Source organism: Coffea arabica, chromosome 2e (assembly GCF_036785885.1).
Source record: "Coffea arabica cultivar ET-39 chromosome 2e, Coffea Arabica ET-39 HiFi, whole genome shotgun sequence".
In the NCBI taxonomy this organism is placed as follows: Eukaryota; Viridiplantae; Streptophyta; class Magnoliopsida; order Gentianales; family Rubiaceae; genus Coffea; species Coffea arabica.
The window spans coordinates 29,367,117-29,437,862 of NC_092313.1; the positions used below are offsets into that span (position 1 = coordinate 29,367,117).

At 34.9% G+C, this 70,746-nt stretch overlaps 6 protein-coding genes and 1 long non-coding RNA gene across 16 annotated transcripts; 3 read left to right on the forward strand and 4 right to left on the reverse strand.

The window, feature by feature from the left end:
- Positions 1–3,635: 3,635 nt before the first annotated feature.
- LOC113732323 (uncharacterized) lies at positions 3,636–8,523 on the reverse strand. Of its 6 annotated transcripts, none has more exons than XR_011840649.1 (9): positions 7,887–8,523; positions 7,539–7,668; positions 6,974–7,125; positions 6,436–6,516; positions 5,580–5,708; positions 5,298–5,420; positions 4,918–4,974; positions 4,680–4,749; positions 3,636–3,968 (listed from the first exon to the last, which is right to left on the reverse strand). It is a non-coding gene; the product is annotated as an uncharacterized lncRNA (long non-coding RNA). The 6 variants fall into 6 exon arrangements; XR_011840648.1 differs by having other exon boundaries at positions 7,539–7,598; positions 7,887–8,512; XR_003458721.2 differs by having other exon boundaries at positions 6,436–7,125.
- Positions 8,524–11,460: 2,937 nt separating this feature from the next.
- On the reverse strand, positions 11,461–19,927 carry LOC113732329 (phenylacetaldehyde reductase). 3 transcript variants are annotated; one of them, XM_027258031.2, is made up of 6 exons: positions 19,708–19,927; positions 17,344–17,513; positions 16,214–16,402; positions 14,649–14,811; positions 13,069–13,255; positions 11,461–11,789 (listed from the first exon to the last, which is right to left on the reverse strand). In XM_027258031.2, the coding sequence occupies exons 1-6, from the start codon at positions 19,823–19,825 to the stop codon at positions 11,642–11,644; spliced, it is 975 nt and encodes a 324-aa protein (XP_027113832.1). In that variant the 5' UTR covers positions 19,826–19,927; the 3' UTR covers positions 11,461–11,641. The 3 variants fall into 3 exon arrangements, with proteins under 3 accessions (XP_027113832.1, XP_071936388.1, XP_071936389.1); XM_072080287.1 differs by having other exon boundaries at positions 17,344–19,607; positions 19,708–19,829; XM_072080288.1 differs by lacking the exon at positions 19,708–19,927 and adding an exon at positions 17,953–19,689.
- Positions 19,928–21,668: 1,741 nt separating this feature from the next.
- Positions 21,669–27,423, reverse strand: LOC113732326 (phenylacetaldehyde reductase-like). 2 transcript variants are annotated; one of them, XM_027258027.2, is made up of 7 exons: positions 27,085–27,423; positions 24,909–25,040; positions 24,573–24,748; positions 24,231–24,419; positions 23,070–23,232; positions 22,614–22,800; positions 21,669–21,952 (listed from the first exon to the last, which is right to left on the reverse strand). In XM_027258027.2, exons 2-7 carry the CDS (start codon positions 25,024–25,026, stop codon positions 21,805–21,807), a joined length of 981 nt encoding a protein of 326 aa, XP_027113828.1. In that variant the 5' UTR covers positions 25,027–25,040; positions 27,085–27,423; the 3' UTR covers positions 21,669–21,804. The 2 variants fall into 2 exon arrangements, with proteins under 2 accessions (XP_027113828.1, XP_027113829.1); XM_027258028.2 differs by lacking the exon at positions 27,085–27,423 and having other exon boundaries at positions 24,866–25,005.
- Positions 27,424–37,993: 10,570 nt separating this feature from the next.
- LOC113732328 (phenylacetaldehyde reductase-like) lies at positions 37,994–42,849 on the forward strand. Of its 2 annotated transcripts, XR_011840654.1 has the most exons (7): positions 37,994–38,430; positions 38,843–39,012; positions 39,673–39,861; positions 40,814–40,976; positions 41,597–41,670; positions 41,887–42,073; positions 42,377–42,617. XR_011840654.1 is itself a non-coding variant. In XM_027258030.2 (6 exons), the coding sequence occupies exons 1-6, from the start codon at positions 38,313–38,315 to the stop codon at positions 42,525–42,527; spliced, it is 978 nt and encodes a 325-aa protein (XP_027113831.2). In that variant the 5' UTR covers positions 37,998–38,312; the 3' UTR covers positions 42,528–42,849. The 2 variants fall into 2 exon arrangements, 1 of the variants encoding a protein (XP_027113831.2); XM_027258030.2 differs by lacking the exon at positions 41,597–41,670 and having other exon boundaries at positions 37,998–38,430; positions 42,377–42,849.
- Positions 42,850–45,958: 3,109 nt separating this feature from the next.
- On the reverse strand, positions 45,959–50,156 carry LOC113732330 (phenylacetaldehyde reductase-like). Its single transcript, XM_027258032.2, has 6 exons — positions 49,991–50,156; positions 49,640–49,809; positions 48,845–49,033; positions 47,771–47,933; positions 46,706–46,892; positions 45,959–46,316 (listed from the first exon to the last, which is right to left on the reverse strand). Exons 1-6 carry the CDS (start codon positions 50,106–50,108, stop codon positions 46,169–46,171), a joined length of 975 nt encoding a protein of 324 aa, XP_027113833.2. The 5' UTR covers positions 50,109–50,156; the 3' UTR covers positions 45,959–46,168.
- An 11,300-nt stretch (positions 50,157–61,456) lies between these two features.
- Positions 61,457–65,120, forward strand: LOC113732325 (receptor-like protein EIX2). The gene has a single exon (XM_027258026.2). It carries the CDS (start codon positions 61,854–61,856, stop codon positions 64,992–64,994), a length of 3,141 nt encoding a protein of 1,046 aa, XP_027113827.1. The 5' UTR covers positions 61,457–61,853; the 3' UTR covers positions 64,995–65,120.
- Positions 65,121–67,992: 2,872 nt separating this feature from the next.
- LOC113728914 (uncharacterized mitochondrial protein AtMg00310-like) lies at positions 67,993–68,577 on the forward strand. The gene has a single exon (XM_027253265.1). The coding sequence runs from the start codon at positions 67,993–67,995 to the stop codon at positions 68,575–68,577; it is 585 nt and encodes a 194-aa protein (XP_027109066.1).
- Positions 68,578–70,746: the final 2,169 nt, after the last annotated feature.

The window sequence follows — 70,746 nt, forward strand, 5'->3', positions numbered from 1 at the left end:
AAAATTTTTATTCTAAATTCTCCTTTTACTTTTTCCTTCTTCTACACATTTTGTTTTATTAGAACAGACAAGGAGTCAAAGACATAAGAAATTGACTTGTGCTTGACAACAATGGTTAAAGATAAGTGTATTTTGATTTCCGCTGCTGCGTAGTACATTCATATGTACATTATTAGTTTAACATTACTTGCTCTAGATAGTAATCAAAATATGTCCTTTGTCTCTGAGTATCACTGCTTTAACTTTGATGGATGTCACGATTCATGATTTGCAAGTACATGTCCTTTGAATTGTTAAAGAGTTCCTGAAATAAGTAGAATGAGCTAAAGCCAAATTCAGCACATACTGTCCCACACTTGGTATTTAGCAATGGGACCTTGGTCTACTGAAAAAAACCAATTTGGCTGCGGTCTGAAATGAAAATATCCTTGGATCAAGTTCATTAACGCCAATAATTAGTCCAACCAGTAGGTCCATTATAATTCTAGCTGTACAGTTGGTTGTTTTCCCTATTGGTTTCTACTCTACAATGCGCCTATTGTCTTTCACCTATCTAATTCACGAAGGCAAGAGTTATGTGACCTGAAAACCTAAAGCAATGAACTGAAAACTGTTTTACATTCCATTCATTTGACTTTTTACGGGAAGTTAACTTTGAAAATATTAAGCTGCTGAACTGGTGTAAACTTGGTGCGCTCATCTTTTACTGTTGAAAACTGCTGAACTTTTGTTGAATACTTGAAATTTGTTCATGTTCCAGCTTGAGGTAAGGAGAATGACCAAGTAATAGTCAGGCTCTAGTGTTGATTCTCAAGCCCAATCCTTTATCCATCCCCCCTTTCTAAGGATTAAAGTCTACCTTGAAAAAAAAAAAAGAAAAAAAAGGGTTTGTGTGTACACCAATTCAATATATGACAGCAACTCTTAGTGTAATCAAAATTTGAAAGAAACTTAGCTATCGCACGCAACTATATGCAACCCTAACCAAATCCCACAGCATTTTTTTTTTTTTTTTTGAGGAGCTCATAGTTACTGACTGACCATGAAAAGCACTGGAATCATGCATTCTAAACAATTGTTTATTTTAGGCTTAATTACATTTACCTTCCCTGAGATTTGGCCAAACTACTAAATAAACCTCGAAATTTAACCAAATAACAGTCAAACCCTTTGAATGAGCAAATGTTTATTAAAATACTCCCTGCCATCTTTCACCATTATAGATTGTGTTAACATCAGCAAAAAACTAGTATCAGGGTTCAAAAATGCCCTTGTACAAAATAAAAACAATAATAATAATAAAACCAAAACATAGTTTAATTCCTTTTATACTTGATAATTCTACCAAAAGATTAACAAAAAAAAAAAGAAATATTTCTTTTATGAGGCAAGAGAAAGGAAAAAACTTAAAGAAAGTATTTTCCACAAAGAAAAAGTAAATACTTAATATTGTCTCCTAAGAAATAAAAAATTTAGAAACAAAATACTTATAAAGAACCGGAAGTAAACAGAACAGAGCCACCACTTTCGTTCATGTTCTTCCATCATGTTCTTTTTGCTTACCAAATAACTTGTTCCAACCGAACTTTTTGAGCCCCCACTTCCTCCATTTTCTTATTTGTTTGCTCATAGATTCGATACTCAAATCCACCAGTAGAGTGTTAGCAATTTAATTGTGCATTTTATTTATGAATGCTACCTCTTAACTTTGGCCAAAATATGGTGTTAATTGCTGGATTCTACCCATATTTGGTGTTTAGGTTATTTTCAGAAATTTGCTATTAAAAGAGAGTAAAAAGTGCATTAAATTTGAAATTTCTAAAAGATAACACTCTGCATGCAGGATTTGAAACCTGAATGTCCCACGATTTGAAGTGGGCCATATTTCTACTGATCAATTGCAACAGAATCATTGTTTCTTTATGGAGATAATCTCTGCTGATTAGTTACTTTAGGGATTTGGGGCAATGACCGTTCCTGCACGGTTAAGGGCCAAGATTTACCCTCAAAATTTTGTGCGGCTGAGATTACACCATGTAACTCGATTTCCGCGCCAAGTGTGGGGCCCACCACTATCTGTTCTGAAAATACATCATGTGAAAAAAAAGTTACACGATGTACAAAGAAAGTTACGCGCAGTTGATAATGACCACAATTGCCAGGGACGGTTGCACCTGCAACCGTCCGTGCCCCGAGTCCTTACTTTAGGGACAAAATATTTGGTTTCCTTTTATTAGTACTATATTATTTAGAAGGGAAATTTGCCAAATTGGTTCATAACATTTACCAAAAACACTTTTTTAGTCCTTTACATATAAAATCAGCCAAAATGGTCCTTCACATTTAAATTGTGAGCCAATGTGGTCCTATTGCTCGTTTTTGCTCATTTCTCCGGCTAAAAATAGCACGCCTCTCTCACGTGGTCATATTTTTAGGGGCAAAACCGGAAACACATTTCATTACCTGTTAAAAGTAAAAGGTGTGGACAACTACCAAAATACACATTTCACCTTTGGCCCTCAAAGTTTCAAGAAACCTGAATTGCATCCCCGAATGGTGGCGAAAATTATTTTGTAATTCTCCTGTATAAGTGATGTGCTTGATGAATCCATAGATCTGGTTCTTGTTTACTTATATCCGAAAGTCCTAAACTTTCCATTCTAAGTGAGAGTCTAACAAGTCCAGGACATTTGTGCAACATCGATCCCACGAATCCAATTTGGGCCTTAGCTGGAACCCTAAGCCTCAGCTCCTCCGCCGCCCGCCAAAGCCGCTTACTCGTGTCCCTCCATCCTTTGCAAACCCTGGCCGCCGACAACAGTGTTGGAGGCGGGAGCCTCCTCAACACCTCCCACAGACAACTCATCGGCAGCTTCCCGGACCCGGCAAGATCCGATTCGGGGCTCCAGCTCGAGAAGCTCCTCCTCGTCCTCCTGGTGCTCTTCCTCATCCTCTCCCTCGTCTTGCGAGTCCCTCGCATCAATATCATCGTCGAAGGAGAGAGCTCGCCGGAGGTTGGAGAAATGCTGGCGATGAGGAGGGGGAGGGGGAGGACGGACAGTGGAGAGAGGAGAAGGGATAGCGGGGGAGGAGGCGGCTGAGTCAGTTGAGGGCGTGGAGGTGGGATGCAATTTAGGGTTTCTTGAAACTTTGAGGGCCAAAGGTGAAATGTGTATTTTGGTGGTTGTCCACACCTTTTACTTTTAACAGGTAATGAAATGTGTTTCCGGTTTTGCCCCTAAAAATATGACCACGTGAGAGAGGCGTGCTATTTTTAGCTGGAGAAATGAGCAAAAACGAGCAATAGGACCACATTGGCTCACAATTTAAATGTGAATGACCATTTTGGCTGATTTTATATGTAAAGGACTAAAAAAGTATTTTTGGTAAATGTTAGGGACCAATTTGGCAAATTTCCCTATTTAGAATCACATTCCAAAAAGGACTGTTATCCTTTTGGTTATAGGAATAACTTAGGTATAGCGTAGGAGAGTTGATCATGACTCGGGAGTAGTCAATTAGGAATGAACTAGGTGGTGACACCGCGCTGTGTGCGGTGGAATACATGCCCAATTAATGTTTAGCTAGTAATGTTGGTGAGAATGAAAATTAGTGAAATACTAAACAGAGTAAAATTATTTGAGTAATATAGTTTTGTTATAAATATTGAATAGTCATCCGAAAGAGGTTCTAGTTCTACAGGCATTTTAAATACGAAAATCAAACAAGTTCAATTTTAGTCTTGAATGTTTAGGTTGTTGAAGCTGAGCAGATCAACGCCTAGAAGAGCATCCAAAAAGTATGAAGTTATAATGCTGAACACAGTAGCTCGAGATAGCCTGAATGCAGCAGAGCCTAGAATCTGACAGATATCAACGCAAAGTTCCACCAAGATTCATCCGAAATTGAACAAGGCCATCAGGCAAATCAATAGCTTCTCCATCATCAATAAACATAGAATCGTTCACCTGTCCAAAAGACTCCAAATTAATCATAATCCAGACAAAAAATGAGGAAAAGAAAAGAATCTTGCAATACATGTATCTGAAAACAAAATTATTCCCACAAACTATTTTCTCAAAATGGCAATATGACCAAAAACGAACTGACATATGGACTCTTTCTCCACTGCTGGCCTATTTTCTAATCTGCAGGGAAGTGCACAAAGGATGAAAAGGTCACACATGCATTGCAACATAGCAAAGATTCTGTAACAATTACAGCAGAAGCACTAATATTTCAAGTTTTCCCTGTCCTCACTAATACGATAAACCTTCCATCATCTAACAACTTAGCCAAGGATGAACAGGCCTCTAGACTTGCTTTTAAAAGCATACACAGTGACCATGAATCTTGTAAGCAACTACCACCCCTGGAAAAAGATAAACTACTTTTACCCACTAAGATTATTCTCTAGCTCAGGTGTAACAGGTACTAATATATTATTCCAACTTATTCTTCAACTTTGAATGATCTAAGCATGTTTATACAATGTTCTCTTCAATATATTCCTTCACTGCACATACTTTAAGCATGTTTGCATAAACCAATAGAACTAAGACTTGCACAAAAATGGACAAACCAAATATCTGCATCCAACGAAAGTGGAAACAAATGAAGCAAACTTGTGCCCGCAAGAGAAGAGCATCAAGTAAAGCTAAGTGAGCAGGGAGACATACTTCTTGTATATTCTTTCTATCCCCTCCACCACTCAAATCATGCCCAAGAATGCAACCTGCAAGACTTGACCTGACATGTAAAGAGAACAAAAGGCTGAATTTGCATGAGATATAATTAATTCATAAAGTAAACTGTGAACCCAGCTTTAGCAACATCGGAGCCATCAGGAATCAGGGAACTAACACTATGGGAAAAGGCAATGATAAGAAAGATAGGAAAACAAAGAACTATTTCTACCAGAACTGCAAGATTCAGTCAGCAATTTCCCAATCTTCGCGAGGAAAAGTAGAACAACTGCACGCATAGATAAGAAATCAGAAAATTACAAGTTAACATCAAACAAGGGACATTTTGCAGTGGAATTACGTAAGTATGCACTTTGCATGCCACAAGGGAGATGTATAGTACCCTAAATCTACTGAAATAGGCTCATATGGTCAAACATCTTCAACATTCATACTCCAATGATGTAATTGTTTGCCAATCTGGTTGTTTCATCCTTAATTACTAAGACAGTTCTGATTTTCAAAAAAAGTTACAATGTTGATGAGCAGGAGAAATGCAGAGAGCTTAAGTTAGCATTTTAAGGCTAATGCATCAAATTATGACCCACACACCTCTGGCTATGATACACGCTATCTCCTTAAGCACATCATTGTCAAACGTTCAAGATCTAACCTCAACAGAGCATCCATGAGTATTACTGCCTCAGGACTTGCTTTCAAAATCAAAGATGGTGCCTAGGTACATCATATCAGAAAAAACCAGTTTAGGCCACATCAGACGAGCACTAGTACCACTCTATGATTTTATGAAATCTAAATTGGAATCAAGATTCTATAAGAAGCAAGCCATGAAGAAGGAAAACTCCTATTGAATAGAGAACTTCGAACACTTACTGTCTGACCAATTTCGGACATCAAGCAAGCAATATCAGCAATCACTTTCTCGTCTCCCGTATTAAGAGTTGGAAGAAAAAGCACTCCCTTTAGAAATCCAATTCTGCTTAACAAAGCTTGTGGCAAACCCTATGCAATAAAGGACGAGGAATTAGGATATAATACAGAAGTTCTGATTCAGGAAACTTGATTGTTTATACTCCCTAAATAAGCACGAAGAATAACTGCAGTGGAATCAAAATAGTATAGCTAAAGAATTGCAAGAACAACTCTCCCTTGTTTTGTCAGTAAGGTTGCTATGTTCCCCAATATAATAATCTCCCATGGTAAAATAAACTGATAATATTTCGTACACATGATCTTAGTTTAAACGCTGCATTTTCTAGAATCATGTAACAGCTATTATATTAGTATATATTTTTGACTCTTTTCTTTCAGCTTCACTAAAAAAGGCCTTAACCATCTTCTGACGTCTCCCATAGTGGTGTTGGCAAGAAGGTAGCAAGAAGAAATATGTTAGTCTTCTCGTGAATTTAGACATGATGGATGGATTTGTTTTGCGTACAACATTCATATAGTGCACAATGGCACTTGAAGAATTAAAAAGGAGATTCCGCACAGGAATTGAAATAATATGCCATCTAGTTCATGCAAAAATCTGTTTTTTGCATTACCAGAACTTATTTATCACAAAATAGAAATAATAAGTCAAGACTGCAAAGAACTAATATTTTCAACCAATACAAGAGGAAAGAAAAAATTCATAAAATATACTGAAAAATCATATTGAGAAAGTCAAACAGGTAATAGAAGATCAAGAAACAGCAATAAAGAAATGACAAACATAAAAACTTACGTTTTGGACAGAGCATAAAAAATGCTCTCAGTTTCAGCTGTAACAGCAATCCTAAATCTTTCAGCGTCTAACTCAGCTTGCCTGAAAAATGCCACTTATAAAATCAACCACAATAATCACAAAATAATCCAAATCCACAACTTGGTCAGAAATAAAAATAAAAAATTCGAAATACGTAATAGCAGAGTCTTCTCTGGCTTGAAGATTATTAAGATCAATAAAAACATTTCTTGAGATCAAGAGGGTCTTCACTTTGACCCAAAAAGGTAAACTCCTTGATGTAATTGGCTTTCAATAGCCTAATATTCCTGTTTGGCCCTGACCCTAAATGTATTCCTTCTTGTATTTCTCAAATCCAAAGTTAAAGAATTTCAAAACCCACAAGAAAAATTACCAATTCATAATAAATACTGTAAATGCATGCGAAAATACTGAGAAGAAAAAATGAAACTTTTTAAAGGAAAATCTTGATAAAACAGGAGTAGAAGGATATTAAGAACAAGTATGTTGGATGAGCGGTCAAAGGTCAAGACTTGGCCTTGAAATTCTTCTCCAATAGGGGTCTTGATGGAGAATATGCATCCTATTGTGAAATCTTTGTTACTGTTATGAGCTTCCATGGATTTAGGCTTATCTTCTTTTCGGCTTGTATTTCAGCTGATTTGAGGTTTTGTAATGGAGCACCAGTTTCTGAAGAGGAGAGACAGAAGAGAGGGAAAAAAATGAGGGAGCTCAAAAGATAAGACTAAACCTATCGCCTAAAAGAAAATTCGTGTAGTGTGGAAACTGGAAAGGAAGGGAAAAAAAAAGGAAAAGAAAATGAATGACAAAGAAGATAAACCACAATCGGTGCTCTACAAAGGTACAACCAATCCCTCTTAGCATCCGAAAGATATAAAAATAGAAATCGCGCAGGTATTTCTCTGCGAGTAGGCGGAAGGCAGTATAAAGTCGCACACAAAGGATCACAAGAATACACATTGCAAAGCATCTAACCCAACAGAACAAAGGAAGAAGGAAATGGAGAAGTAACCGACAACAATAACAACAAGAACAGAAAAAGCACAATAGGCCGATGCGAAAGGAAGCAGAAAGGAAATTACCTGAAGTAATAGGCAGAGGAAAGCAGAAAGGACAAGCTAGAGGATCCAGCTGAAACGGGGCTGCATAAGTAATAGGAGACGAAAATAAAAAAGATGTGGAAAAGAAACCGCATGAAAGACTAAGAAGCAGCTGCACAAAGGCACAAGCAACAGTAAGTAAATTATGGTAAGCTAAAGCAAAAAATAGTGTAAAAGCAACATATAAAAGGCATTTGGGGAAAATTATAGAAAATAAAAGATCAATTAAGAAAGGGAAATGCAAGGCAAAAGCCGGAGATCAGAGGGCGGGTCAAAGGAGGAAAGGGGAGGGAAATGAAAAAAGGAGATAAAAGCAGCAGGAGAGGTTACCTGGCGCAGTGAAACGGGCAAGGAGGAGCAGCAGCAGCAATAGCAAAACAGGAACGAAAGAGCAAATGGCCGATTGTGGGGAGAGGCAAGGAGAAGAAACAACATGGTTCGTGATGGCAGCCACCTAAACGGTCAGCAGGCAAGAGGAGACAGTAGGCGGAGAAGACGTGAAAGGGGGCGAAAGGCACAGTAAGTTCCGAAGGGGAGTAGCTGCAGAGTGGGGGGAGAGAGGGGAAAAGATGCGTGGACAAAGCAATATAGTACCAAAAAGAAGGAGAAGAGAAGACAGAGGATGAAAGGGAAAGAAGAGCAATTTGTGGTGGAGAAAAACACTGACGGGCTCAACCTAACAGATGCAGAAAAGTACAGTGCAGTCAAACAGGACTAACGAAAGACGGGGAGAGTGCAGAAGGAGGGAAAATTTCGAGTGGGTGGAGCCGGTAGAAAGGAGACTGACGAAGTGACAGAGAGGTGGCTGACAAGCTCAACCAAACCGGCTGCAGAGCAGGGGAAAACAGTGCCAACGAAAGAGACAGAAGCAGGACCACATCGAGAGGAAGGATCAGGTGCAACGACTACAGCTGCCAACCAATCAACCAACGCCATGTCACCAGGGAGCCAATCCCCTCTCGCCACGCGGAGGACGACCACGTCCAACGTGGATCCCGTGGCTCCGCCCTTAGTCTATATGGTTAATATAGCCAAAGAGGAGAATACGATCCTCAGGCCTTTTGTTTTTTCTTTCGTTGAAACAAAATTTTCCATTATTCCTTTTCTTTTCTTTTCTTTTCTCTTTAATTAAAAAATACTAAAAATATCTTTAGCTACGATTCCATTACAATGAATGGCTAATTTTCTGTTGTAGTTAGAGGATTATCAAAGTTTTGGTTCATCGATTACTGTGAAATCTAATTTAATTGATTTGTTTCATTTATTTATGAGTAATTTAATCCTATAAAACCTTTTCTTACTCTTAAAATGAAGAATACTTTTATAAATTGATAGGTATCGAGTTACATACTAATTCTAAGGGTATCATTTTCATGGATAAATGCTCTATGTGGCTTCAGTGTAAATTTTAAATTTAGTCATTTATTGAGATTCATGTTGTGCAATGCCATCAGTGCGACATTGCCAACTTGAAAGCCTTTCAACATTTAGAACGATATTGTTCAGAAATAAGTGTAATAAGGCCATAGAATTATATTCTTAGTAAATTTCTTATACCTATTAAATTTCATTACTTTATAATGATTTTGTACATTTAAATATGACATTTATTTTAAGTTTTGTGCATGAACGTGGTTCAATATTCACTCAACTTAACAGCAAAAAAATATCTCAATAGATATCTCAAAACAAACATAGCAATTTAAAAGCATGAAAAGACTTCATGATTCATGTTTCATCCTCAAGCAGCTCAGCATCCTTTTTGTTATGCAGGCTGAACACAAGCATAATGGTCATCACGCCAATTAAAAGGATTGACTTCGGCCGTTTTCGATCAATTGCGTTGGTAGGATATAGATTTCTTTGTTTGTCGAAATAATTTGTGACATGCACGGGGAATACATATACAATTAGTTCATCTACAGTCAAATTTTACATTTATAACATTCTAAATACCCCACACATGATTTTTCTGCAAGTATACAGGTGATGAGCGAGTATAGGGTATTAAGAGTCGAACCCACAGAGAAGATTTTCAATTACCGGTGATTTTCGAACTTCTTTATTATCTAGACTATCATAGATGTAAAAGTAATGAAAATAATAATAGAAAGCTCCTAGAGGTATGGAATTCCTTACTATTCTTGCAAATGAAGTTACCGGTTAAGTAAATGCTATTATCTTGGCTAGTTATGGTGTAATTTCTTAATTTATGTGAAACATACTCTCGTAGTGAATCAACTATACTTATAGCTAAACCATACATACTCTTGTGGTTATGAATTAACTACAAGCTCATTTCTTCTATGAAATTACATGAAATAAGTCACTAAAACCACAAAGGTGCATCTCTACTCTCGTGAGCGTACTCCCTAGGTTTATCACTTCCTTGAACTAGTATTAAATTTCAATTTTCATTGCAAACTTAACACCTTTAGATAATCATAACTAATGGTCGGTTAATCATGATTAGAAAAGCAAAAGTGATAAATAACTTGCTTAAAATAATATCATCAAATAACCAAGTAAATATCACAAACAAGATATAGAAAGTTCATCCATAACTCTAAACATAAACTTTAAATAAACATGATAAAAACACAAAGCCAAACTTGTATTATAGCTAAATATGAAATCAAATACAAGAGAGAAAGTAGTAGAAGAGATATCACCCTTGTCACATGAGATCAACCTCTCCATCTTTGCTCCTCAATTTTCATCCAAATCTAACTATAAATATAAGAAGGACAAACTACACTAACTATTCTATACTACCCTAACTAATGAACTAAGAAAATTCTAGTGAAAACTACATTTTTGGTGAGTTTCTCTAACCTTCCAAAGTTGTGAAAATGTTCTCCAAGGCCTCTATTTATAGAGGAATTCAAGCTCAAGGTGAGCTGTTGAGGTTGATGTAAATTGCTCCTTGGAATCACCAAAAGATACTTCTTGAATTCTCTATACTTGCTTGCTCAGTTCTAGCCGGATTTCTTGCAGATAAATTGGTCAAAAATCTTGTGTGAACAGAGTACAAGTTGCAGAGCCGCAATTGGAGATCTGAGGGCAAGATCCGAGGTCGGATCGCTCAAAATACCCCTCGAATCTCATTTTTCTTCATTTTTATCTTCACTGCACATTAGGATCCGAGGCCTAGAACATGGGGATCCGAGCTCAGATCCTCCCCTCGGATGTAGCCTCTGATTACAGAAGTTTATCCGAGGTCGGGTTTAGTACAGATCTGAACTCGAATTTACTTGCTCTGTGTTTTTCCAACTTCCACTGATCTTTTCTTGATAATGGAGGCTGAACTAGTTCTTGTGCAAAATATGAAAGTTGTAGCTCTTTGAGTTCGCTTTTCAATGCATCAAGAATCATCCAATTTGAAGCTTTGTGAACTAAAAAATGATCAAAAAACCCTCAACTGGTCAGAACTCTTTTTCAGCTTTCGACCATCAAAATGCACTTCTGTATTTCGACTTTTTGATAATGAAAACGACTGAACTGGATTTCGATGTTTTCATACCAAATATAGATCTATCTCTTAGCTTCAAAATGGTATAAGAATCATCTCAATCCGATACTTGTACTCAAGATATTGTCAAAATACCATAAGGTATTGAAGCTGTGAAACTTGCTTCCTTTTGTTCTTGCTTGCATTTCCTCTTTTGCATTTCATGTCTTCTTTAAACTACTTCAAATCATCATCAATCATCCAAATATCTTCTCAAATCACTCTATTTGATGATTGAATCCTTAAACCTATAAAAACATGAAGTTTTTACGATAAAAATCCATAGAAATGCAATTTTACTACTTAAACTACAAAATGTATATTTTCATTTGAAACCTAGTTCATTAGCTATAAACATGACTAAACACACCAAAACTAAATAATAAAACACACTTAAAACACTCAAAATATGCACTTATCAATTTGGACACCAAGGATGGGATTTGGACACTAATGTTAATAGAAGTTTTGCCAAACTGGAATAAGCATGTGGAGGGTTTAAAGCAGGAAAGTTTTGAGAACATGTAACAATTTTCTATTCAGTAGTTGATTCACAAAAAATCATTTCTATTATTTAAGGACTAACTAAATTCTTCTCCTTGAAGCTTTCAATGGTATCCTTTAGGCTGACATCCAATGGAATCAATTCCATTCCCAAGCTTTTAACTTTCTTGTTTGATACTCCATAGTCTGGGTGTAGGGAATTGCCACTGGTAGAACACCTAAGGAAAAAGAGGAGAGGTGAATACATATATACTCATCAAATTTAACTCTTCAAAAATGAGGGGGGCATTTGCTATATGATGCATATGTAATCAATGTTCACTACTTTGTTCCTTGTTGATATTCAAATCAACATGATGCTACCAATTTCTAACTGCATAACTGTCCAGTAAACACATGACTGTGGCCTATATATCTGGCCTTTGCCCAAGAAATTTAGCCTAGAAACAAGTTGAGAGGCTCAGAAGTTAGTCTGGAAGGTGGAACTCATAGAAGGAAGAAGAGATGACACTTCCAAGCTGAATTCACTAATTTGAACCGACTCTTTTAACCCTGCGAAATCTTTTGGCATTGCAGGTTGAATTTCTTCCAGATTGGGCATCTTACAGAACAGAAGCCTCTCACAGGAACTTTTTTCCTACCAGAACCAGAATCTATCCTGGCTTGGCTCCAAGACCAAGCATCATCACGCCATTTTGCCTAGTCCATAATACCTACCAAAATATATTGAAACAATATGCCAAATATTTTGGTTCAGTATTATCAGAAAGCATCTAGTTGTTGGATAAGTGAATTCATTTCTATGAAGAGGTATATCTTTCCTGCTTTGCATTGAAAGAATTCTGTAATAGACCTTTCTAACTTAATATGTTAAAACCTTTCTGTGAGTAATTGGAAAACCAAAATGCTGATTTGGTCATAGTAACTTGAAAGAGTCAAATTTGAAGTACAATATCAAGAGATAAACATTTTGTTTTGGTACTTTATTTTTCACTATTCCTGTAGCAAAAAGAATGCCGGATTCTGCTCCTATTTGAAATTCTGCATGCTGGCTTGGGGAGCTGATCAACTCCTGTCTGATTCACAGTTGAATCAGCTTAAGCAACTGAACTAATGGATTCTTCTACGACTACATTACCTCTATTCTAAGTGTCTTTCCATCCAATGAAACAGAAAGATATACCTGTAAAATTTACAGATTCTATATTGATGGCAAACGGCAAAACCATATCAAATTAATTATTTCATCCAGAAGTATGGAGGATCCAAGTGATAGTAGAAAAATTTTTAGTTGATCATGCAGAAAGTTGTTACAATTACATATTTTCTTGGACCTCAACTCATGAAAAAACCTTATTGCAAGAAGAAATCAAAGAAAGCGGCTTGTTTATGAGAAGATGATGCTTAACAACATAGAATATGCTTTTAATCAGGTTCAAAGGAGATGTCATGACATATGACATAATTTGGCATGGAATTAGTTGAAGCTATACATACATATCTGGTAAGTGGAAAGTAGGGTAAAGTTCTCGCAGAAGTTTGATGAGCTGAGAGATGTGAGCAGATCTCTCAATTATACAATATCTTCCTCTGGCAGAAGGTATTTCAAAGGCTATAATGTGTGCATAGGCTACATCTCTAACATCAACCCATCCAAAAGGTGCACCCTTGATCGAATCAGCTCCTGCATTGAAAAATTCAATGAATAATATGATCAACCTGTAATCACTAACATATCTTGCAAGTGTTTTTGAAGGAACTATTAGCCAATATTGAGAGAGAAAAATATCCAAATCTAGAAGCTAGTGCAGCCTTTTAGTCGAAATGGAGATTTACATTGAGAATTGCATATCTTTTTCTACTTTCTTGGTATACCAATAGCTATTAAAGAAAGTGATTCTTGGCAGGTCAATAAGCTAGTAAGGCAGGTCATTAACCACTTGAAACAACTGTTGGACTCAAAAGTTGCATAACTGATTTAGTCATTTGGATGCAATTTTACTAACTCAATTAAGTAATACATGCTAAAAATGTCCTCAAGTCCTTTGCTTTTATTCAATTTTCCAACAGTCTGTCTACTTTCATAAGAAAAGCCATTTACTAGGCAGGCCAGGCTAAGAAATCAACGTGATTGTGAATATGCAGGTTTCTCTGGATGATACGTGTTCAAAGTTCAAACAGACAGGTAATAGAATGAAGTTGAAAAATTTATTGCTTCCTTCCCGCCATATGTGATAGTAAATCAACCAAAATATATATATATATATATATAGAGAGAGAGAGAGAGAGAGAGAGAGAGAGATTTGTCATCTGTTCTTGCAAAAGGTAAAAGTTAAGGAGAGTCATCAATAATAGGAACATGAGTAATTGAATGAGCTGATTAGAAACGGAACTTTCCAGCATGTAAAAAGGCCACAAATAACAAGTACTGTGGTGGAATACTAACAGGTAGACTTCTGCAGTGTGATTGGTTATAATATCTAGGCAAAATACTCTGCAGTGTGATTGGTTATACTATCTAGGCAAAAAACTATGGGATTCATGATAACTTTTCCGTCCGGGCAATAGGATGTCTTTCAACTGATAAAACTGAGATTCAAACATAAATTACACAAGTAAAAATAGTTAGGAATTACACAACTTTTCATGATACTTCAGGGAGGAAACATAGTTTGGAATATTACTCAAATATTTTTCTCTGTGTATTTGACTTAAAATGCAAATTTCGCAGCAAAAAAGGTGCTATCATAGATGAAACCAAAAGAAAACCTTTGCTTTCTTGTATTATATGTGCCTTCACTTGTATTTATGTACCTTTGCTTTAGATTACCCAAATGCAACCAGAGAAAACCTGAAATGAGATGGAATATGATGGGCAAGAATGCATATATTTGTTAGGAGATTGTTTTGTTGAATGAATAGGCTCTAAATATTAGTAGAGTTACATAAGAATTACTTGCTTGTACTACTTTGCGAAGAACAAACTTCAAATGGCCAGGAAGCCTCTAACTGAAAAACATAAATACACATCAGATAGAGCATGATTAACTAAAGATCTTAAAGGTTTCCAGAAGTACCATTTACTAGGTTCAGGATTATTCCTACACTTTGACTGGCAAAAGGCTGCAGGATAGGACCAATAACCATTCCTGGATTAATCACAATCATGTCAATTCCATGCTCTTTTGTGAATTGCCATGCAGCATTCTCTGCCAAAATTTTTGAAAGTACATACCACATCTGAAAAGACCAAAAGGTTTGTCAGTTATCCTTGTATAAGGTATTTCTTCAAGGACAATACAAAAGCATGTTTTGAAAACAAAAGAACTCTGAAAAACCTCCTGTCTCATTCCAAGTTTTGTCCAACATTTGAGATCAAGAGTTGTTGGCCTAGTCCATGACTGGTGCGGCTAAAGTTGGCGTTAAGAGTATGTAGGCTGGTGGTGGGGCAACTCTAGGCATGTTATATAGGGCAATCTTAGGGATGGCATGTCTTTAATGGTGCGTGATCACGATATCCAGGAACTACTTAGCACTGGACATCTCAGAATCATTTCAGTGACACATAACGCCATTATTGAATTGCAACTACCAATTCACCTTAAGCATTATAAGTCCCCAGTTCAAGTCAAAAGATTGGGGTATTGCGATTCCTAGATTTTTACCCCTGTCCTTGGTTAAAATTAACACTTTCTGCACTGCCTTCCAGGTATAATGAAACCTAAAGGTTAGACATATCTAGACAGGCTATGATTTAGACACAACTAGTTTTCGTCAATTTCTCAAGAATAGTGTTCAACCTCCTTTGGAGAAAGCTTATCTACATAACTTTATTTGAATATATTCTACAAAAAAATACAAAATATCAGCATAACACTTGTTAAGCACAATTTTTTTGCGTCTCAATCTTATAGGTACTGTTTCAATTTTAAGGCCATATCATCAATCATTGTGACTGGAAAGCTTCCCGTTATGTGAGGTGCATAATAGTGTGTCCTAATATCCTTACATACATGAAGTGTCCATATGAACTCTTTTCAATTACTAGTAACTTTCTTCTAGTTCTTCGAGATTTGGCTAGCACTATCCTGTTGTGATTCTCTGAAAACTCAGCACTTTGCTATAGGAAGTAATTGGGCTTTTATGGTGCAAGCCTAACATTTGATACTAACATTTCAGTTGCAGTTACTTGATTTCTTCTGAATAAGTTAGACCGTCTGTCACGTTAAATTCATCTTAAAATTGCATACTGTTGCTCTATGCCTGTTTTGATTGCCTGCCATCAGCCTTGTGATTTTTTGGTGATGTCAAATAGTCATCCTTGGAAACACAGGCAATATTTGTTCTCTATTTTCTAGACAAACTATCAAATCGTCTTTCTCTTGATGCTTTCATACATCATTAACTCTACTGATCAAAACCATTATAATTGTTGCTTAGACGCACGCACACACCAAAACAAAAAAAGGCAGAGAAATTGGATTGTGGTATGATTTGGAAAACATGAACAACAATGGCATTCTTTTTCCTACAAAAGTATCATCAGGATCAATCTACTCTCGGCTTCTGTTGGGTTAACAAATGAAACAAAACAAATACTTCATCAGGAGTTTATCTTGAAAAAAGAATATGGTAAATGCACCTTGTGCTCTTCACAGTATGACGGGTCTGAAAACCAACTCTCATCAACTACCACACCATCCTTTAATTCTGGGTTGTTTGCAACGGCAGCCATAGAAGATGTTAATACTACTCTTTTGATACATGAAACTCTTGCACAAGAGCGCAGCACATTTAGTGTTCCCTTTACTGCAGGGTCCAATAGCTCTGCCTAAGAATCGAAGCAGAAAGAAGAAGTCAGGCATTGGAGAAACTATATACATAAGCTCCATCCATGCTTCATGACAAAAGTTATCATTTAAGTACTCTAATTCTAACTAGTAATGGATTTTTAGTACATATGCCTTTCAGTATACAGCTCCATTTCAATGTTTATTCATCACGTGGATCATCTTAAGTACCAAAAGAACCAACATTGGGAAACTAGAGAAATATGTATGGCAGTCGTACAAATATAGGTTCTTGAACACCTTAGATCAACTATCAACACTGCTAAAAAAGAGAAAGTTCATGCTCCCTGAGATCTTAAAAGATGGAAAAGTCTAGCAAATCTGATTACTATTTTATAGCACTGAATAACTCCTGTAATTGCAATATGTTCTTTGAATTGCAAGCTGGGAGCTAAAATGCTTCTAAATTTCAACTGGCAAGAGGTATAGATCACATTTGTTCGACTTATATACTCAACAGATGAAACTTCACAACACTTCATTGTCTTTGCTAATGAATTCTGGAAGTAGTATGAAATGTTCCAAGATATGAAGAAATTATCTTCAACATTTTTGCCTATCTGCATTATTTATCTCTTACCTTCAGAACAAAAAATCAATTAGAAGGTCCTTGTGCACTATAAAGACATTGAACTGAAAATATTGAAATTTAACTTGTTTATCTTTTATTGTTTCAGTAGACTAACTCATGCACTCAATACGAGTATTATAAGGTTGCTCAGATCAAACGTCAGAGGATTGTATTATGTCGTAAAATTTGCTAAATCATCCATAATGACCTCAAGCAGCAGAGCCATGAGCCATCCACTTGAAGAAATAACTAAAATGAGTAAATATGTCTCTCACAAACTCATAGAGCAAAAGTACTCGAAATTTTTGTTGACTTATGGTCTTTCTCCAAGCGGTCAGAAGGTCAATGTACCTCAGGGTTGCTGACAGAAAGCAGAACAGGAGATGCTGTGTGAAATACGCCTTCACAGCCATCAACTAGAGCACTGAAGGATCCATTTTCTAGTAAGTCTGCCTGAAACAAGTGAAGTCTTTCCTTGGCTCCATCAAGTGCCATCAAGAATTCTGTCTTATTTGGATCATCTGTGGCATGAATACAAGCCAGTATCATGTTTTTAGCACAAAAATACTCAAGGCAAACCAAATTTGTGATTAAAAGGATAACATAGTTCTAATGAACCGAAAAGTATGATGTTAGCGTGTTATATAACATTGAAAAGAGGAAAGAAACAAAAGATGGTAGGGAGTGACAGTATGCAGGTACAATCGATTCTTGTGCTCTCTAAAGTGCAAAACTTCTTTTTGGCAAATTATGTTTCCTCAAACTCTGTTTTGCAATTTGACAATGGATTCTAGTAGCATCACAGATACTGTAACTTTGAAAATCATCAACATTTTTTAAACGGAATGATCACAAAAGTCAATGTGCATCTGATGTTGATTTATAATGAAGTAAAAGTTAGCAGCATAATTGGACAGTAGTAAAATGCCACAATCATCCAGCATATAGCAAGCCAATCACCTCTCCACCACTAGGTCATCTCCTCAGAACCAGCTTATACAATGCAGGGCAGGGATCACTATACATGTAGAAACTAGCATCTCCTAGAGAAGATCATAATATTATGTGAAATTCAAATAAAGATGTTATATTAACTGAACAAATTTGAAGATAATAAAAGATATGGGGTAAACTTTTCGTTGTTTTGATTGCTCGCATCCAAATCCTGAAGCTTTCAAGAAGAGAATTTGGCATAGCTGAAGTTAAATACAAATCAATTTCAAGTTATAAAAGAACTTTCATCACCATTTTTATGTCAAAAGAAGTTTCCCCGGAATAAATTTTGGAATTAATTCATCTATCTCATCCTTTTATCCTTCTGTATAATATATAACAAATACAAATAAAACCAACAAAATTAGATAGCTTTTAACTTTTAAGGTGCCTGCCAATGCCCAGTCTAAAACATGATTTTGCACATAAAGACAACTATCTTGAATCCATCTAACTAGTTATGTCTCATAGTGATGACCAGAGTTGAACTCACTCAAACTTTTCTTATAAAAAAAATAACCATTTAAACTACTTAGCACAATCGGAAATGATACCCTACATATTATAGGTTTAATGTCTAGTTTAAGTTTGTGCTGGATAGGGACGTGACAATGGAAAAATTTTCCATGAAATGGTGACGTTGCACCTATGAAGACTGAATACTATTAAATAAATCAGTGTAACACAAATAAGGGTCTCACAAGTTGAGTTCTCTCCATTTAGATCAATTTGTGTAATTTTTATAATATTTGGTGTAAATTTGTATAGTTTTGATGTAATCACTAACTACGTAGCTTGAGTTGACAAATTCAAATTTACAATTAAACTGTATGAGTTATATAAAAAAAAATTGCAAGAATTACGTGAGTTAGTTTAAATTGGACAAAACTAAATTTGTGGGGACCTGATCCGTGTGACACATAGTACTTGAGTGACAACATAACATACAAAACAGAATAATGAACTCTAATCCGTCGCTAAATTGCAAGTTTCCTATTCAAAATGACCTTTTATGTATTGCATGACATGGCACAATGTTGTCTTAAATGTAAGGGTAAATTACATTTTATCCCCCTATGGTTTAGTATTTTTTTGTACATAACCTTCTTATATATGGTTTCAAAAACTATACATAACCCCCTCATAATTTGGATTAAAGTATCAAAATAATGGAAATAATCATACGTATGCGTGTGTGTATATATATATCTATATATATATAGCACTTTCCTTCAAAAGACTAATAATACATAAAATTATATAAAATCATATTTATCCTAAATTATGTATTATTTCTCAACAATCGAATTAAGCCAATTTGTCAAACTCAAATTCAAGCTTGAGTTCAGCTAGGCTCATTTAGTTTAACGCATTCAAACTTCAATATTTAACAAATTAAACTCTTGAACAACACTTACAGTTCATATAACAGATAATATAAGAAAACAGTCTAAATATCAAATATTGTACTCACCTCGATTCAACTTATTTAAAAGCGCTATATCCACAAATTTGAAATACCTCTATTTTGTAGGACATAGTGCCACCCAATATGCGACGTAGTACCCAAAACCGGTTGAAGCTTTTCCTTGTAAGGTTATGATTAATGTAGGGAACAAGACCTTTGTACAAACACATGCAAAACAGGAATAATCTACAACTATAAACACATTACAATTAGCAACTTTCAAGATGGCTTATATGGAGTTTTGAATGACGTACTAAGATCACGAACAGAAGCTTTGACAGTATAACCGCGGTCTAGAAGCAGCTTCACCAGCCATGAAGCTATGTAACCCGAAGCTCCGGTCACACACACCACTTTCCCAGCTCCACTCATCTCCCCTTGGACCCCGTTTGCTTGTGTCTTAAGTATGTTAGCTTGACTACAGAAGAATTCATATACTTTAATGGACGAAGAAAGTAGTGGTTGTTGAAGTTTCAGCAAAGGACAAAGCGTTGTTTTAACTCCACCTCTTCTTTCCAAGATGGGATTAGATTTTTCAATTTAATCATAATCAGTCGAGACTTTTTGGTAGTATTTAGTGTCTGATCACGACTTTTTTTTATTTTTTTTTGGTGTATAAGCGGGAGGTTTCTGATAACGACGCAAGTCATAAATTCTTTGATGTTCTTAAATATATGTGAGAATATTTCTTAGGGCAAATTCTACTTTACTCCCATGTGGTTTAGTTTTTTTTACATAACCCTCATATGGTTTCAAAAACTATACATAACCCACTCATGGTTTGGATTAAAGTGTCAAAGTGATGAAAATAATCATTCTTAACGGAATCACCTAAAATGTCAAAAATATTTTTATGTAAAGTTGAAAATTATTTATTAACCAATGGGAGTTATATGTATATTTTGAAAACTATAAGGGGGTTATATGGTAAAATATAAAAATTATACGGGGTTAGTGTGTCATATATTTATAAGGGTAATTTCGACATTTTTAGAAGTTCCGTTACGAATGACTATTTCTGTCACTTTGACACTTTAATCCAAACCATGAGGGGGTTATATATAACTTTTGAAACCATATGGAGGTTATGGAAAAAAAATGCTAAACCACAGGGGGGTAAAATGTAATTTACCCTATTTCTTATTGAAATTCTTTTTTTTAAGGAAATATTCCATCAATAATAAGTAGACTAAATGATTGGTTTTGAACAATAGATGCCTTCCACATTCAATTAGAACAAGAAGCAATACCCTTTAAATTAAATGGTAATTCCAAAAATGCGCACTTCTATATCAAAAAAAATGTATTCACAAAAATATATGGAAAGAGAATGAATATTGGATAGCTTTAAAAGCTTTTTTTCTTAAGAAAATCTCTTTCTACTGGGAATTCAAAAGGTTTTCGTATAGCAAACAAATAAATAAGTGATAAAAGTTTGAGATAATTTTGAAATGACTTTTTTCTTAATTGGCTTTGGGAAAGTTCAAACTGACAAGAACTAACCTTTAATAATTTGTTTGGCTAGGTGATTATTTGGAAAAGAAATTTGAGAACATATTTTCTGTTATTTTTTTATCATTCCAATCATCTTTTTGTCTTACGCACATTATATCACTAAAAAAAAAAGAGAAATTGTGACAATATAATATCAAATATGTTTCCAAATTGTTGGATAACTTATCCTCTGGAAAATTTTTTGTTGCATTACAAACACATTTTTACAATTATTTTTTAATCTTTCTAACTATCTTTTTTATCTCACTTGCATTAAATCACAAAAAATATTACAATATTATTCTAACAATTTTTTTCAAAATAATCTTCCATCCAAACACACGCCGCATACCATTAATCTCTGAATCAAACGCTTGCTAATTTATTGCTTTTTTAATTAGGAATAATTAGAACCCCATAGAGCCCTGAATCATTTGATTAGCACATTCCCACCCTAACGAGTCCTCAATAAATAAATTAAGTATTGAACACATTTTAAACTTCAGCAGGCTCATGTGGTTTAATGTAGTGCTAATAATCCTCAATTTTTTTCTAACAGGAGAAAGGCGCAAATTAAGAAGTGAGGAGGGGGAGGGGAGGGGGAATCTAAACTCGGACTTTTAATTCTTAAGAGTCGTAACTTTAGCCATTGGATTAAGCCTTCATTGGCATAGCCCTCCTATGGTTTCATATTGCTACAATAAAAGTTCGATCAGTCCAATAAAAATACCACAGACAATTATTAACTAGAATAAAAGTGCACCAGTCACATAGTTTTAAGAGTTTACTCTCACACAAGAGAATGAAAAGTTGGAAAATGTATATTTTCCAATCTCAATCTGCTCTAAGAATTTTGTTCAGAAGTTAACCAAGTTCTTCTCTTTGAAGCTTTCGATAGTATCCTTGAGGCAAACGTCGAAAGGAATGAACTCAATCCCCAAACTCTTTGCTTTCTCATTTGATATTTCGTAGTTTGGCTCAACCATAGGAGTACTAGTAGAACACCTGCAACAGGTCAAAACAATTAGAAACAAACTTTTAGAAATGAAAATGCTTATATTCAATTAAAGCTGTGTAACATTAGAAAGGTCGATTTTGCATTTTGATGGACTAGAATTCAAATAAGACGATGCTGATCTGTGACAGCAAAAGCATCAGGCTTTATTTTGGCCAGGAGAAGTATGATTCAGTGAATTTAGTGAACGGGAATACATAGGCCTACCAGCCTCAAAAGTCTAGACTCTTTCTTGATCCTCATCTTAAAATAGCCTAATAACACTTGCTAAAACAAATTGATTATCTTCAAGAGTAGTCTCTGTAATACTCCGTCTACATATAACTAGGATTGACTTAAACAAATTTGCTGTCTCCTGTTTAAGCTAATTTCCCACAGATTTTGCCCAGCCCAGTAACTTGGCCTAGCAGGTTGGAGTTTATCTAAAATCATGAGCATCAGACTATTTAGGTGATTTTTATAACACCATTAACAAACTACTGAACAATATTCCGGAGACTAGAATTATTTCCTATCCCAATTCTCACATGGTTGGACACTTGGACTATTGCAGTGAAGCTCTAGAAACGAATATGTAACTCTCGAGCTTGTACTTTTTAAGATCAATCAATGAAATAAACATGGTAAAGACCCAGGGAATTCGAGACTCACTCATCTGACAGTTGGAGAGTAGGATACAATTCATTCAGAGTCTTGATAAACTCAGTCCACAGTGCAAATCCCTCAACTACACAATATCTTCCACTGGCAGAAGGGACTTCAAAGGCTAGAATATGTGCATATGCAACATCTCTAACATCAACCCATCTCATGCGCGCGGTATAGAATGATGCAGCTCCTGCATTTAACACTTAAATCAATATCGTCTCATACGATAATTACTAGAATACTTACTTGTAAAGGTAGAACAGTCAATGAAAGATGAAAGTTGTCAAATTTAGAATTGCAGCCTGCTTTCCCAGGACGAGCGTAGTTTATATGAGGTGTCCTAAATTACCTTGATTAACTTATTCTTGAAAAAAGATGGTAGATATTTAATCATAATGAAAGATCGACGATATTTGTTATAGAATCACTATTTAATCTAAAACAAATTTCTCTACGTACCATTTACTAGGTTCAGGACCATTCCTGCAGTTACACTGGGATAAGGCTGCAAGATGGGACCAATGACCATTCCTGGTATGATTGCAACCATATCAATACCATGCTCCTTTGAGAATTCCCAAGCAGCATTCTCTGCCAAAATCTTTGATAGTGGATACCACAACTGACATGAGCAAAAAGATTTGTTAGCTTCATTTTAAAAACATAATTCTTTAAGTTGGAAAATGCAAAAGCTACGTTTCCAAAGAACTCAAGGAGATCATATTCAATCTTCCCACTTTTTTTTGTATTAGAAGTATACATGGCTTTAGATAAAGTTCTGCAAAAGACTAAGCTTAAGCATCTAGACCAAGTCTACTATCAACTTGGTTTGAGCATTTTTCGGTCAGTTCAGGCGCTATGGTATATTGGTGTGATAGTCGCCACAAGGTGCTTGGAATTTTGGCATGTTAGGGACGACATGGTTGCTGCAGAGTAATCGCCACACTCAGAGATTGTTTTTCCCAATTGGACATAGATATGGCGATTAATTTAGTGGTGTACAAGGCTTTAGGTGATGTATCCTGTCTCAAATTCATCATAATGTTGGCAATTTCTCATTAACAATTCGGCTTTAAGCATTTTGATTGATAGCAGTGTCCTATATCAAATTATTGAAAATTGTAAGACTTACATAAATTCTTTCATCTTACAAATTAACAACATGGTTGTTTTGTTCTCTCTCAACTTTGATTGCTACAAGCCTTTTAATTTTGTTGAAGCTGGCAAATGCTAAGCAGTAGAAAATTTCAGAATTTCTTTGTTGTTTCCTTTTCTATTTAGCAACCTATTCTTTTCGTATTTAAAACATCTTAGGATATTTTACACTTATGGTGTCCTAGATTTATTTTCTTAGTGGCGACGTATCCTGTGGCATCAGTTGGGTTTATTTTGTAAGGAATCAGAGTCAGGAAACACTTAACCGTAAAGCCTTTTGTCAAGTTCACATTAAAAAATGAATTTTTGTAAATACTTGCATTGCTCAAGCCTTTTCAGAAATAATATTATCTTCCATCAATAAATTGAATAAACACTAAACATTTCCTTTGACAAACAGAACAAGGAACCAACATTTTTTGAGACAGTTTATCAGGATATAAAAACAACTGATCATAGACGCACCTTGCGCTCCTCACAGTATGTTGGATCTGCAAACCAACTTTCGTCAACTACAACACCATCCTTCAGTTCCCGATTAGATGTCACTGCTCTCATAGAAGATGTTAAAACCACTCTTTTGATAGATGAAACTCTAGCACAAGATCGCAGCACATTCAGTGTTCCCTTTAGTGCAGGATCCAATTGCTCTATCTGAAGTTAATATAAATGAATTAGATCATTTGAATATCTAAGTAATCTCATAAAAATCCCTTAAGGATCTCAAGATTACGAATTCCAAGAGCTAAATCATTAATGTTTGTTGACATTTCAAAATCTCCAGATTTGTTCATGAGGTAAATATACCTGTGGATTGGTCACGCTCGCTGGATGAAGGAGTGGAGATGCAGTATGAAAAACACCTTCACATCCATCAACTATTACATCAAAGGATCCCTCTTCTAGTAAATTTGCCTGAAACAAGTGGAGTCTTTCCTTGGCTCCATCCAGTGCCATCAAGAATTCTGTCTTTTTTGGATCATCTGCAGCACAAAAAAAAAACTACTTAAGAAATGCCAACTTTTGTGTGATATTAACAAAAACCATTCATTCAAATCCTAAAGAATAAATACAAATGTGATCTATAGAAAATAACTCACTTTTCCTAACAAGAGTGAGATACGGAGGTCACCAATGACTTACTGAGGTCACGAACGGAAGCTTTGACAGTATAACCACGATGAAGCAACATCTTGATCAACCAAGAAGCTATGTATCCTGATGCTCCTGTCACGCACACCACCTTTCCCGCTCCACTCATTCTGTCTCTTTTTCCTTCATGTCAAATGTAAAGCAAGGAAGTCCAGATATGATCCATCTCAAAAGGCAAATGGACAAAGACTCCAAACAAGTTTGTTTGTGGATTGAATATGCTTTAGTCATTGAACCCACTAACAGATTAGCAACTACCTTAATAAAATTTAAACTATGTAACAACATATCAATTATCAATTTCTTGTATTTTTCTAAATGCAGAAGAAGAAATTTTTTTTTTTTTTTACGAAAATAGAGCAATGTGATCTATGATCTCAGCAAAGTCATCAAAACTTTGCCACATTTTTTTTTTTTATCGAAAAAGTTGTTTTAAATGGACAAAACTATTTTGTTTTTCACCTGTTTGTTTTTTAACATGCTTCCCTTGCATACACGAAGAGACCAAGAATGATTAAGTCATAAATGTGAGGCATTGTCCCAACTCATTTAGAACAGGTTGAAGAGAATTAAAGTCCTTTTAAACTACATGTTAGAGGCTCAAGCACCCATGCTTCACAAAATTCTTGGTTGGCCTGTTATATCCCTCCTCTTAGCACAAGAATGCCAATTTTTTGCAGCTCCTGTAGTTTAACTGCTCAGACCAACTACTCCACAATAGAAGCCAAGATGTTTCAATTAGAACAAAATCTCTTTTTGTTTCCCAGAAAGTACATTAAAACATTTTTATATCAATTTATCAAAATATAGGGATATATTGGATCTAGCTGGATATGTGAATCATGCATTTAATTAATATAAAAAAGAATATAAACAACAAAACAAAGTGCTAATTCCTGAAATTTCCTGATTCTCTACTTAAGTGTTTAGGGCTTTCTTATAACACTAAAGTGGTGGAGTGCATAAGGCATGGCGAGTGGTCTTGGCAGACAGGGAGGAGATGTACTGCTGTTGTGAAGGAGAGGATCGTGGCATATGGAAAGGGGCTTCTTCTGGGGAATCCTCAGTGAAATCAGCAATTAGAAAACTTTTTTCTTGTTGAGAAGACGGTAACTTGGTGTAAACTGGGGTGGGGTAGTGGTCATGTGCCAAAATTTTCTTTTGTACTGTGGTTAGTTCTACAAAAGAAAACTGAAGACAAAAGACATACTTATCAGATTGGGTGTGTCAAATATATCTCACAGTTTGTGTGCTATGTAATCAAAAGGATTAATCTCAGGAGCATCTCTTCTTTGAATGTGCGTACTCTCGATGTATTTGGGACAAGGTGCACCATATGTGCTTGCTATACAGAGGTAATCTTTTTTGGGAACAGAAAGTGCTATGGTGGTGTCATCATGGTATTTCTAGATCTTTTGCTGCCAGTCTTGGAAGACTTGTGTTAGTTGCAGCTATGTGGACTGTGTGGCAAGAAAGGACAAGAAGAATTTTTCAGAGATCTGCTATGACTACAGTACAGCTTCTGAATGCAGTAGCTAGAACAATTCAGATGATTGTTAGTTCATGGCCTAAAGTTCCGCAAACTCAGGAGAACTGGCAACCGGCACTGGAATGGGGACTGGATTTAGACAGTCTCCAAGTCCAGTGTTATTCCTGTTTTGATTTGATCTTGATAATTGGTAAAGACAGTTTGTATAATGGGATGGTACGCTAAGTGCTCTTGATGTATTAGGAGTACACTACTCCTGTGCAAATCTTATTGGAATATTATTGAAATGATCATTTTCGTGAATTCTGTTACAAATGATCATTTACATCATTTTGACAATTAGTTCAAACTACAAGGAATTATGTACGTAACTTTTAAAACTATAGGAGTTATGTTGAAAATCGCCAAACCATGGGGGGTAAAGGGTATTTTACCCAAGAAAAAATGGTCAAAGAAAACGATACAAAAATCCTCTGTTCCATATAGGGCTTGCACGAACTGTAGAAATTAAAGAAAATAAAAAAAATGCAAATTAAACTAATGATGAGTGACGTTATCCCTTCTTTGATTTAGTATCACAATAAAAGTGCTGCAGAAAAATAGAAAAGCAGAGCCAGCAAAACTCTGTTAAATGAACATGGAATCGAGAGATAAAGGAGAAAAGGAGAGTAGTCTTACAAGGGTTATTTGCTGAAGAAAGCAGGGCGAAAACGGCAGCGCCAAGCTGCGATGGCTCCTCCCCTTCCTCTGCTCCTAAGTTTCTGTAACCTTTAAAAGAGCTCAGAAGTGTTGACTTTTCTCCTGCTGGGTTATATTGCTAAAACATTTGAAGTATTTTTTGGGGATTTTCTTGGTTGAGAGAGAAGTAGATGATGACAAAAGTCGATGGAATGAAAAACAATGGAGGAGTTTTGTGTGTTGGCAGAATTAAGGCGCCGATGATAGGTGGATTAAAAAATTGTTTGGTGGATTAAGAGGAAGGAGACAATACTAAACCGTTGATTTATACACTGATTTAAATTACTAAATTATACTAGTAGGCTAGGGTGTCGTTTTGAGCTCATTATAATGTCGTTTTTCAGCTCATCATGATGTAGTTTTGCTGATTGAATGTGATTAATAGGAGAATATAATGATATAGGGTTGAAATGGGCTATTCCATTTTTTTCTATTCGTATTTATTTATTCAGCTCATTATAATGATCTTTCCATTCTAGGTATGATTGCATTTTTTGTAGAAAAATTTTTTAGATTTCCATGAGGATTTTGTTCTCTCATTTTTTTTAATCACCGTTCTACCTCATATTCTATAAATTAAAAAAAAAGTACTATAATAAATTTTTTCCAAAAATTTCCTAAAAAAGGCAATCCAAACGGGATTATGAAGGATTTGAATAGTTTAAGATTCCCAGTCTCATTTTCAAATATAACGTTATTATTATGCTTGCAGGACAGTATTACGTTGCTTGATGTCGATATTTCAACTACTTCTCACTACAATCTGTGCAAAAATGGAAATATAAAATACAAAATAACGACAAGAAATCTGTGATGTCAATCATATAGCCGGCTGAGTATTATATTGTTATAACAAGTATATTTATCTCTAATAAAGACATGTCTACAATTAATCTAACTCAATTGTCAATTACTCATGAAAGTTCTCTCCCTTCTTTAAATTGGTTGGCCTGCCTTAAATATTCTTTCTTTTTCATCTGTTGGATTTGTCCTATTTGTCCCTTGACACAGGAATCTTTTCTTTCTTTCGAAGTAGAGGACAAGTTCAAATAGTCAAGAAATAGAAGGACTTCCGCATTAAACAATTAGTCTTTAGAATCTTGTCTTTCCAAGAAAAATTTAGGTTAAAAGTGTGGAAATTCTCCACCCGTTATAATTGTTATTACAAGAATGCGCCATTCTCAATTTGACAACAGAGGACTCAAAAGGTACCATAACAGCTTTTTGTAAGGGAACAAAGAAGTAAATAGAATAAATATAGAGTTTGTTATAATTTTCTGATATGCAACTGACATACTAAACTATCAATTTTAGCAGTAAACCTCAGATCATGAATATGTTGCATATTACTTAAATCAGGTGAATCTAATCAATCATGATATATAGATATCTTAGATAAAATGGCACTCATAAAAATATTTTGATAAATTGATGTAGATTAGGGTACCAAGGTTTAAATGCTAGAACATACATTTTAAGAGACAAGTGCAAATTGAAAATAGTCTAAGGTGCATATTGCAATAAACCTAAAAAAATTTTAATTACTGAATTAATTTCCAAGAAAAATGCACCAAACCTCCCTTACAGTTCATAGATTGACTTTTTCAGTAACTTAGTTTTAAATGATACGTTTACGTTCCTCACAAAAAGTGAAGCGCACTAATTTGGTCCAAACTTCTTATTCCATCCACTTTTCAGCTCGATACTTTAATGCGATGTACATGTGAGGAACTTTTGTTGGGGATTCTCACTTGAGTTCTAAGAATTTGGACCTCAAGATGGCTTTCATGGAAGACCAGGATAATAACTAATAAATCTATTATCAGTAAAACCATATCCAAGACGAGAGCCTAAGAATCTGGATAGGGTGTAAGTGAGGCAAGAATTGGGATCAAATGGGGAATGGTAGTGACGGCTCAATCATCCTAATGTATGCACAAAAAGTGAAAAGTCCCTCCAAATGCTATAATCATCCCTATTTTAAATAACCATATCTTTTCCATCACCCCTATGAGGTAGCACTACTAGAGGAAGTAGTGTGCATACACCATCTCACTTCCCAGTGTTAGTACCTGTAGTGGGACCCATACACGTGTCAGTTCGGACATGAGGACCTGGCAGGTCGGGCAGATCAGCTCGGATACAGTTCATGACAGTTCATGCAAGGCCGCCGCCTCCCATGAGGATGGGCCTGATAGGCCACGGCTCCCGAACTTGTCGGAGCCAACAGACGGAGCCCTAGAAGGACTCCCTCCCAACTAGGACTCGTAGTCCCATAAGGAAACTACTACCCAGACTCTATAAATGCAACACAATGGGGCAAGACAAGGTACGCCATCTACAGCTCTCTATACCGTTACTCTGTTCTGAAAACCCTTATTGACTTGATCGTCGGAGTGGCGCCGGGGGACCAAGCCCCGCCGTTCACCTCTCCCTGCAGGGCAGTTCATACGCCTCCACCCTACGTCAGCTCGTTCCTACCCAGCTCATACAGCTTGCGCAGCACAGTTCGGATCTCGCTTTGGCAGTTGCATCAGTACCCTTTTTTGCTAGCTACCTTATCTGTTTTTGCATTCCATGTTCCCATTGAGCTCTCTCCCTGATCACATTCTAAGGCCCTCTGATCCAGGGCAATAGACAACTAGGCCTAAGCCACAGTGCTCGGGTGAGGGCGATTCCTTCTTTGAGTCGCCTATCCATAGACCCATATCTCTCCCTATGGTGAGTAAACTCATTCTACATGGACCTCCAAATAACTATGGATCCTGCTTCCAATTTATACAAAAATCAAGGTTGGGTTATGTAAAAACAAAAAAATCCACAGATTGAACTGATCTGGATAATTCAGCCAAATGAATTGAGCTGCTAAGACGACTACACTTAATCAGGCCGAACTAACTTATGTGCTTCACCGAGATTGGATCTGACAAGCTAGCACTATAATCATCGAGATTCCATGAGGTAGAATTTTACCACCAGGTGATCTTTTAGGATGAGATGAATTATATTTGTTCAAACTAACAAAGGGGAGGTTGGATAAACTGAACTTTTGTCAGCTCTTGAATATGACTTGCATATAAAGGGGCTATTAAAGGACTAGGGTCTGATCCCCGGGGTCACTCTGACAATTGAGTCAGTTTTCGAGTTATTGATGTTTTTAGGAAAGGAGAAGTAAAGAGTTGAGTATCAGATGCCCTACCTTTGATGGTCTGTACCTATATTTATAGGAATGAACAAATCATAAATGGATCCTTTAGTGATTATCCTATGAGTTTCTGATACAGATGAAAATCTAATAATTATTTCATGGATTCCTGATAGGGATAATCCTTTAGTGATTGTATCATGAGTTAGGATGATTATTTAGTAATGTTATCAAGTTATTGGGGATAATTCTGATAGTTTATTCACTTATCAATTAATAACAATATAAGTCCTATATATAGATTTGGACATAACTATAGTTCGACTATATCCAACCAACGTAGTTCGGTCATGAAAATTTAGCCATAATAGTTCGGCCATGACAGTTTAGCCATGATAGCTCAGCCATGATATATGTCAGGTATTAATTTTTTCAACCTCTACGATACCCCCAAATCGAATATTTTTCAATTCGAGATATATCCGATCTGTTACCTATGCATATATTTCTCCTGGGTCATTCTATCTTGTGTAGATAATTTTAACCAAGAGCTCATTAAAGCTATTAATTGACAACCTTGTATAGGTAGATCATTGCAAATGATCTAAAAATTTTTAAGTTGAGAAATTTGGTTAGATCTCTTGAGTTATTATAATAACTTAGTTTAGATCGTCTAAATTGTTATGTCAAGTTGACTTATCAAAACTTTAGACAACCCATTTTGTTGTGGTGGTGTTAGCTCATATGTTAAGTTTGGCAATGTAGAAGAGATCTTCTCATAGATCAGCTTGTCACCTTATGATGAGCTCTATAGTTCATCATCTTCAGCAATTTTCATCTTTTGATAAGTTCTACATCTCAACATCATTTGATATGTTTGGCTCATAGCTTAGCTTTTCATCTTATGATGAGCTGCAAAGCTCATCATCTTGAAATAAGCTATGGAGTTTGAAGAAGCACTGAACTTCCCCGGACCAAGCTGACCTGATGAGCTCGGCGTGCTGATGAGGAGAGCGTGTCTCTGGCCTGCAAAGCGAACAAGAGAGTGAACTAGTGGGGGAGCCCCGAGGTCGTCCCCGAGGGCACTTCGACGGTCAAGTTAGTTTCTGGTGAGTGAGATTCACAGGAGTTAAACGGACGGGAGTTATTGCCGAATAGTGAGTGTACCTTGCGCAGTCGGTGTGCGTTGTTATTTATACCTGCTTAGGAGTCCGACCTCCGTACGTTTCGGGACCTGCCCAGAATAGCCTCAATCCCGCACTGAGGGGGACCAATCCCGACCTATGCGGGATTGTTCTCTGGAGCCCCTTGGAGCCCTAGCGGCGGAGGGCCGCGGGACGGTTCCCATGGGCCCGGGGTCTAAGCCCAGCTCAGGCCTCCCTGGGCTGCCACGTGTATAGGCCCAGGACGGGGCCTCTGCAGAGTTCAGCATCATTTGATGAACTTTACAGTTTGGCATCATTTGATGAGTTCAACTCATAGTTCAGTTTGTCATGTTGCGATGAGTTTTTCTGATAAATCAACTTGTCACCTTGTGATGAATTCTTTAACTCGTTATCTTTTGGTGAACTTTATAGTTTGTCATCTTTTGATGAGTTCAATAGTTCGACATCTTTTGATGGCCTTTGCAGTTTTGCATCTTTTAATGCCCTTTACTCGCAGCTCAATTCATCATCTTGCTATGAGTTTGGTAGTTCGGCATCATTTGTTTACCTTTACAATTCGGCATATTTTGATGAGTTTGGTTCGTAGTTCAGCTCGTCATATTGTGATGAGTTTTTCTCATAGACCAGCTCGTCACTTTGTGATGATCTCTTTAGTTCGTCATTTTTTGGTAAAACTTTGTAGTTCGTCATCTTCTGATAAACTCAACAGTTCAACATCTTTTGATGACCTCTGCAATTTGGCATCTTTTGATGCCCTCTGCTTGTAGTTTAACTCATCATCTTGTGATAAATTTGGTTGTTCGGGATCTTTTAATGCCCTTTGCTCGCAGCTCAGCTCGTCATCTTATGATGAGCTCTTCAAGGCCCAAATTTTGCTCTTCAATTTGGTAACTTTCATCTAAGTAAGATTGGCTCTTTATTCTTTTCCCTAGTTATTATGCAACTAGAGTTTGCTTTCGAGGACCTTAACTCATCAATTTTCACTGAGATAGACATACACATCTTTTCTTATTTAGTCATCTTGTAACCAGCTTTTGCTTTTTTTGATATCTTAATTCATCAAATTTTGCCACGATGCGATCAAATCGAATTCTCTTCTCTAGTCATTGTGTGACCAGGATTTGTTCTTTGAGGACCTTAACTCTTTAGTTTTCGTCAATGTGGGGTCTTCTTATTTTTTAGCTTCTCATTGTGTGATGAGCTGTTCGCCTCATCATCTAGTGATGAGGTCTTTAGTGAGGCCTTCTTGCTTTCTTCTCATTACTTTATGAGAATATTTTTTCATTTGATTTTACTGAATGTGGTGAAATGGTCATAAGTTTGGAGGGCATGCTCGTAGGATCTTTTTGTATCGTTTTTCATAGGAGAAGCACAACTGTCGATTCCCACAGATAGCGTCAATTGTAAAAACAGAAAAATCCATGGGTCGAACTGATATGGATAGTTCAGCTAATAAGCTGAGCTATGGAGATGACTACGCTTGACCGAGCTAAACTGACCTAGGTGCCTAACTAAGCCAACCCGGGTAATGTGCATCTGACAAGTTAACATTATAATCATCGAGATTCCATGAAATAGAATATTACCATTAGCTGACCTGTTGGGACGAGATGAACTATATTTGTTCAAACTAACATAGGGGAGGTTAGATGACTTGACCTTCTGTCAACTCTTGAATATGACCTACATACAAAGAAGATGTCAAAGGATCGGGGTCTAATCCCCAAGGTTACTCTAATGATCAAGTCAATTTCTAAGTTACTGATATTTTTAGGAAAAGAGAAGTAGAGAGTTGAGTAAGTATTAGATATCCTACCTTTGATGGTCTATACCTGTATTTATAGGAATGCACGGACTATGAATGAATCCTTTGGTGATTAACCCTTGAATTCCTGATAAAATGACCATCAAATGATTATCTCATGAGTTCTTGATAGGGATAATCCTTTAGTGATTATCTTATGAGTTAGGATGATCATTTAGTAATGTTATCAAGTTATTGAAGATAATTCAAATAGTTTATTCACTTATCCATTAATAACAGTATGAGTCTTATCTATAGACTTGGACATAACTATAGTTCGGCCATGTCCAATCAATGTAGTTCGGTCATAATGATTCAATCATGATAGCTTGATCATGATAGTTCGGCCATGAGAGCTCGGCCATGATATATGTCATATGTCAGGTATTAATTTTTTCAACCTCTACAGATTACAAGGCTTCTAATTCCAATTCTAGTATCAAATAGAGTGCCTAAAAGAGCTCCCAAACTATCCAGTATCAAAAACTTTCAAGGAGCAAAAAGATCAAATAAGTAATTTCAAGTTACCCATATGAGGATATTCATTTTAATCAATTCTAAAACATCTTGTAAGTGATCTCATCCCTTTGTCAAATAAAAAGGACCGAAAAAATAACGAGCAAATACTTTTAATGGTCTGGGTTGTTTCTCTAAAATCCTTCACTCACTCAATTTGACAATTCTTTTCCTCTCCTCTTTAATCTGATGAAGAGGTTGAAATAATTATAAGATGTTTTAGGATTGACAAGATATATCAGGTCATTTGGATGTTAAAAATTTTTTATTTGACCTTTTTGCCCCTTTAAAGTCCATGTGTTGGTTCGGCGATGCTTTCTAGTGAAAATGTGGTCTCAACTAGAGTTTGCAGCCAAATTGGTGTTTTCACTTTTGGGAGAGACTCAAATGCATCATATGAAAAGCCAGGGCCCATAAAAGTTCAAACGGCAAAATGTAAGGACATTCCTTGCAAATCTCCTAGAATATTCTTTAGCTTTTGTTTCGCAAATCTCCTAGCATCCATCTATTCTCCCGCCAATTGTCACGATTTAAGATATTTCTGCTATAGTCTAGACAAAATGTGTACTCCCTCCGTCCCACTTTGATAGTCCTGTTTTCCTTTTTCGTCTGTCTCAAATTATAGTCCACTTTCCAATTCAAGAATGTAGTTGTATTTTAATTTTCCTAAAATACCCTTATTCAATGTAAGTTGATGTTACTATAAACCTACCCCATTTAATGAGAGTTGATTCTTTTTTTACCATCAATTCAAGTTCCCATAAAGTTGTACTCTATTTAATGTGAGGGTATTTTAGGAAAATAGCAATCTAAATTTACTTTTCCAACAAAATTAATTATTTTTTTTTAAACTGTGTGAAAAAAAAACAGGACTATCAAAGTGGGACGGAGGGAGTATTAAACAAAGTTGTATCTCATGCGCAAAAAGGTGTGCCAACTTTACTTTTGCAATAAACTGCCAACTTTTAGCTCTGTGTTTGGAGTAGGGTAATATTTTGGTTGCAATAATTATTTTAGATCTGATTACTCAATAGGTCTTGATGTGCAGTTCTGGATTCGGTTGCGATCGGATATATCTAGTTAGCTCAGTTAATTCAACATAATAAAATTTTAATCATTTTAATATTTTATTTTTACACAAATCATATATATATATAATAAAGTCGTATTCTCATTCTTATCCCTTCATGTTTTCTCTTTCCTACGTGGCTTAACGAGACGGCAAGTAGTTTCCTAATAGGATTCTTAATAAATCATATATATATATATATATATATATAATAAAGTTTTATTCTCATTCTTATCCTTTTAGTTTATCTCTTTCCTACGTGGCTTATCAACATAGCAAGTAGGTGCAACGCGCTCTATGAGTTAACCCCCTAATAACCTACGCTATTCTTTCTCTCTTTTTTCTCTTGACTTTACAATTCTAAATAATCCTTCCATAATTATCTCTTCCATTCTCTCACCTTTTTTTCCCTTAACCCTAATCGTCAAGCCTAAATTTTCAGGGGATTAGTATAAATAATTTTGAATTATGTTTTTAACTCTCTCTCATCTTCAACTCAAAAGTTTGAAATATCAATTCAAATATTAGATTATCTTTATCAGATTATCGCTATCGAAGATACTCTACATTTTTACTCATATATATGGTTATCGATCTATTACTTATCACTTTATCAAACAGTGTAGATGTTTACACTTTTTCACAATGTTTTTGGAAATTTTTTTTTTTCAATGCAAGGACCGGATTTGGAACTTCGTTTTTATTCCCTTCAATGCAAGGACCGCATTTGGACTTTGTTTATGCTCGCTGTATGTGGTCTGTAATTTCCTACACCTTTTTCATAGTTAGGTCATTGAATTTGAATTTTCTAACTCTTCAAAAGTTACAGTTTGGTTTTTATTTCTGGCAAGGTTTTTGTAATTAATTTGTTATTTCAATTTATGGATTCACTCTTCAATTTAAGTAGAACACATATTGCTTTTTTGGTTAGTGATTTAGAAGTGGCCTTTTAAACTATGTGTTTTCACACGATTTTTTAATTGCCTTTGTCAATTTATTAATTGTCTTCAACAACGTATTAAATTTTTTTTATTTTATGGGTTTCTGGGGTTAAAAAAATTTTGTGCAGTTTTCAATGTTTTTTTTTAGACTTTGATAGAAAGATTCTAAAGAACAAGAAGGTGTCATTGATTACATAAATGGCAAGGCATCAAGTTCATTGTCATACAGCAGTTCACGTCATGCAATATACATCAGACTATTTAGATTTTTTATGTTTTTGACTTAATAGCAAAATACATCTTATGTTTTCGTTTTGGTTTCTATTAGCCATGAACAGATTTAGAAGGTTGCTATGTTCCTGTGACTTGATTGATTCTGAATTATTATCTTTTATTAATATTTCACTCGGCTTCTTTTCTTTTCACATTAACCTTCAAGCCATTTATATTAAGTACCAAAATTGATGTTTTGGTAACGGGTTGGCCATTCTTTTGTTTACAGAAGATCAGCTAAGATTTGATCTTCCCTATTTTCAAGTTTTTGAATGTCATCATATTGTTGATTTTTTTTTTTTGCATTTCGAATTATTAATCACTGAATTAGATGTTTAAATATACATTATAAGACTATTTTTTAATAACAATGTATTTAAGAAAGGTTATAATAGATTATACAATAAGTTTGTATTTTATGAAAATATTTTTATGAACTACACTAAATAATTTATTATTTTTAGACAATTCCCATTCAACGAATGGGTACAAAACTAGTTTTATTAATAAAATAGTTTCAATACAATGAGAATAACACCAACAGTCATTCGATCAATAGGACATCTTTGTTTTCGGGAGTGAAAACATGTGAACTAGTAAAATCATAATAATTATATAAAACTAATTTATTTATCTATTCTTATTAATCGGATCATTGGTCAAAACAGGTCGAAATGTGTAAATCGAACCTGTTTAGTATCTATACAATGTATAATGTCTGAGTAACGGCAGTTGATATAAATATTTTTTTTATCATATTTTCGATTTTCAATTTTACCCTTGTAAAAATTAATTTTTATCCCAATCATCTAATTACATTTTGCCAATATAACTACTCATAACTATCCTAAATATTGTAACTACCAAATTACTATAATCATATGAACAAAAGTTTTTTCATGAAAAATTTATATAAATTTTTTGTATTTATGCATGTAACAAACAAAATTGATTTATGTTAATTATTCCCTAATTGCACACAGATTGGGTGTGCTCTTAACAATAGTGTATACTTCTGATTCAACCAGGTAAAGAAATCTAAAAGGAATTTTATAGCCCGAAATATGGACCTGGGTACCCAACTATTCGCATCTTTAACAAGGGAAATGATGCTAACCAACGAGGTGGAAGGTAGGGTTCAAATTTTACCTCCCATCACCAATGTTTTGAAACTAAAACCATTGATTGAATCGGCGAGGTGTTCGGATCGAGATTCAATCAGTCAAATTAGTTTAACCCTGGTTCAATGAATTTGCTTAAAAATAATTTATATAAATATATATACACAAAATAAGACATGCAATGGACTAATTTAAAACTTTATATGATCAAAAATTTAATATTTTCAAAGAACTTGGATTTTCATATATACAAATTTTTAAATTATAAGTTGAAACAAATAAATTTTATTTCAATCTCAATTGTATCTACCAAAAAAAATTTTTAAATCCAACCCAAAAATACCACAACATTCTAAAATTATACAAATTCATGTCTATGAGAATTAAACATTGTGACTTTAAATTTTAAATCATGTTTTTGGGATTTAGAGATTGCAACTTTTTTTTTGAAAAAAAAGAAACTTAGAGTTCGAAGGAAGTCAGAAAACTAGAAAATAGAGATGCAAACTTGATAAGAGGCAAAAATGAGAAGAAAGTGAGTGGATGTGAAATTCAATAATTAGTCTTTAGAATTAAGGAAAACCTATTCTTTTTTCTATTTAATTTCAATTTAATAGACTAAACAATAAACTGCCGATTCAACTGTTTATTTTAGTTCGCACAGTTCGAACAGTTCTTATCAATTTCTAAGTGCAATCAATCCAAAGTGTGAATTGAATTGGACTTACGAATAGTTTGTGGCCCGGCCGTTTAGTGAATATGATAGAATAGGCTAGAGTAAGATTATAATACACGTTACCTACTGACCAAAAAAAAAAAAAAATGGAAGCGATGTTAGGTAAATGACCGATGTTAGGTAAGTGACTGTTGCATTCTGATTACGCTACTCTCCCGAATAAACTTCTTCCACAAAACTTCAACAACTTCGTTGAAATCATAGAACAGATTGCTGTGAATTCATTATACTAATAGTTTTCTGCTTTTAGTGCATCAATGATTAAAGCATTCATCATTCACCAAAAAATAGTTTGAAAATTTGTCTTTCTGCCATCTGGGATGGTTCATATCCTTAGCTTCCTTGCACTTCGTTGATTACACCAGAAGCAGAAACAGAGACCCACTGAAGAGGAGAAATGAGCGGAGCAGGGAAGGTGGTGGGCGTGACGGGAGCTTCGGGATACATAGCTTCATGGCTGGTAAAGCTGTTGCTTGAGCGTGGCTATACTGTCAAAGCTTCTGTTCGGGACCTCAGTAAGTCTTTCATGCTCTTTACTGCCGTTCCATTGCCTAATAAATAAAGAGGGTGCACGATTTTGAGTTATTTGCTGTAACAATTCTGATAGTACCGCAGACAGTGCGTTTCCGGCAGTACAGATTTTCAAATTATTGTCACTCTCTCGTCTGAGATTTTAAAAAAACGGCATTAGTGTCTATTTTGGGTAAATATGCATTAGATTGTTGCAGATTAAGCAAGTAGATTAATCATCTTAAAATGGAATTAATGATTTTGAAGTGCTTGTGACTTTGAAGATCACAACTTATGTAACTTTGTTAACGTTTAAATTGATTTATGCACAAAATTTATGATTGATTTCGAGTATCTGACAGAGTTGGGGTATCACTTCATCAAATGACGTTTGTTTTTTTCCGCATGATGGCACAGATGATCCCAAAAAGACAGAATTCTTGATGGCACTAGATGGAGCCAAGGAAAGACTTCACTTGTTTCAGGCAAACTTAGTGGAAGAGGGATCCTTTGATGCATTAGTTGATGGATGTGAAGGTGTTTTTCATACTGCATCTCCAGTTCAATATTCAGTGAGCAATCCACAGGTACATTTTACATGATGATCAAATCTTGATATTTTCATAATACAACTAATAGTTATCATTTGGCTATTAAGATTGGTCATTCTTGACATGCTTACGGCAATTGTTATGTGACTAATTAGTTACTAAGAAGGTCTACGTCCTCTATGTTCAGCTACAAAATTGTTGTATACCATTCTTAGTCTAAGAGTGAGTAATTCTAGTTTCTCGGCAGCCATCTGGAAGTTGCCAACAAAATGGTAATACTCAAAGAGCATCTTTCAGGCTGCTCTCTTTCTGTGATTCTGCATTTTGGAATTCCTCAAGTAATTTACAGGAATTTGAAGACATAATTGATTTCTAGTAGTAGTTGGGATGAACAAAACTTCGAAAAAAGCTGTCACCATGAAAAGGTTGAAAAAGGGAAAACAATTGGAGATTTCTCATGAATCTGCGACATATGGACATTAGAACAAGTATAGACTCAAGAGCATGATGCATATATTGAATCTAAAATGGTTTCCAGAAAGGTGATGACAGTTTTGTTATGCAATGACTTCATTCCTTTTTCATGGCATTAGAGCTTAAAGGAGCCGATAAAATTGCACAAATCTGCAATAACTTAACCCCCCAACCCCCCCCCCCCCCCCCCCCCCCCCCCCCCCCCTTTTTTAAATTTTTTAGGCACAGCTATTGGATCCTGCAGTGAAGGGAACATTGAATGTGCTACAGTCTTGTGCAAGAGTTTCATCTATCAAAAGAGTGGTTGTAACATCTTCGATGGCAGCAGTTGTACACAATGGAGAATTAAAGGACGGTGTCATAGTTGATGAAAGTTGGTTTTCAGATCCTTTGTACTGTGAGGAGCACAAGGTGTGTCTATCAGCTATTTTCAGTTAAACTGCCTGAGGAAATGCTTGTTGTTTGTTCAATTTGTTGATGGCAAACAGCGCAGTAGTCTGATTGGCTGACAAAATTTTTCTGATTGACTAAATATGTTTATGGAAAGATAGTATTATCAGTAAGAAGGCTTAAGCATTAGAAACGTTCACGATAATTGGGTTCATAAAGGTTATTTGACAAAAGGCTTCGCAGTTAAATATTCATCACTCTGATAACACATTATCTCCGAAAAGGCTTTTACAAAAGATCCCTTAACGGGATCACCTGTCACAGAACACACAAAATAGGTTATGTAAAAACAAAAAGGAAATACAAATTAAAAGCACCTCAGCCTTGATGAGAAGAAGAAGTTACTTAACAAAAGATAAAATAAAGGAAACAAAAGAAATGAAATTTCCCAATTGCTAAGCAGTCTATTTGATGATATCAACAAAATTAAAATGCTGATAGCAAGCACAGGAATGACGGAAGACCAAAAGAATGTGTTTTGTAGATGAAAGAAGTGTGGCATTAGATCCAAGCCAAAAACTACTTTACTATGGAATGGATATTGGAATGTTTGCTTGAGAAGACTTAGCGACATGTGCACACGGAATAGGTCACAAGTGACTAAAAAGGTCGATTTTAGTTTTTATTTTGTTGTTTGCTGGAATGTCAAGCAATCAAAACATTGAATTTAGCAAGTAATTTGCTGATAATTACCACCATTTGATGTCATTAACTTACATTGTCTGGATGGAGTTTTCCAGGAGAAAAAAAACCCTGGTGTGTATACTTCTAACAAGCCCTGTATCTCCCAACTAGAAGGATTTAGAGAATGTAACTGGATGGTCTCCCAAGTTTTTTGAAAATATACCTTCTCTACTGTACCACTCGAAGAATGTTTTCAACTGAAGCTAACCTATATTTTTTCTTTTTTCAGTTATGGTATCAACTATCAAAACTTTTGGCAGAGAATGCTGCTTGGAGATTCTCAAAGGATCATGGTATTGACATGATTGCAATTAATCCAGGGGTGGTCATTGGTCCCATCTTGCAGCCCTCTCCCACCTCGAGTGCAGGAGTGATCTTGGACCTAGCAAATGGTATGTTGAGAACTATATGTAGATTGTTAAGCAGTCAATCTAAAGCAAATATAGTTGATCTTTCATACTTACAGCTTTATCATGCATTAGAAGTTTCTTCTAATAATTGAAGCAAAGAAGCAGTAGTTGACTCTGGTGAAGATGTGAGTCTGCTCATTTTGTATTACAGCAAAATATATATTGCACGCAGAGGCGTGCATTATTGGGCATCATATGCAATGCATTTATTTGATAATGTAATGCACATGAATACAAACATGTGGGCACATATGTCTAGTTGGTGTGTGTCTGATTATATTGTCTAAAGAGTTTGCTATGAAATTCTTCTTTGGAACTTTTCTGCGTCAGCATTTCTTAACTGCCAAAGATTTGAAATTCAAATATGAAATAGACAAAGATTCTGCTTTAGTTATGAGACTTGTTTACTTTGAGGTAGCCCCTTAGGACTTGGAGGCATTTCATTTGAAGCACAGTTTTATTGGTTGAAAGACATCTTACAGCAGACAATAGAGGAATTGGAGCTGGTTATGGTGGCTTCTAAAGTTTTCTTACATGATAGAATAAGTAGTTTGAGCATTTTATCCAGTACTATTTCATGTTGCGGTCTCTTGTTGCCACAGATTTTGCAAAAATGACCTGCCAGTCTCCTTGGTGTCCATTCATTTTCCTATGCAGACTCTTTTTGACTTACCAGGTTATTGACCTGACCTGGTATCTTATGTTTCCTCTTCTTTTATATAGTTGTTAGGTTGTAATTGAAATGTCCAGAAAAGATGAAGTGATATACTCATGTCACATAGAAATTTGTCTCTTTTGACTATTTACATCTCCCTTCAAGTATCCTGTCTTTACAAGTAAAGATACTCGTCCTAGTGGTAAGAGATGTTATTGTTTTAACTGGTGAATGCAGGAATTGAACCATTCCCTAATGCAGCTTTACCATGGGTTGATGTTAGAAACGTTGCATATGCACATATTTTTGCCTTCGAAATCCTTTCTGCCAGTGGAAGATATTGTGTAAATGAGAGATTTGCACACTGCTGTGACCTTATCAAGATTCTGACTGAACTTTTCCCCACTCTCCGATCACCAGATAAGTGAGTCCCGTTTTGTTCATTATGCCACATTGAGGTATTTGCATGCTTTAGCTGATTGCTTGCAGCTCCATAATATATCTCATCTTTAGGCCTAATCATCGTTGATACATGGTGTTTTTGCTGTTAAGAATCAGCAGCTTCTTATCTGTATCCTTAATCCATTAAAATGTGAGATGGATCTTGGCAAACATTATTGCATAGTGATTAGTAAACTGCCTCACTTTGAAGAGTTCAAACAAATACCAGCATTATATATCACTCTTTAACTCTTTTCATTTCTGAAGTGGTTTTGACCTTTTGCAGATGTTCTAACAGCAGTAATCCTCTAATTCTGCCGAAATTCAAAGCATCAAATGAGAAAGTAAAAGGTTTGGGAATTGAGTTCATTCCTTTGGAGGTGTGCCTCAAGGATGCTATCAAAAGCTTTAAAGAGAAGAATTTAGTTAGCCTTTGAATCAATTCATGTACTGTCATCAAATTGGTTTATAACCAAGTTTGGAAAACATACAATTCCAGCAACTAGAGGTTTTTCCTGTCTGCTTCACTGATGATTTTGCTGCTGTTACGCAGAAAAGCTATGGTAAATATATATATATATATGTATATATTTAAAAAAGAACAAGAACAGAACATGTATGAACATGAATAAGAAGGGCTGTTTCTTAAGCAATCAGTAATATGGCTAGGAATTTGTTGGGACTTAATCAAAAAGACTATTCAGCATATCTGAGTAGATAATAAAAGCATAGAACATCATGTTTGACCTTTCCTTCAAATTTCATCTTGTGATCTTTTTGGTACATTTTGAGTTGTTTTTATGTATACCATTTTGATGGCCAATTTGAGATTGCTCTTAGAAATCTCAGAATTTCTTCTCTTTTTTGGGATTAAATGGATCAGTAGTTTTAATTTTTTTAAGCTCTGAAAATTCTTATGCTTAAATAAAAATTTTGCGTCATACTAAAACAAAAAATCAAATGTCCCGTCTTTCCTAGCTATATGTTTGTCCTGTCATACTTATTTGTACAAATTCATGATTTATTGCTTGTTACAAGATAAGAGCAACTTTAGAACAGAGCCGCGATTAGTTGGGCAGATTTCAATAGTCATTTATGCATTTCTTTTTTTTTTCTATATGATTTTTTTTTCCAGTCAAACTTGGTTTTTGGTTGGAGTTGACCGGGTCAAATGCCCTGCGGTTCAACTGCTAGTTTTCGATTCAACCAGTTAAACCAATGGTTTCGGTCCGAAATTTTAAAACACTCGTGCTTAGCCAAACCACCACCTACTGGACATAGAAAATTAAGGAAAAGAGAAGGTCAGAAAAGAAGATGAGGAGGTTAAAAATGAAGAAGAATGAAAAGGGAAGCATAGGAAGGTGGAGGAGAAAAAGAGGGCAAATGAAGGTAAAGGAGAAAAGAGTTGAGGCGGGAACAAAGAAGAAAACAGAGAAAAAAACGAGGCTGAGGGGAAAGGGGATACAAGAGTAGATGATATTGAGGAAGAGAGAACAGAGGATGATTAAGTTTTAGATTTTAGGGTAATGTTTTGCTAATAAGGGTTTAAAAGCTTTTAATTTTTTTTTTCAGAATTTTTCCCATCTTTGTTGATAATTATCATTTTGCTATTTGAATATTAAATTTTTTCAAATAATATTTCGCTTGTGGGGGTTTACATTCAATGTCTCGAGACGCCTTTTGAAACATACTTTCCTCCTAGACCAAATGAGTTAGAGATTAAATAGGATTTGATACTGGGAAGTTCCTTTTTCTTTAGAATTTTGTTCTGTTCCACTTATAGGAAGTAGGTTAGAAGTTTATTTGTACTGTTTCCAGAGAGAATTGAGGCGAACTACCAGTGGATTATTAAGTGTGCATTTGATAAATCTGAAGTCTGAAAACTGAAATCTGAAATTTGAATCCGTTAAATTATTAAATCGTTAAGTATTAAATCTAATACATTTGAGTACATATCACATTCAGTGATAAGTGAATAGTTTATCACTTAATTTTGATAACAAATTCTGTATAAAAAATTCAGTGACACTTAATTAATTTAGATGTCTAATTTTTCATTATCAAACGATCTGAATATATTAAGACCTGAATCAATTAAATTTAAGTGCTGAATTGGGTTATCAAACAAAGTCTAAGACTATTTAATTCCTAGAAGTTAATTTGCAAATAAAAAAAAGAAACCATTTTTGGCAATTTATTATTATTATAGCTTGTATTGGTAATTTTCTAAAAGTTTTGAATGTAATTGGTGTATACATCTTAATAACTTACCATTTGAGATTGATTGATTTTTCCAAATATACTTTCTTGTCCTCAAATATTTTTCAACTAAAATCATATTATTGATCCAATTGATGGAATCCTAACCGACCAAACTTGTCAAAAGCAAGATTTTTACCGTTTGAAGGATAAAGACAATGGTTCAAACCCCATACCGTGCAATTAAAAGAAATTCAAGGGCGTGTGGTTTAGTAAGTAGTATAAGTAGTAAAAATAGAAAATTGTGAGGACCCTAAGGTAGGAGTGTTTGGATTCTTCATTTTCTTCCAATCTTAAACAATTGCAGTCAATCTTTTATATATATATATATATATAGAGAGAGAGAGAGAGAGAGACACACACACACACACACATATTAAAAAAGAGAAAGAATTAAATTCTTTATTCATTGATGTCTAACAGATTTTCAATAGACTTATTTTTTACTGATGACAAATAAGACCTTCACTGGTTTTTTTTTTTTTTGAATTAATATACCAATACTTGGGTAAACAACCACAAATATACAGTGTAGGAATGCAAAAGCACTAGGTCATGTTTTCACATCATATATTCTTACTTAGAATCCAAGTGATTTTGAGACGTTACAGCTAGCCTGGAATGCTAAAGCTTAAATTATCTCCCCCCCCCCCCCCCCCCCAATACCAAAAAAAAAAAGAAAAGAAATGCATACACGACTATTAATATCTGCATTACTAATCATGCAGATTTTGTAATCTCGAAACAATCATAAATTTTGACAAAAAAAAAATGATAAAGTGTTCTATAGTTAAATACATTGATACTGGTCCTGATCCTATTTCAAGTTGCTCTCATTTTGTAACAAGCAATAAATCAAGAGTTTTTGTAACGTTTGCTCGGTCACTCATTAATACACTTAACATTCACACATGCTAGTAATTATTATCCTTCTTTGCATTTATATACTTTCTCTGTTTAATCTTACCTACCTAATCTTGTATTTATTTACTTTCCCTAATTAATCTTACATTTCAAAAAATATGACACATAAAATATATCTTAACGAGTACCCGAGCACCGGTTAGACGGACATTCATACAAATAAGTTTGACAATAACTAGGGCAAAAATTAATTTATTTTTGGAAAGACTTGACCTTTATTTCTGTCTTAGTGTGACTGAAAATTTTGTTTCAGCATTAGAATTTTTCAAAGCTCAAAAAATTTAAAATATTGCTCAAAATTACCAAAAAGATTACAATAAAATTTAAGGAAATTGCCAATAATGAGGTGCTATGCTTTTATTATCTATTTAGATATACCTAAAAGTCTTGTTGAACCCCAATTGATAATCTAATTCAGCACTTAAATTTAATCGATTTAGATCTTAACATGTTCACATGCGTTTGATGACCAAAACTAGAACATCTGAATTAATTAAATGGTTCTGAATTTCTTAGGCAAAATTTGCTTCAAAAAATAAGTGATAAGTTATTCACTCATCACTTAATGTGATGTACAGTTAAATGTATCAGATTTAGTACATAATGATAAACTAACTTCATGGATTCGGATTTCAGATTTTAGACTTCAATTTTATCAAATGCACAAGTGAGCTATCCCAACAAATTTGGAGACATACAGATTGTTCCCTTGTGGAGCAACACTTTCTATTCATGTTCATACCTGTTCTGTTCTTTTTATTTACAATTTAGCTACTTTATATATAATCTGAATCGCGTACCTTGTACAAACAACAATGAGAAGTTTGAAATTGTATGTTTTCCAAACTTGGATATAAACAATTTCAAGTTGATGACAGTGGATGAATGCCATGATTCAAAGGCTAACTAATTTCATCTCTTTGAAGCTTTCGATAGTATCCTTGAGGCTCACCTCCAAAGGCATGAACTCAATGCCCAAACCTTTTACTTTTTCATTTGATACATCATATTTCAGCTGAATTAGGGGACTGCCATTAGAACATCTGCAAAAGATTAAAACCATTTGAGAACAGGAAAAAAAATGAGGTAAAAGTGAGAATGCAGGTATTGGATTGAACTCTTCAAAGTGTGGCAGTTTACTAATTGCTATCCAATGTTGCCAAGGTCCATCTTGCATTCTATTGGATTAGGAAACAGAGAAGAAGCTAATGATTCTTAACAGCAAAAACATCAACTAGGATTAGGATTAAGGCCTACAAAATTATCAGAAATCAGTCCCTTGATACTACTAAAATGGTACAGAAGGATGCACTATTCTTTATCATGTTGAGAAAGAAGCCAAAAGATGAGATACATTTTGGAGCTGCAAACAATCAATTAAAGCATGCAAAGACGTCAGTGTGGCCTAACGGAGCAGGAAAACCAGACTCACTTATCTGGCAATTGGAGAGTAGGGAAGAGTTCAGTCAGAATCTTGATAAGTTCACAGCAGCCTGCAGTTCTCTCAGCTACGCAATATCTTCCATTGGCACAAGCGATTTCAAAGGCAACAATATGTGAATATGCAACATCTCTAACATCAACCCATGGTATAACCAAATTAGGGAATGGGTCAATTCCTGCATTCGACAGTAAAGGGGATAACATCTCTTACCATATTGATGATTATCATTACTTGTAAAGTCAGGATACTTAAAGAGAGATGTAAATAGTCAAATGTGACAAATTTCTATTTAACATGAAGTATTTCACTTCATTTTTCTGGACATTTTACAACCCAAAAACTATATAAAAGAAGAGGGAACGTGAGAAACCAGGTCGGGTAAATAACGCTGTAGTCTGAGAGAGTCTGCATGGGAAAATGATCAAGTCGTGAACACCAAGCAGATTGGTGGGCAACTTATGCAAAATCTGCAGAGACTAGAGACCACAACGAACTAGTACTGAATAAAATGCTCAAACTGGTTACTCTATCTTGTAAGAAAGCTTTAGAAGCCACCACAACAAGCTCCAATTCCTATATCGTCTGCTATAAGAAGTCTTTCAACTACTAAACTGTGTTTCAAATGAAAAGCCTCCAAGTCCTATGCGACTACCTCAAAGTAAATAATTCGTATAACTGAAGCAGATGTTTTTGTTTAATTCACATTGAACTTCCAAAGCTTTGGCAGTGAAGAAATGCTGACACAGGTAAGTTCCAAAGAAGAATTTGGTAGCAAGCTCTTTAGACAATATGATTGTATACCCAGCAACTAGACATATGCGCTCACCTGTTTGTATTCAAGTGCATTGCATAATCAAATAAAAGGAGTTGAAATGATTACATATGATGCCCAATAATGCATACCTATTGTGTGCAATGTATATTTTTTCTGTAAAACAAAATGAGCAGGCTTACAACTTCACCAGAGTCAACCACGGCTTCTTTGTTTTAATTATGTAGAAGAAACTTCCTGTAGATTGACTACTTAACAATATGATAAATTTCTTAACATACCATTTACTAGGCTCAAGATCACTTCTGCACTCAAAGTGGCAGAAGGCTGCAAGAATGGACCAATGACCATTCCTGGATTAATTGCAATCATGTCAATACCATGCTCCTTTGAGAAATCCCAAGCAGCATTCTCTGCCAAAATTTTTGATAGTTGATACCATAACTGAAAAGAGAGAACATATTTGGTAGCTTTAGTTGAAAGCATAACTCTTCAAGTCGGACATTAGAAAAAGTATGTTTTCTAGACACTTGGGAGACCATCCAGTCATATTCTCTAAATCCTTCTACTCTGGAGAAATGGGGCTTATTTTAGAAGTATACAAGGCTCTTAACAGGGTTAATTTTTCTCCCTCCAGACAATGACAGTTGATTGCATCGAATGATTATAATTATTGGCAGATTACTTGATAAATTTAGTGTTTTGCTTTCTTAGCACTCGAGTAAACAACAAAACAGAAACTAAAGTTCACATTTTCAGTGACGTGATGTTTTCTTTGTGCATATGTCAATAAGCCTTCTCAAGCAAGCATTCCAATATTCATTCCATAGTAATATACTTTTTGGCTTCGAAGTAATCCCACACTTCTTTCATCTATAAAACTCATTCTTTTGGTCTGCTATCAATCTGTTGCACGCTTTTAGCGTTTTGATTTTGGTGATGCCATCAAATAGTTAGCAATGCTTGCAATAGGAAAGTTTCGTCTCTGTTGCTTCCTTTTGTTTTCTTTACTTTATCTTTTGTTAAGTATCTTCTTCTACTCACAAAGGCTGAGGTGCTTTTGCGATGGGTGATCATATACTTTTGGTAAGGGCTATTTTGTTAAGCCTTTCAAGAGAAGATGTGTTATCAGCGTGATGAATATCTAACTGTCAAATTACCATTACCAAACCAATTATTGCAAGTGCTTTCAATACTTAAAGCCTTATTAGTGATACTACTATCTTTCATAAACAAATTGAATCGACCAGAAGAACTGTGCCAGCCAATCAGACAATTGGGCTGATTACCGTGGAATCTAACAAACAGCAAGCATTTCCTCAGGCAGTTTAACTGAAAATAGCAGATAGACACACCTTGTGCTCTTCACAGTATAATGGAACTGAAAACCAACTTTCGTCAACTATGACACCGTCCTTTAATTCATCATTGTATATAACTGCTGCAATAGAAGACGTTAAAATCACTCTTTTGATAGATTGAACTTTGGCACAAGACTGTAGCACATTCAGCGTTCCCTTCACTGCAGGATCCAATAGCTGTGCCTAAGAAGTTAACAGAAAAAAAAATGGGGGATGAATACGTTACAGATTTGTGTAATTCATCAGCCCCTTTATGCTCTAACCCATAGAAAAGGAGTGAAGTCATTGCCTAAGAAATTGTTATCAATACCATTTTATATTTGGTGTATGCATCACACTCTTGAGCCTATACTTTGTTCTATTGTTATCCAATTGTTGTCCTTTTTTCAACTTTTTCTGGGTGAAAGCTTTTTTGACAGATATGGTTCATCCTAATTGCTCATAAACACTCACTTAAGACTTGAAATTCTTGTAAGTTACTTGAGGAAATCCACAAAAAAAGAATCATAGAGACAGAGACTTGCAAGATGCTCTTTGAGTACTACCATTTTGCCGGTAGCACCCATATGGCTGCTGAGAAACTAGAATACTCGCTCTCTTTTACACTTGAGACTTCTAGTACACAACATTTTTGCAACTGAGGAACATAAAGGAATTAGACCATTTCAGTAACTAATTCGCCATATAACAATTATTTAAGCATCTGAAGAATTACCAATTTTAGAAGCCAAATAGTTAATATTAGTTAAATTTTGAAAATTCAAAATTTGATCATCATTTTCAACGTACCTGCGGATTGGTCACTGAAAGTTGAACTGGAGATGCAGCATGAAAAACGCCTTCACATCCATCAACTATTGCGTCAAAGGATCCCTCTTCCAATAAGTTTGCCGGAAACAACTGAAGCCTTTCCTTGGCTCCATCCAGTGCCATCAAGAACTCTGTCTTTCTTGGATCATCTGTGCCATCATGCAAAAACAAACTACTAATAAAAGGGATGCCAACTTAGTCGAGTATTTACCCAAACCATTCGTTTGAACACTAAATTTGATACTTGAGAACGTGTTGTGTCATGGGTGGACCATAAGAAAGGGTTCTGAGAAGATGACTAAAAGCAGTAACGAGCATGGAAAGACTTACTGAGGTCACGAACGGAAGCTTTGACGGTATAACCACGCTCAAGCAACAGCTTAACTAGCCATGAAGCTATGTATCCCGAAGCTCCAGTCACGCACACCACCTTCCCTGCCGCGCTCATTTTTCCTTTTCAATGACTCTCTGTTTCTGCTAAATTTTCCAAAGTATTTTTGTGGGGAATGATGAATGCTTTAATCATGGATGCACTAACATGATATTAAACCACTGTTGTTTCTAGTTATTTATTATTTATTTACATGGTCGGTCGTGTCATAACTCATAAGTTCAAGGAATAATTTCAGAAACCTCCCTTGAGGTCTCCACCAATTTCAAGAAGCTCTCCTTAGGTTTTAGAAATTACACTCACCTCCCTTCCTCTAACTTTTTGTGCTTCAAGATAGGTCCAATAGGCTACCAATTCCTTCAAATATCCTAAACTACCCTTTCTTCCAAAATGATAAAAAGGAAAGATAAAAAGAGTTTTGCTGATTGCTTTTTTCCAACACCAAAACCAACAAACTCTTTTTGCCTAAAAGAAAAGTTTGGAAAATAAAAATCCAGCTATGATGATTGCCTTCTTCCAAGCAACACTACCACAAAAGCTAAGAAAGCACTCCAATTTGAATCAAAATCAATTCCAATAATTCTACACTTGAAACATCGCAGCCTGATTTTTGTCCAGTAGCCCTAGCTCCTAGCCTTCTTACACAAGTAAATTAAACCTGTCACTTGATGCTAAATTGGATAAAACTCCACCTCAAATTTTACCCTAAACTAGCACTTCATCAACAATCAATTGCACCTCTTTTCTCTTCCTCTCTTTGCATCCTCCTTTTTTTTTTCAACTACCCATTTCTAAAGCCCATCCACTATTTCTTGACCTTTGACATCATCGAGTTTTATCACCCATAATCAACCAAAATTGGATAAATAGATGCAAAAAAATCAAATCCATACACTTAGAATTAAAAGAAAAAAAAAAGGATGAGCCTAATCATGTTTGTAGCCGTAGGGGTAATAGAGTACTTTTGCAGCCATAGGTGAGGTATGTGTAATTTTAAAAATATTAAGGAGAGCTTCATGAAATTGTGAAAAACCTCAAGGGAAGTTTATGAAATTATCCCTGAGTTCAATAGCCTATTATTTAGATTGTGTTAAGCTTGGCCACGTGGGAGTAGTCCTTAGAGCATCCACAATAGTTTACACTATTTGAAGTGTAATGCATATGCCACGTCAGCATTCCACTTTCTCCTCTTTTATTATAGTCTTACTCACAATGGATTACACTTCACAAGATGTAATAATATGGGTCCACAATTAAATCAAATATTTATTTTCATAATGCATAACACATATTCCATTAATAAGTAAAGTAATTTTTTTAAAATAATTTTGTTATTTTAAAAAATAAATTATTAACTTTCATTAAATTTTTTATCTTTGAATTTTTTATTTTCTAAAAAATAATATTATTAATTTCTAAGTTTGAACAATATTTCTTTTTCAATCTCTCAAAAATTTTTATAACTTAGTTTCGAATCCATGGCCGGATTTCACAACTTAGTTTCAAATCCATGGCCGGATTTCATAGTTTGGTTTTGAATCCATGGCCGGATTTCATAGCTTGTGTCTAGTTACTCCATAAATGTACTATGCAAGTGATTAATATGATACAACACATATGCAAAATTAAAAAATTACATTACTAACCATGAAATTAAAATTAAACTAAGGAATATTATACGTGGCTTTTAGGATGGAACATATATGCTCATGAATTTTAAGTTGCTGCTCGGACATGCCTGTGGCATCCTTCAATAGGATTTCATAATCACTTCGAAAATTATAATTGTCTAACTTATTTGCTAAGTTTTCCATAGCTTGCAGTTTTTCTTCGTTGTGTTGAATACAGTGGAACTTGAGAGTCCGACATTGATTCTGTTGATGCAACATTTTCTTGTTCGTCGACAAAATCAAAATCCTTCCTTATCTCCGACGGAATTTTTGAGCATCCACAACCCATACCAAGGTTATATTGCCCCGATGTGTAGTGCTTTCCCATATTTGGATTAAAATAAGTAGGTGGAGGATACATGAGAATTGGGTATGAAAAATTTGGTAGATTGTGGAAATTTGATGGATAGTTGGAAATGGATAAATTTAGGGGATATACATAATTTTGCACATTTGTAAGAATACCAGAAAATGGGTAATTTGGAAAATTTTGGTGGTTTTGAGTTTGCGAGGAGGATGAATTTTTTATATTTGGAGCATTTAACATATTTGTGAAACTACTAAAATTCTCATCCATAATCACAAACTATTGAAATTTTAAAAAATTGTGCAAAGAGATTGAGGAAAATGAATGAGAAAGTAAAAGAAATAATAGAGTAGGATAGTAAGATATGAAAAAAAAAAAGAAAAGGAATGTGTTGTGTTTAAAATTGGTCTAAAGGCACTGGTCCACCTATTACACATATCATCAGAATGATGCATGTAATGGGAATTACATGGCCATAATGGGTGGCCGTGTAATGGACCAATGTCATAGCAGGTATTACACGCATCATTGTGGTCGTGTAATGGACTCATATCATCGCAGGTATTACACACATCATTACACTCTATTGTGGATGCCCTTAGTGCGGATACCTTTATGGTAGGAACCTTCCTACCATAGGCAGCTCCTCAGAGCATGACACGTGTATTTGTAAAATAGGAACTCACGGACCGTTATATTGCAGTGATAATGCACATGGAGACAAACCAAACATGACATGTCCGGATGCAGCCTTTTTTCCCTTCCAATTCCTCCATTTCACTGTGCATTATTTTCACACTGCTTTATTACATTTAAAAAATTATGAAACTATAATTTTCTGCACCTAATATACCAAACAATTTAATAAAATTAATAACAACATACCAACAATATATACCCATGACATAAATATACTAAGCAATTATAAAAATTATTAGGATTATATAGTTACTTTAGAAGTTGCTCCCAAACACCGTGCAACTAAATTTTTTATTCAAACTAACGATAGTACGAAAAAAAAGACTAATTAATGAAAATACGATCTCGAAAAATTTTTAATTCACAGTCACAATATGTTAATTCGTGATAAATACAAAAAAGTATGGTACTTTGATCATATAATGAAGGAAAATCATAAAAAGCAGGCCATTTACGGGAAAAATTTTCATTAATAAAAATACCAGCTCTTCACGGCTTTCTTATCAGTCCTCCAACGTATAAGCAAAGTGCCAATAATTAAATTAGTAATTTTTTTGATTTATACATAATTAAATTTTTTTTTACATTTCCACAAAAAACAAATGAAAATTTTTTATCAAAAAGTACAAAAGTCAAAATGATTAGTCTAAAAGGAAAAGAAATAGTAGATATGTACAATACTTGTATTTCGCGTTCGAAATGTTACAGTGCTGTTTTTTAAAAACACCCTCAAAAACATCTAATTCAAACGGAACCAATCTTCATTATTTAAAGGAAAAATCGTTCAAAACATCCATCACATTTTACAAGATGACTTTTTTCGTACCTCACTTTTAAAAGTGTAATTTTACGTCCCTTACAAATTCACATTGACAAAAAACGAAAGAAAATGCATCAACTAATCCAATAGAGAAAAAACAAAATAAATGATTAGGATGACGGGAAAAAAAAAAGAAAAAGAAAAGGAGTACAGAGTGGAAACTAAATAAGAAACCTACAATTTATATAAAGGTTTGTTTAATTTTCTTTAGCCAAAAGGGAGAAAGGAAATAAGGTGAACAAAAGAAAAAAAAAAGCAAAATGAAGAAAAGAAAAATGAATGGGCCACATGTCAAAAAAAGAGGGATCCACTTGGCAATCATTGGAATTACTATAGTAACTTCACTTTTTCTCATATCTACCTTGTATTTAAGAAGAAAGCAAGTTACTGTAGCAGTTCACCTTTTGGACACATGTATTGCACATATTTTTGACAAGTGGAATCTTGGTCATTTTAGCAAAATTTTTGGTTCCCTTTTTTGATTCAATTGGGCTGAAAGGATTAAAATATTTTTTTCTCCTCCAGAAAATCAACTCCATCTCTTCTTCTTTTTCTTGCTGCAACTTCTATCATCCTTCACCTTTTTTATTTTTTAAAACTAATCTAACTAAGATTGTTGCCATGTTATTTTTTTTTTCTTCGAGATGATTAGCTACTTAGCAAAGATAAATCTTTATTATTTTTTGATCCCATTTTACATTTCTTTTCTTCCTTCTTTTCTTCATCTCTAATCTCTCATGTTTGCTGTATTTTTCAATTATAATGTTATAACCAACTGGTATTTGTTTGTTAAATTTATAGGATAACATTGTTATTTAGTATTTCTTCTTGGGTAAAAGGTGAAATATTAAAATATATAAAAGATTTTAGAATTCTTTTATACTAATGATCATCTTCTATGAAAAATAAAACAAAAACTCATTCTTTTCTTTTCTCCTCCTAAGATTTGATTTCTTGCTTAACTTTTTTTTCCTTTTCTTTGTTTTTTGGTTACATTTTGTAATTATTTACAATAATGTGTATTTTTTTAGGAGAAAAGATATATCATGTGATGGTTTCACCAAGATAAATCTAGTTAGGCATTCTTCTAACTCTGTTTTTCTATGTCCCCCCCCCCCGGCAATTACTTTATGGTCTATTCAATTTAATTGGAGGATCCAATAAGATTTTGTATATATTTAAACTAATATTAATTTTTGTTTGTTTTTTAATTACTCAAGTGTTGTAGTATCAATTGGGTTGGCATACAAAGATTGTAGTTGGTGATGGAAGTCACAATTGAGACTTTCAACCTAGAGTGTGACTTTACAAAAAATTGTTAGAAAATTCAATTTTGATTAGGAAGATGTTTTTGCAATAAAAAAAAATGGTTCAGTTCTAATTTGTATATGTAAATCCGGAAACGTAACAATTCGTATTTTTATCTAACCTTGCTATTTATATCCTAGAGCTACAGGGTAACGTTGTTACCTTTATGCGAGATTTAAATAGATGAACTAACTTCTTCTATCAAAAGAAAGAAAAATGTGGAAGTTTATAGTAAGCTATATTGATGTTGAAGATTGTGCCCTGTCTTAGTGGCTTTCTAAACTTTTTTCTCATTATTAAGGGTAAATTACATTTTACCCCCTGTGGTTTACCCTTTTTTAACATAACCCCCCTATGGTTTCAAAAGCTATACATAACCCCCTCGTGGTTTGGATTAAAGTGTCAAAGTAACGGAAATAGTTACTCATAATGGAACTTCTAAAAATGTCGAAATTACCACGCCGTTATGAATGATCATTTCCATCACTTTGACACTTTAATCCAAACCATAAGGATAAGGGGGTTATGTATAACTTTTGAAACTATAGGGGAGTTATATAAAAAAATGCTAAATCACAGGGGGGTAAAGTAAAATTTGTCCCATTATTAAAGTACTGGAAGCATTATGACTGCTTGTGGTTTAGTTATAACTAAAACTATACTGCTATTAATGCAACAATGCACTTATAGAGTATTAATATTCTCTCCTCTTTAGGTATCATCATAATAGTAGTTCAAAAATCTTTATTCAAATCACAATAAATAATAGGGTTGACTTCATAGATGGAATTTTTCTTCACAATAAAATTTGAGGGAAATTTTATTTATACTCCATATTTTGTTAATTGTATTCCTACAATTAATAAAAATAATATGATAAAAATAAGGATTAATCTTTCCTACACTGACAGTGTATACACTGTCAGCGTTGGATGAATGATAACTATACAAAATTTGAATTTATAATTCAACTTTTATACACATGTCATAAATCCAATGATGATAGTACATACATTATCAGTGTATATAAAATTTACTCTAAAAATAATAGTGAAAATACGATTAACAAAAATAAGAGTTCAAATAACATTTATCAATTTTAATTGTTTTGATGCTCAATTTTTTTTCTATATTTATATTCATTCATCATATGTCGAAATAATTTGATGTTACGTGTTCGACTAAATTTCTAGGAGGCCAAGCTGTACTTTGCACAGCTCAAGTACCTCTAGTCATAGGTAGATATAGATACCTCCATAGATACCTAATTGCAGCCTTGGACAGACCCAGGCGACCAGGACACACTCTGTGAAAAAAGAGACTAAACGACACGTATACCCCTATGCTCTCAAATCAGGTACGGTAATTCTTGTTTTTCTCTCCATGGCGCATTTTTCTGTGAATTAATAGTTGCTTAAAAATCATACACTCCTAGAGTTCTGATAATTTGTTTAAAAAGTCAAATTTGATCAGGTATGAAGGATTAGTTTCTAGTTGTATGGAATTGTCGTGGACAAGCCATCTATTTAGTCTATTCTCTTTATGATTACAGAACTAATGACCACCATAATACCCACCCGACCCTACCTAACCAGCTTTTAGTAGCCAAAGTATACTGCAGCTAATGTCTTCTCCAAACATGCCAAATAATCTGTTGTTACACTAGAATAAAAATACAAATGTTAAATAGAAAAATTAACAATAGTTATAATAATAATTTTAACAATTATAAAATTAACTATAACAAAATAGTTAAAATAATAATATAATAATGCACAAATGTGGAGGGTTGAGATATGGATATCTCGCTTTTTTTAAGGTGATTCAAGCCTTTGCAAAACAATCAATTTTGGTGCAGCAAAATCTTCGACTTGTTACCCCTAGGATACAATAGCCCAGTCACACTTGTTGTCACTCTCATTAGTCTGTACAACTAAGAGAATATAGCTCCACTAATACCAGTTTTTTTTTTTTTACCAATTTATGAGATAGAAAATAATGGAGTAGTAGATATTTTTCCATCTCAACTATGCATATTTATAGGTAAAGAAAAGTTAGACAAACATAACCTACACTACTAATAAGACACCAAGTAAATGCTGAAATTATTGGCCATTCAAAACACATTTAAATTTGTATTGTAGGTTACAAAAACTTGTTGTAATTGAAAAGCCATAATTTCATATAATAAATCTTTCTTCAAAGCCATTCAAACACCTATAAATTGCAGAAAATTTTACCAATTCATTTTCCTTGTAACATGCACATTTAATGGAGAATTTAATTATTTTATTAAAATACTCCAACAATATGTATTCACAACAATATGCCAGTGCATTGAGGTCTACTGAGTATTGTCTTTGCATGATAGGTTAATTTATTTGTTGGCTCTATAGTTTCTAATTCCTCAAAGATGCACTGGTACATCTTTATAGGACAAGTTCGTGTTGCGCTAGGGTTTCTTGTGCAAGTATTATATTTGGTTGGGAAGTTAGCCAGAGTATGTGTCATTTGAACCTGTTAAGGTAGTCCCGTTGCAGCAATCCCACGATAGAACCCGACCACCTAGGCCTTGTACACGCATGATGGAAACGAAGGATTGCCGAGTATCTTTGAGTTACAAGTACCTCCCTGCCTGGTTGTGAGAATGAGGCAAAATGTGATGGTGAGTTTAAGGACTGAATTGGTTTAAAAAAATCATCAGGAACGAAATTGGTTTAAGTGTAAAAGTTCATGGACTAAATTCACGAATTTTCCTAAAAACTTTGATTGTAATTGGTATTCTCATCTAAAACTTAACGGTCGGAGATTATCTTTTTAAAATATAGTTTCTTCAAGTTATAATATTGTTCAACAGAAAACATATTACAGCCAATTGAAAGGACCACAAGTTACAAGTAATTTCAATCTCTATTTTATTTCTTTCTTAAACAATTGCAATCTATCTTCTGAGTTTGAAGATTGATGAAAGTGGTGAATGGAAAAAAGGGAGGCTGGCCTTCATTGAAACATTGAAACAACAAAAAATTGGACTGTAAGACCATTAGTATATCGATTTGAAAGTTTAGTGACCACATAATAAGTACTTGAGTGACCAAAAGCACATGTGGGATGGATTTTTATGGCTCGATATCTTTAGAAGCATATGTTTTAAACATAAAATACAGACCATATGTACATAGATGCATAGACATAGATAAAGAAATCAACTCTTTTTGGTTTGATGTAATTTCGAACTTACATGACTATGAAACGTTAAGTCTAGTTTGGAAATCCTGGAGCTCAAGCTATTAAAATCTCCATTGTTGTATATACTTTTTTTTGGGTTAAAATCAAAAAAGTTCCATGTGGTATACCTAATACTCAGAAAAGCTTTCTATGGTTTCAAAACATACAAAACGATACCTCATATTTTGAACTAAATGATAAACTAACAGAATTCATTAAATTTAATGAAAATGACGGTCTCAACTGTTAAAATTACCGGATTCCATTAAATTTACCGGATTCTGTTAAGTTTTCCGTTAAGTTTACTGGATTCCGTTAAATTTAACGAATTCTGTTAGTTTACAATATAGTTTAAAAAATGAGGTATCGTTTTGTATATTTTGAAATTACGAGGGGCTTTTCTGTGTATTAGGTATATCACGGAGGACCTTTTTGTTTTTAACCCTTTTTTTTTGGATAAAAACATAAACCTTATCCCACAATAGAAAGAAAAAAAGAAAAACCTAGGCTACCATAAAATGTGTCTTACTAATCATGCACAATTTGTGATCTTGTAAACAATTATGTGAAATTCAATACTCATGTGCTTTTGAAAAGATGTGGCATTTTGAACCGACGCAAATTTGTACATGTGCAATAGAATTTTTAAAAGTAAAAGAAAAAAAAAATAAAAACATGCTTACCAGTTTGATCCCATCAGACAAGAAGAAATTCTGAGATTTCTAGCAACAGTCATAGGTTGGCCGTCAACATGGTTCAAAGTCGCGGTCGCGGTTGCGGTCGCGGTCTGGACCGTTCCACATCGGTCTCGACATATCGGTCGCGGTCTCGGCGAGACGCGAATTTTTGAAATATTTAATATTCAAAAAATTGTAAAAAATATGATAAACAAAAATAATTTAAAAATTAGTAAAAATAATAAAAATTCAAGTTGACTCGGGATGATTCGGAGTGATTCGGTGTAACTCGGCCGTTTCAACCCTTCACTGTGATGTCTCGGCGAAATAAGTATCTCGATATCGTTTCATCACGGTATCGTATCGGCGAGGGCCAAGACAGAGACGACTCGGCCGAGTACCATGATTTGGTACAGAAACCACTCAAAATTTACTAAAAAGATCACAAGATGAAATTGTGGTTATTCTCCTGCTAAGCAGCTTAAATGATCCAAACCAAACCAGGAAACCAGAATTGTAACAACTCTGAAAGGGTTTCAGGGATTAACTTATTGGAGTAACTTCATGATCTCAATCGGATATCTTGTATACATGGCCTTTCTTAGTTCCACGAACAAGACTTCCGGAAAAGTTCATAAATTGCATCTTTTACATAAGATTTGTGCTCTTGCAAACAAGAAAGAAAAGTTTGAAATTGAATGTTTTCCAAACTTATCTTGCTAACAATTTGTTCAGAGTACATGAATGCCATGGTTCAAAGGCTAACTAAATTCTTCTCTTTGAAGCTTTCGATGGTATCCTTGAGGCTCACCTCCAAAGGAATGAACGCAATTCCCAAACCTTTTACTTTCTCATTCGATACTTTGTACTCAGGCTGTTTTAGGGGGGCTACTATTAGAATATCTGCAACAGTTAAAACAATTTCAGAAAAGAAAAGAAATTAGAGATGCAGATATTGGCTTAAACTCATACAAGTGAAGCGGTTTGCTATGCAAATATTACCAAGGTGCATGTAGCATTTCAATGTATTGCGATTCAAATAAACTAGGACCAGGCCTGTAAAGCACTGAATTAAGTGAACAAGAACAGATAGGCCTACCAGCTCAAATGCTCAATGGTCCAGGCATTCTTGAGCCTTGTCAGAGAATAGCCTAATGACACTTAAGACACAAATCAATCATCTAAACTCTGTAGAATACACCTTCTACATATATTGAACATTATTATACTCGCACAATCTGACTTGCCTTTAAGCAGGCTTCCCATGGAGCCAAGTCTCTTGGCCTTTCAGGTTGGACTTCATCTAGACAGAGCATCTCACAAAACTACTGGAGCCCCAGTGGGCAGTTCTTACAAAAACAAAAATCTACCCTAGTTCCAGATTCATGACCATAAACCATTCAATGATTTATGTAACGCCATCCACAAGCTATTGAAACAATATAACTACTGCAATTTTGTGCTGTCTATAAAGGTCATGAAACAGCTAATTCTTGTCTTGTTGGACTAGTGCTGCAAACTTTATCTAGAAACTGTATGTACATTTCAACTTGATACTTTTCAAAGTTCGAATAAAACTAAATTCATTTTACAGATTCAGGGAATCCAATCAAACTGAGTGCCTGGAGTCACAGAAGTAAAATGACATTTTGTTTTTTTATTTTCTACGAAAGCCCTTTCTGTTCTAATTTGCACATATCCTTTTCATTAATTCTAGGTAATAATGGTAAAACAAAAGACTGAATTGGTTGTGGACCTTTGAAGCATTATTTCAAGAGGTCAACATGTTGCTTTCCTGTTTTCAATCTTTAATTTCTTATCCCTTTTCAACAATAATGCTTGTACCATGCTCCTTTGGGGAAAAAAAAAAGGCTGGTAAGGAGTGTAATTTTGGCATCACAAAAATTAATATCATTTTTTGCTTACACTATTAACCACTAAAATTCACCATGTTTTTATATAATATATAAATAAATGAATTTTGTTGTTCTTTTTTTAATTTAATTCACTATAACTCGAGAGAATGCTTTTCATTCTTGTAATTGTTGGAAAAATTGATATTAATTATTGATGAAATGCAATGAATTGGTTGTTCTTTTTTTGGTTTAATTCATCAGAATCACCACAATTCAAGGAATGTTTCTTTGTAAGTGTTACATAATTCTTATTAATTATTAAGAAAATAGAATATAATCCATCCATTTATTATTGTCAAGGGTAATATTGGTATCACAAAAATTAAGATCAATTTTCGCTTACACTCACACTAAAGACTCATCATACTTTGATATAGTAATAATAATAATAATGATAGATAATAGATAGATATGCATGACATTCAGGATTTTATTTTTATTTTGATATGACCCAAAATTTGTGTATGTGTAATAGAATTAACATATAACTCATTATGATGGTATGATCCCAACGGCCATTTTGGAAGGATTTGAGACTCTTAACGGCAATCCTTGATTGGCCGTCAAAATGGACTGAAAACTGCTCTAACAGATCACAGGTGTAAAGAGAGGATATGACTTTGTCTCTACTCAGCTAAAATATCATATATGCACTTTGGAAAACCAAGAACAATAAATAAATAAATAAATAAAAAAACAGAAAAGACGACAATGTCGGATGAAATTAAGGCGAATATTTAGATTGGTGCAGTTCCCTGACCACAATTTCCATGTAAATGAGGTCTCCAGTGTGAAACTGATAATTGATTCTTCTTTCTTTGACCCACCTTTCAGTTCTTATCGTCGCATATTTCTTAATTAATACTATACAGTTGGCAGACTGAAACGTGGACGTCCATGTTGTTGATCATCGGATTCTTGGAGGTCAAACCAAATATAAAACTTTCAATGCTCAATTGCCCATTGAAGCATTAGCAAAGCCCGTTGACTTGTAGCAGAGAGCAATCGTACTTTATATGCTCATCACTCTCCCAAAAAAATCGTTGATTAAGATTTTCCCATTGAAAATGAAATTACCTTGTAGTTCAAGAAAAACTAAAGTCTATATATATGTAGAGAAGAGACTTTCAGAATAATGAATCATTGATGTGTTTTGTTTTGCCTACTGTTGAAGCCTATGGAGTTTTTTCCAGTTATTGCTCTGCTTGCATTCATTTTTCAGCTAATAGCATGGGACTCTGTCCTTGGAGCTGGTGCAGCCATGGTGAATTGTTCAGCTAATGATCTTGAAGCTCTTCTTGACTTAAAAAATGGCCTTAATGATCCTGAAAATCGGCTTTCATCATGGCGGGCCAGAGGCTGCTGCTTATGGAGGGGAATAGCTTGTGATGACAATACTGGTGCTGTTATCAAGATTGACCTCCGCAACCCCTATCCAGTGAATAGCTTTAATAGTAGCACCACCAGGTACGGGTTTTGGAACTTGAGTGGAGAGATTAGACCTTCATTGCTAAAACTGAGGTCCTTGACGCATTTAGACTTGAGCTTCAACACATTTCAGGAAATCCCAATTCCTGATTTTTTTGGTTCTTTAAGGAATTTACAGTATATGAACCTGTCAAAAGCTGGATTTACTGGTATAATTCCTCCATCCCTTGGAAACCTTTCTAGCTTGCAGTATCTTGATGTTTCTTCAGAATTGTCAACCTTAAGTGTCGATAATTTCCAGTGGGTGGGTGGCCTTGTTTCTTTGAAACATCTTGAGATGAACCAGGTGGACCTTTCTTTAGTTCATTCAGATTTTTTTCATGTTCTAAACATGCTACCCAATATAACCGAACTTCATTTTGAAACCTGTAGCTTATCTGGTTCCTTTTCATCTCTTAGTGTTGTCAACTTCACTTCACTTGCTGTTTTGGACCTCAGCTTTAATGGATTGGACTCGATCCCAGATTGGCTTGTCAACATCAGCAGCCTTGAGTATGTTGATTTCGACAGCTGCCAGCTTAGGGGTAGAATTCCACTTGGCCTGGCTGAGCTTCCAAGGCTAAGGTACTTGGATCTTGCTTTGAATCACAACCTTAGTGCCAGTTGTTCCGAACTGTTCAAGGGAAGCTGGAAAAGCATTGAGGTTCTCTCTTTATCTTCAAACAAATTACATGGGAAACTTCCAGCAAACGTTGGGAACATGACATCTCTCACGCATTTTGATTTATCTGTTAACAACGTTCAAGGTGGATTACCAAGTTCTATTGGCAGACTTTGCAACTTGGAGTATCTTGATTTGTCTAGCAATAATTTAACAGGAACTCTGCCTGAATTGCTCGGTGGAACTGAAAGCTGTGTTTCTGGGAATGCTTTAGCTAATCTGTTTTGCCTAGAATTAGGCAACAATCGACTGGATGGTAAAATACCAGAGTGGTTGGGGAACCTCAAAAGTCTTCAAACACTGGGATTGGCTGCCAACATGCTTGAAGGTCCTATACCATCTTCTTTAGGAACACTTAAAAATCTGACAAATATCGGATTAGCAGGGAACAAATTAAGTGGGACTTTACCAGAGACATTTGGCCTCCCGTCTGAGCTGTCAGTCCTTGATGTTTCTTTTAACCAGTTGACAGGTATCCTAACTGAAGCTCACTTTTTAAAGCTGAATAAACTAAAGATCTTGCGGCTCTCAGCAAATTCCTTCATCCTGAATGTAAGCTCCATTTGGATTCCTCCTTTCCAAATTCGAAATCTCGATACTGGTTCATGCCAAATGGGTCCATTATTTCCAACTTGGCTTCAATCTCAAAAGGAGATTAAGTTCCTTGACATCTCAAATGCAAGTATATCAGGGTCCATCCCTATCTGGTTTTGGGATATCTCTGCTAACCTGTCATTGTTGAATGTTTCTTTCAACAACTTAGAAGGTCAGCTACCAACTCCATTGGAAGTGGCACCTTTTGCAGATGTGGATTTGAGCTCCAATATCTTTACAGGACCCATCCCTCTTCCTCTTGTCCCCATTGAGTTACTTGATCTCTCAAACAATCATTTTTCTGGTCCTATCCCAGTGAATATAAGTCAAATCATGCCAGACTTGATCTTTCTCTCCGTTTCCAACAATGAGCTTGCTGGGGAGATACCTACCTCCCTAGGTGAAATGCCATCACTGCAAGTTATTGATCTCTCCGTGAATAAATTAACAGGAAGCATTCCTGCAAGCATAGGGAATTGTTCTTATTTGAAGGCTTTAGACCTTGGAAACAATAAGTTATCTGGAATGATTCCACAATCTTTGGGCCAATTGAGCCAGCTTCAGTCTCTGCACTTAAATGACAATTTGTTATCAGATGAGCTTCCTGCTTTTTTGAAGAAACTGTCAAGCTTGGAGACCCTGGATCTTGGAAATAACAGATTATCAGGTAGCATACCATCATGGTTTGCCAACAGCTTCTCCAATCTTCGAATCCTTAAGTTAAGGGAAAATGAATTTTCAGGAGACCTTCCAGACGCGATTTCAAATTTGAGTTCGCTCCAAGTTCTTGATCTGGCAGGGAATAATTTAACTGGCAGAATTCCAGCAAACTTGGGAAACCTAAAAGCCATGCAAGTAGAGCAGAAGATACTGGAATATCTATTGTATGGGGCATATAGAGGCCTTTACTACGAAGAAAGGTTGGTGATCAGTCTGAAGAATCAATTTCAAAAGTATACCAAAACTCTTTCCCTTCTGACAGCCATAGACCTCTCAGACAACAACTTCTATGGAAATTTCCCGGTGGAAATATCAAAGTTATCTGGCCTGATGGTTTTAAACCTGTCGAGAAACCAAATATCAGGTGAAATTCCAGGAAGCATTTCACATTTGAAGCAACTGTCATCCCTTGATCTCTCAAGCAACAAACTCTCTGGTGAAATTCCATCAAGAATGGCTTCGCTATCATTCTTGAGCTATCTTAATCTATCAAACAACTACTTATCAGGTACGGTACCTTATAACGGACAAATGTCAACTTTCACTGCATCTTCTTTTGAGGGAAATTTGGGACTTTGTGGAGCTCCTCTGAGGTTAGAGTGCCAAAATGGGGGTTCAGGAAACGGATCAAAAACTGAAAATGATAGCAATGAAGGATTTATTGATGAATGGTTCTATTTGAGCCTTGGATTGGGATTTCTTGTTGGCATTCTGGTACCTTACCTCATCTTTGCATTCAGAAGACCTTGGGCTGATGTATACTCTGATTTTGTGGACAAATTAGTTTACAAGTTACCAGGGATGAGCAGAAGGAGAAATAAAGCATTGCAGACCAAAGTATACTTTCATAGATAGACCTTCCATTCTAGCTTTGTATCTTGTGTTTGATGAGAAGCTAAAGAAATTAAATGTTCTTGTAAGACATTGGATTTCTTTTCATAAGCCAATCCACTCTTATGTGTAATGTTAAAATGGTTGCTTACTTTGTCTATCAAGCCATTCACCTACAAGAAGTCAACTGAGAGCAAAGATAATTATTTCATTAAAATGGGCAAATTAGTTCAAGTCCTACCTAATTAAACATTTGGATTCCGTATTCCATATAAGAACAGGTTTATTGCCACACTAATTCCAGTTAACCATTGATCATCTTCCATCACAGCAACCAATTTTTCCTTCTAAGAGTTTCCATACTTTGGCTGCTTTCCTTGACTCCTCAATCACTATCCATGTCACTCTTTCTGAAGAGAGAAATCTTCTACATTGGCTGAGACTGAGCATTGTTTTATCCACTGGAAAAGCATTGAAAAACAAAAAATGCCAAAGGGGACATCAAACTGGAAATACCTGTTTGTTCAATATTCCCACCCAGATATATATTTCTCATGCAAAGACGGTTTGTTTCAAACTTATCCATCTTTTACATTTTTTCCATGGGGTTTTAGTCTGTTGCAATTTGGTGCTCTATTATTGGCACCTTCTCCCATAAATGAATAAATTGCATACAATCCACCTAAAGGAACAAAAAATAGAAAAAAAAATTAAATAAAGATAATGCAGAAAAAAGTGGACTAATAAGTTTGGGATCTTATAACAATGAAGAAACAGGACTAGCTGACCAATGACACCACAAATGTCAATCAGCTGGCCCTTCTTTAAGCTCCAGCCCACCGAAACAACCACCAATCACATTTCCAAACTCAAAAAGCAGCGGATTTTCATTTGTATATAAAACAAATCAAACAATTATATGTATATAAGAATAACAAGATAACAATTTTATTCTTGTAGTTGATGACTGATAACCTATTGTGATACAAAAAACAATGATCAATTGATTAACTATTTATACATAATCTTATACTTTGTATTTAATTACAACAATTTTTGTAAATATGCTATATTTCATGATGAATCATAGCAAAATATTATAAGAAAAGATATTGCAAAAAAATTTTAAACAATGAGATTAAAAAAAAAAAGAAGAAGAAGAAATCATCCCAAGTGTGCGACGAGGAACAAACATAGATAGTGGGTAGAAAATAAAGGAGAATAAAAAGGAAGAAGAGGAAAAATTAAGCAAAAGAAAGTAAGCAAAAGAAATCAAACTAATAAAAGAAACGATAAGGGAAAACTAAAGAGATAAAAGCATAAGAATAGGGGCATGTCTATCCATTCACACTTAAAATTCAAATAAAGAGGGGTTAGATGCTGATAAACAAAATTTGAAAGGGCAATGTGAAATAGGTATATAACGTGGGGGGAAAATGTAATTCAAACTAATTAAAATGTGGACCTAAATTAGTAGGGGTACGATAGGGCATTTGTGGTATCAAGATATTTTCCCTCCCCAACAATTAGTTTCTCAATCTTAGTTTCCTGAATATGGCCAAAATTTTAAAAAAAAAGTTGGAATTAGAGGAGATAGGTGAGTAATAGTTTTTAGGGTTATTATTACTTTATCTCTCTAAACTATAGCATTGCTATCAATTTACTCCCTAATGTTATCTTTTAGTCATTTCACCTCATAGGTAATTCAACTCAGCATGTTAATAAATTTTTGACGTAAATACCCTTTTATTTTACAGCATTACTACATTGTTATTATCACTTTATCCCTTTAAATTATGGTGATATAATTGCTTTACTCTCTAAATATTTTATCCTATTGTTAATATAAAAGGTATGTTAGAAAATGTTTAAATGTATTTACCTTTTTTATATATAATTAAAAATAAATTTTTGGAATAATTATTCTTCCTTTTTTTCACTCTAAAATTCCAAAAACATAAAAATAAAAGGGTTTTCTCAAAAAAAAATTTCACACTTACTAATACTTGGAAAAGAAAAGGAGATAGGATAGAAGGAAATAGAAAATTAGATTTTGTTAAGAAAGAAAATAAGGAAGAATCTAATATTATCGTATTAATTTAATGTTCTCGGGATTGGAATTGGGTAATAAACGGAAAAGTAAATTAATTTAAAATGATAGAAATATTGAATTCTTTCTTGTTTGTATTAAAAAAAAAAAAATTGAGCTATCTCTCTCCCTCCCCTATTTTTCTATTTTTTTTCAATATTAATAAGATTGCCAAAACGAAAGAGATTAATGTTTTGACTTTTTTTCTTGATACTGAAAAGGAGAAGAGTTACTCTAAACTTTTTATTATTTTTATTATACAAAAAAGAGGGTACTATCTTCTAAAGTTTTTTAACTTGTTAAGTTGGTTTAATGGTGGAATAAATTGCCTAAAAAATAAGTCTAGAAGGTAAATTGATAATAAGGCTATAGTTTATGGGGGTAAAGTAATAATAATTTTAAAGGTTAAACACGTCTTATCACTTGAATTAATAAACTCTGTTATGTTTGACCGTTAGTGTTGGGGTAAAATGACTAAAAAATAATATTAATAACACCAAATGTTAAGAGGGTAAAATGATAATACATGAGTTTTTAAAGTTCAAGTAGAGTCAAAGATACTGTTAGAAACCTTGAGAAAGTTTCTAAAATTGAGGATAGGGCCTCAAGTTCCATTTTCCACAAATTTGTCCTTGAGTGTAATTGAATTAGAAAATAGTATAATAAAAGTTTAAATATGGTGTAATTGAGTTGGAAAATGGTGTCACAAAATTTGAAATTACTAATTTATCCCAACATAGAGTAAAATAGAACTTGAAAAGTCCAGAATCCTTTAAAAGTATTCCTTTCAAGTGCCAGTCTATAAGAATTAACACCATAAAGACATGATACCCTTTCATCATCTTACAAATGCTCATCTAGTTCCAACAAAAAATGCGTGCCCAACTGCACATAGCTTCCTTACACCATGTTTTGTTTCAAATTACCTTGCACATGGCAATGCCTACTTACACCATGTCTTGTTTCAAATTACCTTGCAAGTTATGCAAAGAGATAAGCTCTATGCTATCTAATTTCTGGCGGGGAGAAAAAGACAACAAAAACAAGGCTCACTGGGTAGCTTGGAAGCAGTTGACCAAGGAGAAAAAACGAGAAGGCATGGGATTCCAGGAGATTCAAAGTTTTAACAGAGCTTTGCTGGCTAAACAGATTTGGAGAATAATCAGAAATCCAAATCTGTTATCCAGCAAAATTCTGAAAAGCAAGTACTTCCCAAATTGCAATGTGCTGGACTGCAAAACTCCCAACAATGCTTCATGGTTTTGGCAAAGCATTATGAGTGCAAGAGAAGAGCTTCAATGGGGGATACGAAATAGGATAGGGAATGGACTCTCAACAAGAATTTGGGAGGATCAGTGGATTCCAGACCAACACCTAGGGAAACCTATCACAGCCAAGCCAGAAGAATGTCGAATACAGAGAGTTGCTGACCTGATTGAGGGCTACAGGTGGAATAGGAATTCATCTTCCAAAATTTCAAACAGGGAGATGCTAAAAACATTCTCAAGATTCCCATAAGCATCACAGGAAGAGATGACAACATCTTCTGGATAGGGAACCAAAAAGGGGAGTACACGGTGCAATCAGGGTACATGGCAATTCAGGCTAAGAAAGAACAAGAGGGCAGAGAAAGAGGAGAAGGGATTGAGTCAAGCAACAAACCAAGAAGACATGACATGTGGAGAGTGCTGTGAAGCCTAAGTATCAGTCATAAAATTAAGATATTCATATGGAAAGGCCTGAAAGAAGCAATTCCAATCAAAGAACTAATCTGGAGAAGAATGATGAAAGGAGACCCTATATGTTCAGGTTGTGGGGAGGAGATAGAAACCTTGGAACATTTGTTGCTGAAATGTAAAAGAGCAAAGGAGATCTGGAAAGTTGCCCCAGTACAATGGGATGGGATTCAGGAGTTGACTGGGAATTTCAATAGCTGGTGGGCAGCATTATCCGAAGCAATTCACAGAGCTCAGGGATGGACCATATATCTCTCACAGCATATATTCTTTGGCAAATTTGGAAAAGCAAGAATGACAAAGAGTTCAACAACAAAACACAAGAACCAGTACATGTGGTCAATAAAGTTGAGCTTGCTTGGATGGAGTTCAATGATGGGATCAACAAGGCCAGGAGCTGTAGCATTGTTAAAACAACAGCACCACATCAAATGGAGGAAAAAGAGGTTAGATAAATTCCAGATAGCAGAACAGCAGGAATGCATATCAGAATAGCAACCAAGTGGAACAAGGTATCAAAGTCCATTGGATATGGTATTGTAGCAGCTGACTGTAGGGGGCAGGATGTGTTGGGATGCAAAATGAGGGAAAGAGAAAGCAAAAACCAACTTCAACACGAAGCTGAAGGTGTAAAGCTGGCTTTGATCAAAGCAGCAGAACAAGGTTGGCGACTGGTATGCATTGGAGTTCCTGGTACAGACCTGTTGCAGCAAATTCAAGGGATAAAAACAGTGGATATGTGGCTAGCTACCCCGATAGAGGACATCCGAGTCCTATGTTTTACAAATGCTCCTTTTGCCTAGGAAAATATAAAAGTAGTGATCTGAGTTGTTTGTTTAGCGCTCAAGCATTGAGCAATTATCATGATGTAGAGTGGATTAACCCCAGTCTATTCTGTTAAATGCACAGTGTAAAGCATCGAGCAAGTGCTCGCCTGTATATACTTTTGTTCCAATCAATACAAATACAATCCTATCGTTTCGACAAAAAAAAAAAAAAAAACAGCACATAGCTTCCCACACAATGTCTCACCATGAGTCATAGGGAATGCATAAAATTACCAGTAACTTTTTAACTTCCTTCGTCATTGCGCGTTTAGTGTGGATTCTTGTGGCATGAAATCCTCGGTTGCTCAATTTATCGGTGGCCAGTCTTACCATGTTTGGATAGAATATTATTTAAAATATTATTTGTAATAATTATTGCAGTACTTTTGTGATATGATATATGTTAAATAAAAAAATGGCTGAAAATATAAAAAGATAGATTAAAAAATGTATTTATGATATAAGCAAAATATTATTTGCAAAAATTTAGCTATCCAAACCTGCTACATCGCTATAGGGTCCAACATCTCATATGGTTGATTTGCACAGTTTCTACTGTTACCGTGTCTCTCCCTCTGTACCTTCTTGTTTGTCTTATTTCTTTCCTTCCAAAAGTCTTAGCCCAGATTCTTGCTCCCTTCAATTCTTTAATAACTGCAACTGCCAATCGCACTCTTCCTCTTAGTCGCCTCTCTAATGACAACCACCACCAATCTTGACACTTTGCCTAGATGGTTGAAAAGGAGGAAGGAAGAGAATATATAGCCATGGGATTTCTGGGACTTGTTCATAACACTGGTTATTGAGAAAATTTTATGATATAATTTGATAAAAATCACAAGTAGATGTTGTTTTGTTAATAGATTTTCTGTTTGAATATTTTGAGCAATTTATTTCTTAAAGATCTGATACAATTAAATAAAGCATAACTAATACAATTCAAACCTAAAATACCATTGTCAAAACTCGAAGAATGAGAGACTATGTTTTGTTATTGTTAACGATGAATCGTTGTAGTTTTAAAGACGTTTTTCTAAGTTAGAATCTTTTTTTTTTTTTGGTGCTGTCTATATTTGCAGAGTTTGATTTGCACTCCCATTGGGCTTGAGATTATGGAAGATTTG

Bases quoted from the DNA above. Each gene is read 5' to 3' on its own strand.
- LOC113732329 (XM_027258031.2), bottom strand. From the start codon at position 19,825: ATGAGTGGAGCTGGGAAAGTGGTGTGTGTGACCGGAGCTTCGGGTTAC. The intron at 17,514-19,707 runs GTACGTCATTCA...TTCATGCCACAG, and splicing joins AGCTTCTGTTCGTGATCTTA to ATGATCCAAATAAGACAGAA. The intron at 11,790-13,068 runs GTATGTATAGCT...CTTTTTCCTTAG, and splicing joins ACTTTCCACTTACCAGATAT to GTGTTCTACCAGTGGCAATT.
- LOC113732326 (XM_027258027.2), bottom strand. From the start codon at position 25,026: ATGAGTGGAGCGGGAAAGGTGGTGTGCGTGACAGGAGCATCAGGATAC. The intron at 23,233-24,230 runs GTGCGTCTATGA...TGCTCATGTCAG, and splicing joins CATACTGTGAGGAGCGCAAG to TTGTGGTATCCACTATCAAA. The intron at 22,801-23,069 runs GTACGTAGAGAA...TGTTAAATGCAG, and splicing joins GGTCCTGAACCTAGTAAATG to GAGCTGCATCATTCTATACC.
- LOC113732328 (XM_027258030.2), top strand. From the start codon at position 38,313: ATGAGCGGAGCAGGGAAGGTGGTGGGCGTGACGGGAGCTTCGGGATAC. The intron at 39,013-39,672 runs GTACATTTTACA...TAAATTTTTTAG, and splicing joins ATTCAGTGAGCAATCCACAG to GCACAGCTATTGGATCCTGC. The intron at 40,977-41,886 runs GTATGTTGAGAA...TGGTGAATGCAG, and splicing joins GATCTTGGACCTAGCAAATG to GAATTGAACCATTCCCTAAT.
- LOC113732330 (XM_027258032.2), bottom strand. From the start codon at position 50,108: ATGAGCGCGGCAGGGAAGGTGGTGTGCGTGACTGGAGCTTCGGGATAC. The intron at 49,034-49,639 runs GTACGTTGAAAA...TTAACTTCTTAG, and splicing joins TTTCAGTGACCAATCCGCAG to GCACAGCTATTGGATCCTGC. The intron at 47,934-48,844 runs GTGTGTCTATCT...CTCTCTTTTCAG, and splicing joins TATACTGTGAAGAGCACAAG to TTATGGTATCAACTATCAAA.
- LOC113732325 (XM_027258026.2), top strand. From the start codon at position 61,854: ATGGAGTTTTTTCCAGTTATTGCTCTGCTTGCATTCATTTTTCAGCTA.
- LOC113728914 (XM_027253265.1), top strand. From the start codon at position 67,993: ATGGCAATGCCTACTTACACCATGTCTTGTTTCAAATTACCTTGCAAG.